Raw genomic sequence first — 72,089 nt, 5'->3', positions numbered from 1 at the left:
GCTGAGACACCTATTTTAGTATCATCTGCAAATTTGACAAGTTTGCTAACTATCCCAGAGTCCAGATCATTAATATAGATTAGAAAAAGGAAGGGCCCTAGTACTGATCCCTGTGGAACTCCACTAACAACCTCACTCCAGTTAGAAGCAACTCCTCTTATTGACACCCTCTGTTTCCTATACATCAACCAGTTCATAATTCATCTACTTACATTACCCTGAATGCCTACAACTTCCTATTTGATGATCAATCTTTGGTGTGGAACCTTATCAAAAGCTTTTTGAAAATCTAAGTATTTCATATCATATGCTTTAACGTGATCTACAGCTGTAGTTGCATGTTAATTTTTTTTTTCCTAATTTAGTAATACTGTTAACTGTCTCCAAGAATATTTTTTTATTAAGATGCTCCTCTATTTTCTGTCTAATATTTTTTTCCAACATTTTACAAGTAATGCAGGTGAGGCTGATTGGTCTGTAATTTCCTGGCTCAGTTTTGTCCCCTTTCTTGTGGATTGGTTTAGCATTTGAATATTTGAATATGGAATATTTGAGTTAGCGGCCTAAAAATAATTTCCCTAATTTCTTTAAGTACTGAAGGAACTATACCATCTGGCGCAGGTGATTTGTTTGTTTTTAATTCTGCTAGTCCCTTTAGTACCCCCTCCTCATTTATCCTGATCTCTTTTAGTGTTTGACTGGACTGATTGTTAACCTGTGGCATGTTATTTGTTTTATCTTTTGTAAAAACCTCTGTGAAATACTCGTTTAGAACATTTGCCATATCTTGTTAATTTTCCAAGATACTTCAATTTTTGCCCTTTAGCTGTTTCACTTCCTCCTTTATTGACCTCTTGCTGTTGTATTATTGAAAAAAGCTCTTTGCATTAGTTTTAGCTCCAAGAGCTATGTTTCTTTGTATTTCCCTCTTTGCTTTCCTGATCACTTTCTTAAGATCTCTTTGCAGTTCAACATATTCTTTGATTTTTGTTTAGTCTCTGTCACTTTTGTATGCGCTATTATTATTATTTTTTCAATTGTATTTCTTGGCAGATGCCCTTATACAGGGCGACTTACAAAATAAGCGCAAGAATACAGTTAAGTACAAGGCATCAAACATTACAAATTCAAATTTACATTATACAAATCATAATACATTTAATCACTTCCAGTTTACACAAGTAAATACAATAAGTGTAACATCCTGGAAAGTAAAAGCTAAGTGCTGTCAAGATGTTAGTTCACAGTCAAGGGCTACGGGAAAGGTAGCAAGGGGGAAAAATATATATAAGTATTAATAATAATAATAATAATAATAATAATAATAATAATAATAATAATAATAATATTATTATTTTTATTTCTTGGCAGACGCCCTTATCCAGGGCGACTTACAACATAAGTGCAAACAAAGTCCAAAAATACAGTTAAGTACAAGGCATCAGCATGGTAAAATGTTGTGAAGTGCTATCTTACAGGAGAGTAAAGGACTAATATTACAAGTACTGTCTGAAAAGATGTGTCTTGAGTATGCGCCGGAAGGAGGTCAAGGACTCTGCTGTTTTGACTTCGGTGGGAAGGTCGTTCCACCATTTAGGGCCCAGGGATGAGAAGGAGCGGCTCTGGAGGAAGGGGAGTGGAGAGGAAGCAGATTTAGTCTTCTGGCACTGGAAGATCGCACTAGTCTGGAGGGGATGTATGGAGAGACGAGGGACTGAAGGTAGCTTGGTGCAGTATGGTCAAGACAGCAGTAGGTGAGGGACAATGTCTTAAACTGAATGCGTGCCGGTATCGGGAGCCAGTGGAGGGAGCGGAGCAGTCGAGTAGCATGTGCTAATAGATCTATTAGGACATATGATGTGTTTAGTAGTAAATTACCAGCATTATTTCAGATTTTGAAGATAACTGGTCTAACAATACCACTCAATATCCCTTATTCTGCTCTGTCCTTGTTTTTAATGCTAAGCATGTGTGCTGCTGTCTTATCTACATAGGGCAGTAATATTATCCAGTCACAATCACATTCTTCTGGTGATTCATCAGACCAGGCCACCTTCTTCCATTGCTCCGTGGTACAGTTCTGATGCTCAAGTGCCCATTGTAGGCGCTTTCGGCAGTGGACAGGGGTCAACATGGGCGCCCTGACTGGTCTGCGGCTACGCAGCCCCATACGCAACAAACTGCGATGCACTGTGTGTTCTGACACCTTTCTATCAGAACCAGCATTAACTTTTTCAGCAATTTGAGCTACAGTAGCTTGTCTGTTGGATCGGACCACACGGGCCAGCCTTCGCTGCCCACGTGCATCAATGAGCCTTGGCCGCCTATGACCCTGTCGCCGGTTCAGCGCTTTTCCTTCCATGGACCACTTTTGATACGTACTGACCACTGCAGACTGGGAACACCCCACAAGAGCTGCAGTTTTGGAGATGCTCTGACCCAGTCGTCTAGCCATCACAATTTGGCCCTTGTCAAAGTCACTCAGATCCTTACTCTAGCCCATTTTTCCTGCTTCTAACACATCAACGTTGAGGACAAAACTGCCCAATATATCCCTTCCAGACAGGTGCCATGATAACGAGATTATCAGTGTTATTCACTTCACCTGTCAGTGGTCATAATGTTACGTCTCGGAATGGTGCCTCCACCTGCTTGTGGTACAACAATTGTGGAACCAGTTCGGCAGGGCGGACGTAGATCACTTGGCCTCGGTAGAGTCCACACACTGCCCACTATGGTTCTCCGTCCGAGACCGCTCAAGAACCCTAAGGATCGACGCGCTAGCCCACATGTGGCCGCGCTGTCTCCTTTAAGCGTTCCCACCGTTCCCCCTTCTCCCAGTGGTCCTGGAGAAGGTCAGGAGAGAACGAGCGACAGTTGGCCCACGGTGGCCTCGCAGATTCTCGTTCGCAGACCTGATCGCCCTCCTCCACGGAGAGCCTTGGCAGCTCCCAATGAGAGCGGACTTGTTGTCCCAGGTGCAGGGCACGCTTTGGCACCCCAATCCAGGCCTCCTCCAGCTCTGGGCCTGGCCCCTGAGCGGGAGCAGTAGATTGCCTGGGGTCAGCGAGAGCTCCCTCTACGAGGTCACAGTATTCCTACCGCTGGCAGACATTTAGCACCTGGTGCCAAGACGGCGGTCAAGACCCAATTAATTGCCCCATCGGGGTCATATTGCAATTTCTACAAGATCAAAGTGTATCTGGCAGCCATCTCTGCATGTCATGTCCGGATTGATGGCGAGCCTCCTGGGTCTCATTTTCTGGCTGTGCAGTTTCTAAAGGGAGCTCGACGGCTACGGCCTCCTCGAACCCTTTCACTGCCCGCATGGTGCCTTGATGTAGTGCTGGACGCATTTTCCCAAGCCCCATTTGAGCCACTGAACTCAGCTAAGCTGAAGTTGGTGTCACTTAAGACTGCGTTTTTCCTGTCCGTACACCTGTACATTGATTTGCATGTTAATGAGGGAAATAAGTATTTATTTGATCCCCTATCAATCAGCAAGATTTCTGGCTCCCAGGTGTCTTTTATACAGGTAACGAGCTGAGATTAGGAGCACTCCCTTTAAGACTTTTTTGAAATGAGTTTTTCTGGATTTTTTTGTTGTTATTTTTAGCAGGTCCGTGCTGCAGAGGGGCCTGGGCTTCGCCCCTTCTGACTTGAACTGCATGGTGAAACTGCCTGGACCTAGGGACGTGTTTGAGGTGAGTTTTAAGAACCCTCAAGTGCTGGAGAGCACTTTTTGGAACATATATAGGGAAAAGAAAGATTGCATGCCCCTGAGTGACTTTGTAGTCGACGCCCTGACTGATAGAGAGATAAAAATCATTACAATTCAATTCTATAATGAAGCAGTGGCAGAGTATGATGTAGAGGTATGGCTGAGGAGACACTGTGAGATCCTTTCCGAAAGTAAGAGGGTCAATGATGAGGATGGGGTTTGGACCAGTGCTCAACGGTGGCAGGTATGCCTGCAGGTGGAAGTGGCCGCCATCGGCGGAGTACGCCACCTGCCGAGCACCGTAGTTTTACGAGCAAACAAGGGGGCTAGTCTTCTACCATGGCATGCCCAAATTGTGTAGGAACTGCTGGGCCCTGGGTCATTTAGCCGCAGCCTGCACTGTTGTTAAGTGCAAGGTCTGCGGCGGAGAACATCTGACCAGGGCCTGCAAGCAGGAGAGGGCCTGCAACCTGTGCGGTGGGGGAGGGCACCTTTTTAGGAATTGTCCCTCCTCCTATGCAAATAGGGCGTGGGCCCTCGGGGGTAGTGGAGAGAGAGAAAATCAAGTGGAGGCTCCTCCAAAGGAGATACCCCAAGGGGTAGAGAGGAAACAGTCCTCAGGAGTCTCATAGGCTCCCTCTCCGACTCTGGGTCGGAAGTGGAGGCAGAGGGGGAGTGGACAGTTGTGGCGGGGAAGAGGCGAAGGACAGAGAAGAGGAGCATGGGTGGGGGGGTGCGAAGAGCAAGAGGATTAATTAATTCTGCTGGCTCTCCCCCCCCGCCGCAGAGACCTCTCCCTCTCAGTTTTATACGCCCCACTCTGAGCCTGGAGCGGAGAGTTGTGGGCCTTCTCCACTCCCCCCAGTGGGCAGCCTGGTGGAGGACAGGCCCCATAATAATAGTAACATCCCTCCTGCCCCACGCCCTAGATTCTCTCGGGGGAGGGGACAGGTATGCCCTCCCGGCAGTAGTGGGAGAGCTGCAGGTCCTCAGGAGAGGAGAGTTAGCGCAAGTGTCTTCTGCCAAGAAGACCTCAGGGCCGCAATGGCAGAGTCACTGGCGCTAGGAGAGGAGGCCTACAGCAGCCAGGAAGGGAGAGACCACCCCCTCCCCCAACATTAGTTAAAAAGACATCTAGCGGGGTCTACCAAGTCCTCTCCTCAGTTACACACAAGGCCTCTGCTCTGCCACTTGCTCGTCGGGCCTCGGCTGCAAGGGAACCAGGGAGAACCTCCAGCACCACGGGCCCTGAGCCCAATGGAGTTTCGCCAGCCTTACCGGGTGGCGGGAGCCGAGCCCCCCCCATAGTCTTCCTAGAGGATCAAGCGGTGAGGCAAATGGTTGAAATGATGGGTGCGAGCGCTAAGCTAGGTGAGGGAGAAGAGAGAAGTGGGGAAGAGGAGGGTTTCTTTACATGATTGTTACGGAGCGGGTAATTGCCCTCACTGCCATTATGGCTTTAGTTATTATATCTATAAATGTGAGGAGCATTGCTGAGGTGAAAAAGAGGGCCGATGTTTTAAACTCTCTGGCTGGTATGAAAGCAGACATTATCTGTTTTCAGGAGTGCGGCATCCCGTTCCAAAAAAATACAAAGATCTCTGGGACACTTGGACCCTAGGCGAATCTTTCTGGTCGGGGTCCAATGTGTCCCGAGCGGACGGGATTGCCGTACTCCTGATGAACCCATTTATATCTGTTAAAAAATGTAGGGTGATAGAGGCAGGCAGGTTGGCCAGCCTCTACTTTAAATACAAGGGGGCTGTATTGAGGCTGGTCAATGTCTATGCCCCCACCAGCCAGAGAGAGAGAGTCCTCTTTCTCCCTCAGCTACACCCGCTCCTGATCGGCACCTTACCAGTTATCATTTCAGGTAATTTCAACTGTGCTCTGAGGGATGTAGACCGGAGTAAGCCCCGCAACGATAGATCCAGCAGGGACCTCACTGTGTTCATGGAGGACTTTGAACTCTGCAACGCAGGTTGGGACCTGGTCCCCTTGTTCACCTGGGTGAGTTCTTCTGGCTCCTCCTTCTCCAGGATAGATCTCGTCCTCCTCAGTAAGCCACTGGAGTGGACCTCCATGTCTTCGGAGGCGGTCTTCTTTTCAGACCACAGGCTCCTGACGACAGAGGTGCTCATCCCGAGCACACGGGAGTCGGGGCCTGGGGTCTGGAAGCTCAACACCTCTCTGCTCGATGACCCTCGTGTTATTAAGACCTTTAGCAGACCCCTCGAGGAGTGGAGGACCCCGAGGGACCTTTTTGATTCTCCTATAGAGTGGTGGGAGATGGTGAAGAAAAGGACCAAGGGCTACTTCATTCAGCTGGGGAAACGTAAAGCTCGCGAAAGGCGGGCGAGATATTCCCATCTAAATGCCCGCCTCCAGCGCCTGAGTCTTTTACAGCTCAGAGGCTTCGACCTAGCTGAGGAGGTGGCCCGGGTCAAACTGAGTCTCGCTGCCCTCTATCGGGAGGAGCAAGAAAAAAATCAAGGTCCTTTCCAGGGTCCACATCATGGAGGACGATGAGAAGTGCAGCCGCTTCTCCTTCAAGAAAACGAAGGAGAGGCGGCCTGCAATGTCCTCCATGATCGTCTCCTCGGGGCAGGAGGTGGAGGGCAGAGAGGCTGTTGAGACAGTGGTGCGGGACTTCTACAGGGAGTTGTACGATCAGAAGGTGGTGAATCAAAATCTGATCCATCACTTTCTGTCCCTGTTGGAGTCCCGCAACGAGGGGGACGAGGAGGCGGAGGAGGATCCAGTGATCACCACCACTGAACTCTCCCAGGTGATAAAGAGTCTTAACTCTGGAAGGACACCGGTTCCCGATGGGATCCCTGCTGAATTCTATAAGATCTTTTGGGAGGTGCTTAAAGAAGATCTGGCTCAGGTCTTGGGGTCAATGTACAGAGAGAGTAGACTGGCCCCTTCTATGAAGAGGGGTATCCTCTCTCTTCTTCATAAGAAGGGAGACCCAAAGGATCTGAGGAACTGGCGGCCGGTCAGCTTCCTGTGCACTGACTACAAGATACTGGCCAAAGCACTGACGCTCCGGCTGTAGCGGCCACTCCCTCAAGTCATGGGTCCCGACCAGGTCTGCGGTGCCGGGGGGAGATCGGCGGCCGACAATGCCATGCTGCTCAGGGATGTCGTGGCCTACTCGAACGAGAGAGGGCTTCCCCTGGTCCTAATCAGTCTGGACCAGGAGAAAACCTTCGACAGAGTGGGCCACGAATACCTGCAGCTCGTCATGGAGAGGATGGGTCTCGCTCTTGGCCTGAGGAAGTGGGTGAAGATCATCTACAGCGGCCTAAGCAGCAGGGTCCTCGTGAACCGCCACCTGACCGAACCATTTCCGGTCAGGTCGGGGGTCCGACAGGGTTATCCCATCGGCCCTGCTTGTATGTCCTCTGTTTGGAGCCGTTCATGCAGGCGATCCGCCGGGACGTCCGGGTGACAGGTTTCCATCTCCTGGGTTCCGGCGGAGAGCAACTGAAAGCCCTGGCCTATATGGACGACGTGGCCGTGGTCTGCACGGATGCGCCGTCCGTGGCCAGGGTTGAGGAACTGCTGGACGGCTTCTGCAGGGCGACGGGGGCCGCTGCCAATAAGGCCAAGAGCGAGGTCTACCTTTCCAGGGCATGGCATGTTGGCCGGGGCCCACCAACCGTGTTCCCTGTGAAGCCGTCCATCAAGGTTCTGGGGATCGCGATCGACGGGACCAACACGGGCACCCGGAGCTGGGAGGAGGCCTTATCCAAGGTCCAAAGGAAGATCCACGGCTGGAGCACAAGGACCTTGACGATGGCGGATAAGGTGCTGGTCGTAAAGGCCATCCTCTTCCTGATACTTCTCTACGTAGGAATGATCTTCCCCCCAGACAAGGTCATCGCAAAACTAGTGACAAGAATTATATTTCGGTTTGTCTGGGGGAGCAAAATGGAGAGGCTGAAAAGAGTGCAGATGGTGAAGGGTACCCTGGATGGAGGCAGGGGGATCCCGGACGTTGTGCAGCTTATAAAGGCGCAGGTGCTGGCATATGTGGTCAAGAACATCCATTCGGCCTCTGCGCCATGGATAACACCAGGCCGCACTTGTGGGATCCCCCGCCGTTCTACAGGGTGCTCCGAGCCTTTGCGCTCAAAGTAGGCCTGCATAAAGTCGTTCTGGCCTCCTGGGATTATAAGACCATCTGTAGCCAGATGAGATCTACCCAGGAGACCAGCCGGATAGAAGATTTCCCTCCTGAAACCTGCCGGTTTATCTGGGCTAACGCTACGCAGGTTTGCCTCACAAACACGCAGAAAGATGTCTCCTGGATGGCTGTGAGTCGGTGTCTCCTCACCCGAGTGTTCATGCAGAAGGGGCCTAGCCCCTTATGACATCTGCCCCTACAAGGGTTGCCTGGGGAAGGAGACGGAGGTTCATATCTTTAGGGATTGCCCCTCCGCCTGTAGGGTCTGGCTCCTGTTTTCTCCGTTCCTCCACAGGTTTGCCGTTCCTGTGCGGGCGACCGCCCAGCAGATCCTCTATGGACCAGCCAGGGGAATTACACCGATAACCCTGAGGTGCTGGTGGCGTGTCATCTGCGCAGTGAAACAGGCCCTGTGGGAGGGACAGAACATATGTCTATTCAACAAGCTGGAGCTGGACCCAATCGTCATCGCGCGGAGGGGCATGGTACTAGTTAGGGATTATGTCAATCTGGAGGTCCACCAGAGGGGCAAGGATGAAGCCTTTAAGAACTGGCAAATACAAGATCTGGGGGAGCTCAGGATCCCGTGATGGGACCCACCTCCGGGGATGGCCATCTCCCCCTGCTGGAGCCCGAGTCCAAAATCTTTTAACCACTTTTAATGAATGATTGTTTTTAAAATATGATTTGAAAATGAATTTTAATTGTTTTTAATTGTTTTTAAAGAATTAGTTGATTTTAAATGCACTTGTTTTTTTTTGTTTGTTCTGTTCTGTTATTTTGTCAAATACATTGGCCGTTTGGTTTTTAATTTTAAATGCATCAGATTGTTTTGTTTTTTTTTATTTTGTGATTTATCGGATGCATTTTCAGTTACTTTCAATGTATTTGACCTTTTTTTGTTGGTTTGGCAGTTTGCCTTTTATCACAAGTTTATTCTTTTACTGATTTAAGCACATGTTTATTTGAGTTCATGTATTTGTTTAAGTTAATCACTATAAGATTTTAATTTTTTTTAGTGATTTTAGAAGATTGATTTTAACAAATTTTTAATCATGAGTATTAAAAAAATGTGAATGTTTTATTATTTTGAAATGTAAAATACTTAACCTAATAAAACAGTATTATCAGCTCACTGCCTCCTCCCTTGCGACAGTTTTGTTATACAGTAACCCCTCCCCCTTGGGCAGTGCTTCCGACTTGAAAGATAACGATAGGTTGCGTATGCAACCCCAGTTATCTGGAAAAGGAAGCAGTGCCCAAGGGTTGCAAGGTCACGCGGGAGTCCTGACTCCTGGCAAAAGAGGACGAACCTGCGCTGACGTCACGTTTTATAGGACAGGAAGTGGGAAGGGACCTGTTCTGAGTGACAAGCGCAGGGGCCAATGGCAGCTTTGATAGTGACGTTTCGATCGGGTTCCTATAGAAGTGCGCAGAAACCCCTCCCCCTTGGGTAGTGCTTCATTTTTCAGATAACCGGGGTTGCATACTCAACCTATCGTTACTTTGTATTGATACATAAACATAAGAAGTATAGTATAATATAAGTATAATAATAAGTAATCATTACTTATTTAAAAAAAAATCTGAAATAAGGAATGAGTATCCATTACTTATTTCTTGAAAAATTATAAGTATAAGATTAAGTAATCATTACTGAAAACATTACTTATTTTGCAAAAAAAACTGAAAACAGTAACAATAAATAAGTATCCATTATTAATTTATTGAGAAACAGGGAAAATGTTTTTAATATGTAATCATTACTTATTTTTAGAATAATGAGGAATAAGGACAAAGGAATTAACTTCACAGAGGTAATCTTTTGGGGTGTCCCAATACCTTAGGGAACTACAATAGAGCCTAATCAAGCCTTTATGCCCTTCACTGCTCCCTTCGACGGAGTGTACAAAACAGTAAACTTGTGCGGAAGTGTTTTAGTGCTGAAGTCTTTGAACTCTTTGCGTTAAAGGAGACAAGTAAATTGGGTGCTGTAGAACAGTCTCAGAAATAAGTGGAGAAGTCGCGGAGATAAAGCAAATAGAACTTTAATCAAGCCGGCTTGGAAGCCCCACGTCAGAAATAATTCCTTCAGTGAGACTTAATGTTTACAAACATGAGTACAACTTTATAGGAAAAATGACGTAACATCATATGGCCGTTCATCCAATCAGAAGATACAGGTCCGGGTCTGTTTACGATCTGTCCTCCCGTGAAGAGGTGATGGATACAAAAAACAGATGTCCGTCTTTGATGTGCACTAGGAAGATGCGATCCCACGGTGGTAATTTACCTAGTGTCAATCGCTCAGTAACAGAAACATTCCTGCCTATCTTGAGAAACGATTAAGTCATAAACAAATTCACAGCAGACATCTGTAGGCTATTTCAGCACTGTGTAATCTTTCATTACTGACAGGAGATTCTAACAAACCAACCTTGTTAATGCAATTATCTAACCAACCAATCACATGGCAGTTGCTTCAATGCATTTAGGGGAGTGGTCCTGGTCAAGACAATCTCCTGAACTCCAAACTGAATGTCTGAATGGGAAAGAAAGGTGATTTAAGCAATTTTGAGCGTGGCATGGTTGTTGGTGCCAGACGGGCCGGTCTGCGTATTTCACAATCTGCTCAGTTACTGGGATTTTCACGCACAACCATTTCTAGGGTTTACAAAGAATGGTGTGAAAAGGGAAAAACATCCAGTATGCGGCAGTCCTGTGGGCGAAAATGCCTTGTTGATGCTAGAGGTCAGAGGAGAATGGGCCGACTGATTCAAGCTGATAGAAGAGCAACTTTGACTAACCACTCGTTACAACCGAGGTATGCAGCAAAGCATTTGTGAAGCCACAACACGTACAACCTTGAGGCAGATGGGCTACAACAGCAGAAGACCCCACCGGGTACCACTCATCTCCACTACAAATAGGAAAAAGAGGCTACAATTTGCACAAGCTCACCAAAATTGGACAGTTGAAGACTGGAAAAATGTTGCCTGGTCTGATGAGTTTCGATTTCTGACATTCAGATGGTAGAGTCAGAATTTGGCGTAAACAGAATGAGAACATGGATCCATCATGCCTTGTTACCACTGTGCAGGCTGCTGGTGGTGGTGTAATGGTGTGGGGGATGTTTTCTTGGCACACTTTAGGCCCCTTAGTGCCAATTGGGCATCGTTTAAATGCCACGGCCTACCTGAGCATTGTTTCTGACCATGTCCATCCCTTTATGACCACCATGTACCCATCCTCTGATGGCTACTTCCAGCAGGATAATGCACCATGTCACAAAGGTCGAATCATTTCAAATTGGTTTCTTGAACATGACAATGAGTTCACTGTACTAAACTGGCCCCCACAGTCACCAGATCTCAACCCAATAGAGCATCTTTGGGATGTGGTGGAACGGGAGCTTCGTGCCCTGGATGTGCATCCCACAAATCTCCATCAACGGCAAGATGCTATCCTATCAATATGGGCCAACATTTCTAAAGAATGCTTTCAGCACCTTGTTGAATCAATGCCACGTAGAATTAAGGCAGTTCTGAAGGCGAAAGGGGGTCAAACACAGTATTAGTATGGTGTTTTTAATAATCCTTTAGGTGAGTGTATGTTGAATAGAGTCACATAGATAATATAAAAATAATCTATAATTATGTTTTAAATATATGATTAGAAATTACAGTGAAAAAACTTTTAGGCACCTATCAATTTATTAGTTATTGAAGTAGTATAAGGGAGATGATATAAGTGAACAATATATTTCCAAATTATTAATATTAAATCATATATTAAAAATATGATTAAAAAGTTATTTGTAAGATGAATAGTGCAAATGCTACAGCAGTCTCCATTCTTTCAAACTACAATCTGACAAGAAAATATTGTATAGTTGCTCTGAATGATGATGCTAAAGTGTGTCCCATTGAATGTTTTTAGGTCTGCCGTCCACCCTATGCCCTCACTCATAAGAACATAAGAAAGTTTACAAACGAGAGGAGGCCATTTGACCCATCGTGCTCGTTTGGTGTCCATTAATATGTAAGTCATCCAAGGATCCTATCCAGTCTATTTTTAAATGTTCCCAAACATTCAGCTTCTACCACATCGCTGGGGAGTTTGTTCCAGATTGTGACTAATCTCTGTGTGAAACTCACTCAAGTACATACTCTGAGAAGTGAGCACAACATCACACCAAGTGTACACTTGTTGAAGGGTGTACGAAGCAAGTGTGCGATTTTGGACACAGCCTAATATGAAGACATGGTCAAGTCAACATAAACATAAACTCCTACCGTTTATTTAAATTATAACATATCCATTCATGGGGGATTGTACTAGATATAGATATAGATAGGGACTAGTGCATAGTGGGAGTGGCCCCTCGGGTAGTATGCAGTTGCGCCTCCAAGGGGGGGCCAGGGGGGGGCAGTGCCCCCCCTAAAAAAAGCTGCTGCACTATTGATACTGATTGCATTCCTGTTCGAGTGTTCGTGTTCGTCAGAGGAGCAACAATTTAACAGAGACAAACTTCACAAAGTAAGTAAAATGTACTTCATTGTATGTTTTATTTACCTTGTATACATATGTCTCGTCCGCTGTTTTGTCATTAATCAGGTAATTCGCTACTGAATTTTGGCTAGTCACATTAAAGCAATATCTGCTTTAATTTAACGTTAGCTTAGCTCTTTTTGTAGTTCACGAGTTGATCGATCCATATTTGTTTGACTCATCAGTGTAATATGCAATATAACAATTATGAGATGTTCCTTTGATGTTAACTAAACTGCATCCATGAGTTCATGTATAGTATTCATTTTCTTTGGACGTTGCAAGACTTGCACCTGTTATTTTTCTTGAAAAATGTAAATGAGTTTACATATACTACATATAACAGTATAATGAGGTGCTTCTTTGATGTTAACTGTTAACTGAATTGTACATCCATGAGTTCATGTATAGTATTATTATTATTATTTTTTTTTAAGTTGCAAGACTTGCACCTGTTATTTTTCTTGAAAAAAATGTCAATTTGAGAAATTTAATGTGTATTTACACTCCAAATAAATTGTGGAGTCACTGTTTTTTCTATTTGGCTCTATACAGTGAATTTGTTTCTACTCTCTTAGCTCTATACAGTGAATTTGAGTATTGTTTTGAATCCTATAACTTTATATGCTCACAGTGTTAATGGCAATGCCAAAAAAATCACTGGCTGCCGTTTGATTCAGGCATGTATAGCTTTGTGGTGTGCCACCCCAAAATGTTTACTGCCCCCATTTGGCCACCCCATAAAAAAAATCCTGGAGGCGCCACTGGTAGTATGGTGCACTTCATGGACAATGTTAGTAGTTAAAGATGTAAATACATTGCATGTGGTTGCTGTCCTGTGAACCCTGTTCCCTCTGTGTTGACCTTTGGTTATCCGCCCGCTGTCAGGAAGTGTCTGTCACAGCTTCCTTTCCCCTCCTGTCAGCGTCTTGATGATCAGCGTTTTGCACTTGCATGGTCACTGAATAAAATTCAGAGTTGTTTTCCATTGCTTGAGACCCTTACAGTTTAAAACTGTTATAATATAAAATGTCAGTATTTTTCTTGATACCTAAACATACGCAGCATGTAACTTTTAATAGTTATTATTAAGCTGTGTGAAATATGTACTGCTGTGCTGTGTATTCAAATCTGAGCAGTGTTCTTATATTAAGTGACTCTGTTACCAAAGGTTTTTTCCCCTCGGTGAGGGCTAGTAAATCTGTGTTGCAGAGTTTTGGATGATATTTTGTTGTTGTTTTACCAAGAAACATTTGTCATGCTAAACAGTTTCTGAATAGTCTCAGAGCTAGTTGTAGTTTTATGCAGAAAAAGGTGATCTGCACTCAAGCTGAAAGGTTTATCACAATGAATAAGTATCTTTAGCATGTGCAGATCCATGCTGAATTGCACAGAAAGTGCATGCTAAGGAGACGTTTCTCTGAAACCAGGGGATATGTCACAGACGGTAAAATGGGTTTAGTTTATTGTTATTGGTTAATTGGTTTATTGGCTTAATTGCTTCTTGTGTTATGCACTAATTAATTTGCTTATTCTCCAAGCTGGAAAAGTTTAATGGGCAGGTGTTGGATATGATGGACCGGATTTATTTTAAATGATAAAGGGGGGATAAAAAGAGTGAGAAAAGGCCCAGCAACAGAGAGCACGGTCAGGGAGAGACTGCACAGAGCCAGAAGGAGCACACTACAGCCGCTGGGCAATGGCCTGATGTGGGGGATAGAGTGGCCAGTGAGCAGGGGAAGCAGTGATGGGACGGACGTCAGGTGAGGTGGAGCAAGAGGCTCAGCTCCACACCCGGGGCACGGTGGGTGAAAGATTGGGGCACAATGGGTATAGTGCCCCTGACCGCTTACCGGAAGCCCGGGAACAGGTGTGGTGGAGCCAAGCACCCCCGGAATCTGCCGAGTCCCGAGGCAGCGCTGCACTTGTGTTTTCCTCCCCTACAGCCCAGTGGCGGAGATCACGGATGTGAGCTGGAGCAAGGGCATTGCGAACTGTGGCTTTTTAATGGACTGAGGTCAGGATGAGCTCAGGATTGTCACTCCAGAGAAGGCAGTGGAGTTTCCCTTTCGGATGGATGCATTGTTGGATTGATGAGGAAATCTTAAGACTGTGATATCCGTGTTCTCTTTGGAAGAATGGACCCTTTCGTCCCCACCTTAGACTGTGGGGTTGTTGGATGATCGTGAGGGGTGGAAAGAGATGGGGAGATGCTGTGCCGGGCTGTGTTTTGTAATCTTTTATATGAATTGCCATTTTTATGTAGGGATTAATACATTGTGTTAATTTCAACCTGGTGTCTGTGATGGCTGTGCCGGGGTCCGAACCTGTTGTGGAAAGAGAAGTGAGTCCTGGAGGTTTTCCTTTCCCTCAGAAACCAATATGGATGGGCGGGGAGCCCTCCCGTCACAGATACCTTAAATCTTTTGAACATTTTAACTTGAGTCATTATAAGGCATTAAAAACTGAGCAACATGGACCTTGATAGTAATATAGCTTTGACCAAAGACAGCAGGTGCTATTTGTAGCAGACCTCAAAAATATATCCAGTAGCTTGGGCTTGTCCACCAATCATGACTGATGCAAAAAAAAAAAAAAAAATATATATATATATATATATATAGGCAAAATATTTTTAGTTGCACAATGCATAATTTTAGAATACCACTTTAAGTACATCAGTGTCACGGGCCGTAGGGCTTTGGAAGACATGGAAGTGGAGCACCCAAATGCGGAGCGTGGTAGAGGCGGTCAAAAACAGGTGGAGGTCAAGTATCGGCAAGACGGGGCAAACGATGGCAAGACAGAAGGTGTAGTCGAAGGCGACCTTGACTACACCTTCTGTGTTGAAGGGAAATCCAGAAGTCATGGTTAGAAGGAGATGTTAGAGGTCATGGAAACAATAGATCTAAACAAAGCAAACTGCTCAGATTTGTAGATATGAGGAAAATAAGGTCCTGCACTGAATGTGAGTCAGGGAGGGGTTTAAATAGGGAAGCAGATGACCAGATGATTGGAAGCAGGTGTGTGGTAAGTACTCTGGGTGATTGCTATGATAATTCAATTATTAAATGTGAGGAGCTGAGAGAGGAGACTGGTATGGAAGTGGCAATGGTGGGGAACTGAGGATTTGACAATCAGCAACATTAAGCACTGGAGTGATGCAAATTAAAAATAAGAAAATAAATAGGACATTGCTATAGGTGGTGCAATGCCAAATTATGTATCATTCTTTGAAAAGAAAGCTGATGTCTCAGTGAATCAGCAATATTAAAGGGTAAAATATTATGCTGTGGGTTGCTGTGAAACAGAAATTGACTAAAATAAATTGATTAAATACATAGAGCAGTTCAACAAATTTAAATCTTATGCAAGTTGTCATCAACTGAGCCAAAACTATTGTAACCCACCACTGCTTTAAGGCTGCAAGGTGAGGTACTCGTCTAGGTCTGGGTCCGAAGGAGACTGGTAGGCTCGATCAACAGAGATAAACTACATCCACCCCAAGGAAGACTAATACAATATATTTTTGCAGGTTTCTTTATGTAAAGAGATAATTTAATCAAATAAATACATTCTCATTTCATTAGATCAGTTCAACAAATACATAAATTCTACTTTCATTACTTCCTTTTCCTATTTCTAAAACTCACATTTCACAAAAGGTTCATCACATTTCATTGCAGCTTTTCTTTTGTTACACTATAAATATAACAGCTTTTCTTTTTCTTTTGTTACACTAAAAGTTACACTTTCTTTTGTTAACTACTTACACTAAATCTGTGTGTTATATATATACCACATTCAAATATCAGTATCCACCTTAATGAATTCATAACACCAAACTTATAACTTAATGCAAAGCGCTACATCGTCTTTTAGACAAGACGCCATTTTACTGTATATGCGGACTAGCTCCTTAGATCAGCTAGTAAAGCGACGTTTGTTTCTTACTTCACTCTCAATTCAATAAAAAAATAACACTACAACTCAAGTTTCATAAGGTATATAAAGACATGTCGACTGGTTTTAACATTAATTAACTCACAGTACCTCAAATAGTCTACATTGAACAATAACCAGATAATAGTGGAAAGCCAAACGTACCGAGATTCTTAATTCTTATTATTGGTAGAAAACAAAGGATAAAAATATATATTTCTAGCGAAAATAAAATACCACTTTTCCACAGATAATTATCTGTGTAAGCTTTCGTAGCTAGTTACAATAAATCTATTAATAATGATCATTTATTTTCAGTCAATCAGCGACAGTCATGTATTCACCACTCAAGTTAAGTAGAGAAAAAAACTAAACTGGCTGATCAAAAAATACCGATGCTGCGCGCTCAGGGGGTCACTAATAAATTCTAACTCCATCGAAAAGTGTTAAGGGATTCTGAATAAGGGACTATCTACAAAGTGTAAAAATAACCTGGGTAACACTATCATTATAGAAAGGCTGTTTTATTTCAAAAAGTGATTAACAAACAATTGAGATAACTACATAGCTGCCTGAGTTACTGATAAGTAAACAATTATTGGAGGGTAAGAGGAATGTGGGGTCAATCTCCCACAGCCAATTGGTTTTATGGTAGCAGTAGCTGTTTTTTTGCAGACAAAATGGGTAGATATGCTACTTCAGCCCTAACCTCGGGTCTCCATTAGATCAAAAGCAGCAGCAAAAAAAACTAATTATGTGATTGGGTACTTTATAATTATTATTAATGTATTATAATTAGACTCAAATTAGGGAGTCTCAGGCCAGCCTCTACATAATATTAGCAAGCTGGTAGAGTTTGAAGGATCAGGTCCTACACCTCAAAAGATTAATATTAAGTCATTTTCGTATGACACTGTTGAACCCATCTCAGAAATAACTGGAAAAGTTGTTGAGATAAAGCAAATAGAACTTTAATATCAAGCTAGTTTGGAAGCATCATGTCAGGGAATTCCTTTCCGTGAGAACTTAATGTTTACAAACATGAGTGCAGCTTTATAGGAAGATGTTGTGGCTATTCATCCAATCAAAAGCTTCAAAAGGTGCAAGCTCTGCAAAGTTTGTAGGACACTCTTCCGGGAGGGAGGGAATCATCATGGAAGCAGATGTCTTCCAGTTATGGCATACAAACTTCCCAATCTCACAGTTTCTCTTTAACAATGGACAATGAGGTAATCAATCACCATTATGTAACATCTTCAGCGTTAAGGGAAGAACAGGAAATCTACAATATCTACGGATACTAATCAAAATGGCAGAAATCTGTGGGCTATACATCCGTGGGGTGTTCTCTTATCATAGATAAACAGAAGTGGAAGCGGAGAGAATAATTACAAAAGGATGTATCTTTAACAACAACTTTGTTGGTTTCGCTAGCGAGATGATAAAGCTAATTTGCTCAGTCTGTATACAAGCCATTTCTAATGCTAACATTATTATAAAACATTATATAGTTAAATATAAAACACTTTCTTCAACATTCCAATACAGGGTCTTCAACACCAATCCTGTGAATATATAAAAGAATGTATTTCAAAAAATTAAATGTTAAATCCATCCTCGAAACTGAAATTATTGTCATAGTATAATGGAATACCCATATACATAATAGTGTCACAGATGGTGAAACTCAGCTTCATTACACTAATTATCCTTATAATTGTTTACATGTGTTTGGGCACTATATATTTATTTTATTTTTGTGTGATATTGAAGTTTAGTTTCACTTTCCTTCTTTCTTTATCTTGTGTGGTAGGTTTTTGCATTTGGATTGATTATCTAATTATTGTATTATTGTATTATTTTGATTTGTCCTGAGTTTCCCCAGCCTGAGACAGATCGCACCATGGATTGGTTGCCTCACAGCGCAGCTTAATTGCCTTCATCGGCTCCCATTTCTAAGGAGGTATTTAAACCAGGGGTTAGGAAGAGAGAGCGAACATCCCGACACAGGAGCTGATATAAGTCGATGGATAGATGGATGGATGGATTGATACATGGATGGATGGATACAGCATTTGAACAGCTTGGGGGAATAGGAAGACAGCAAGACACCAACGCAACCCATCCTTGGTGCAGCATGGAGCTGTTTGAGCCAAGCCTGCAATGAATAAGCCTAGCCACGGCTTTGGATTTGGAAGTGGCTGACACACACGAGGAAGTTTCTATGGTGGGGTCCCTGCTGAGACGTGTGGATAACTAAGATAAGTGCAGCAGCATTTATATTGATTGATAAAAAAGAGATGTAGGTTATTTAGGAGATAATCAAAACTTTGTGAAGACTTGTGGGAGCAGACTGGAATATATAGTGGCGTGAAGGGCAGGTTAATCTAGAAACAGGTGTGTGGGGCAATGAGATGATAGAGCTGATGAGGAGGAATAGTAAGTAGTGTGTGAATGGCGACCTCTGGTGGTGATGAGGGAAATCATGAGGGAATTGTGACAATACCCCCCCCCCCCTTAGAAAGCATCTCCAGACACCACAGTTTGTCTTCAAGGGTGACAAGCGCGGGGTCAAGGTGCAGGATCCCTCGGATGACAACTATGAAACTCCTGTAGCAGGGAGGGATCCAGGATGTCAGAAGCCGGGACCTAAGGCCTTCTAAGTATTCTAGGCATCCCCTTCTGCGAGGAAAGCGGAGCAGGGAGTGGACCAGATATGTAGGGCCATCTTCCAGGTCCAAAGGAGGAAGATGAGATGGTCCGTCATCGGGTTTCGGATGAGCGGGATCTGTTAGCACAGGCTTTAGTAGTGACACATGAAACGTAGGGGAAATCCTATACAGAAGCAGGTGGTAGGTGGTAGGTAGGTTTATACGGCGTAGTACCTTGAAGGAGACTAAATTTCTTCGAGGGAAGCCTCATTCGGATGTGCCGGATGGAAAGCCAGACATACTGGGTGGTATTGGGGTGCCAGGCGCCGACATCGATCTGCTATAGTTTTCTGATTGCGTATGGCTCGCTAAAGACAGGTATGTGCGGTTTGCCAAACCTGTCGGTAGTCTCTTTGGACCAGGGAAATAACAGCGGCTGGTATCCCAGGATACATTGAAATGGAGTCAGACCTGTGGAAGCACTGATTAATTAATTTTGTGCATATTCCGCCCACGAAAGATACTTACTCCAGTGCTGGTTATTGCTGCAGTAAGTTCGAAGGAACCTCCCCATTTCTTAATTGAGGTGCTCCATTTGCCATTTGGTTTGAGGATGGTAATTGGATGAAAGGCAGACGGAAATATTAAGGGCTTTAAAGAATTCTGTCCAAACTCTGGAGATAAACTGAGGTCCTCGATCTTTGATGATGTTTTCGGGTAAGCCGTATACTCTAAATACCTGCTGAAAGAGGGCTTCTACGGTTTCATGAGCTATGGGTGTACATTTCAGTGGAAATAATTTGCAGCCCTTGGAAAAGCGGTCCACGGCCACCAGGATGGTAGTATATCCATAGGAATCCGGAAGATCAGTGAGAAAATATATGGCTATGTGGGACCAAGCACAGTGAGAAATAGGAAGGGGGTCCAGGAGCCTGCTGGGAGTTGACAGGAGGATTTTGACTGTGTGCAAGATGCGCAAGCCTTGACGAATCGTGTGATGTCCGCCGTCATATTAGGCCACCAATAAGTTTTCCAGGTGAGGGACAAAGTGCAATATATGCCTGGATGCCCAGTAACTGGAGAGGAATTAATCCAGTGGAAAAGCGAATGGAAGCGGGAACATATGTGCGGTTATATCCCATCTAATGGGAGCCACGATGCAAGAGGGTGCCAATATGGGTTCTGTGGGTTTTGGGGAGGTGGAGGAGCTGAATTGATGAGAAAGGGCATCAGCTTTTGTGTTCTTAGATCCTGGTTGATACAACACTGTGAAAGCAAACCTGGTGAAAAATAAAGCCCAGCGGGCTTGACGGGTATTAAGTCTCTTTGCTGAGTGTATGTATTTCCAGGTTGCAGTGATCCGTTAGCACGAGAAAGGGGTGTTGGACTCCCTCTAACCAATGTCGCCATTTTTCTAATGCCAGTTTCATAGCGAGGAGTTAATGATTGCTGATGTCATAATTATGTTCTGCGGATGACAGGCGCATAGGTATAATTTTGCTGGTGTGCCGTGTCGTTGGGAGAGCACTGCCCCAACTCCAGATTCTGAGGCATCCACTTCCACTACAAATGGGAGAGAGGGATCTGGGTGCTTCAAGATGGGAGCGGTGGTGAATAATGTTTTTAGTCGAAGAAAGGCATGTGTAGCTGCATCAGACCAGGAAAGACTGCGGGAATTACCTTTGAGAAGGGACGTTAAAGGGGATGCTACAGAACTAAAGTTTAGAATAAAATGCTGATAAAAATTAACAAACCCTAGAAATCTTTGCAATTCTTTAACTGTGTGGGGCTGAGGCCAATCAGTAACAGCACACACCTTCTCCTGATCCATATGCACGCCTTGAGTATCGATCACATAGCCCAAAAACCTAATGCATTGGAGATGGAATTCACATTTCTCCCCTTTACAAAAAGACTGTTTTGGAGAAGACAGTGCAAGACTTGGGGCACATGAGCCACATGTTCAGAGAAGGTCAGAGAATATATCAAAATATAATCAATGCAGACAATGACACAGTGATTTAAAATCTCAATACCTCATTGATGAAAGCCTGGAATATAGAGAGGGCATTTACCAGACCAAAGGGCATCACCAAGTACTCATAATGCCCTCACGGATGCGTATCAGATTATAGGCACTTCTTAAATCGAGTTTGGAGAAAAAACAAGCCCTTTGGACCAGTTCAAGTGCTGCTGGCACAAGTGGTAGAGGATAGTGGATCTTGATGGTTATTTCATTAAGTCCCCAGTAATCAATGCAATGTCACAAACCACCATCTTTCTTAGCGATAAAGATTAAACTGGCCACAGCAGGTGAGGTCGAGGGGCGGATAATTACGAGTTCCAGGGCTTTTCTGATATAATCCTCCATGGCTTGGGATTCTGGGAGAGACAATGGGTAGACATGACCCCTGGGAGTAGAGGTACCGGGAAGCAGGTCGGTGGCACAATCCCACGGTCTGTGCGGAGGGAGACAGGAAGCCTGTTTTTTGTCAAAAATTACTGCCAAGTCCATATACTCAGAGGGTATTTTGAGTGGGGTGGACTGCAAAGGGCTCTCGATGTTTGTGTCTTGGCAAGGAAGAGAGAGACATCGCCATAAACACTGAGGACCCCAGGACAGAATTTCGCCCTCCTTCCATGAAATGGTGGGATTATGGTATACTAGCCAGGGAAGCCCCAAAACGATGTCAGCAGAAGGGGAATTTATGACAAACAGGGACAGTTCTTCTGTATGAAGGCAGCTGATCTGGAGACGAAGAGGGGTGGTCATCTGTGAGACAGGTACCGGTTCCTATGGGCTGGTTGTCAATGGCTTTGATTTGGAGCGAGGGAATGTAAAAGTTCCAAGTTTCTCTACCGTCACCCTGGCAGAGCCTGAATCCAATAATAAAGATACATTAGCCTTTTTAGCATTCCACGTTGAGCAGCGAGGAGACCCGGAGAATGAGACAATAGGGGGCATAAACCGTTACTCACAGTGGTGTCCTGTGCAGAGCCGGGACGAGTCAGGCAGGCATCATGGAAGTGTCCAGCTTGTCCACAGTACATCCAGAGGCGCTGCTGGAATCCTCCTGCAAGAGGATGCAAGCTGCATGGGCTCCAGTTCAGGTAGTGGCAGCTTGGCAGACTGGCGCAACAGGTCCACAACAGGACGTCATCTCCTGGTTATCCAATTGAACCGCAAGCTGGATTAATTTTTCCCATCCTAAATCTTCATCCCTGCATGCAAGCTCTGACTTGAGTTCAAGTCGGAAACTGGTAATTAGTGCTTTCTCATCCCACCCGCTACTAGCCGCCATTTCAGGGAGTAATCAGCAGCCGATGTATTGCCCTGTCGGAGAACCAAAAGCTGTTCTCCCACATCTCTTCTTTCTGCTGGGTGGTTAAACACTTCCTTGAAGTTGGCTAGGAAGGTTGGCAAAGAGCAAGTGACTTCCCCTTGCTGCACCCAGATGGCACATGCCCATTGCAGAGCTTTTCCTGTGAGCAATGTAATGAAGAAAGCTATTTTGGCCTCACTGGTTGGAAAAGCAGTGGAATGATGTGCAAAGTATAAAGAGCACTGTAGCAAAAAACCCTTGCAGCGATCCGGAGATCCATCATATTTGTCAGACGTAGTGAGTTGAATCCTTGCAGCCCCAGGAGCTGGAACCTCGAGGTCGGGAGCTGAACTGGCTGCAGCAGCTGTGGGGGATGGGTGATTGACGGGGAGACAGGTGGCGTCCTCTTGAGGAGCTGGTCTAAGGTGTACTCTATCTGTCGGAGCATCTTCTTGTGTGATCTGAGTAGTGCACCTTGGGCTTCCAGAGCGGCTTTAATATTAGGGAGCTCTGCTGGGTCCATATTAAAGGCAAAGTTTTCTGTAACCTCAGGCTTCGGACAGGATACAGGACCCAGGTGCGGAGAAAAGGCAGCATTGTGCAAACAAAAGGTCTAGGGCTGGCAACAAGAACAAAGAAGGTCTGGCAAGAGGCGTGGTCAGTAGGCAGGCAGGAGTCAGGTGATCAAGTGAACACACTATACTGGGAAATCCAAAAGACAGGGTCATAGAAACAAACAAAGGTCAGTAAACAGAAATCGGTCTAGATTGCTCAGGATTGCTACAAGGGCATAAACAAAACTTCGTGAAGACTTGTGGGAGCAGACTGGAATATATAGTGGCATGAAGGGCAGGTGAAACTAGAAACAGGTGTGTGAGGCAATGAGATGATAAAGCTGATGAGGAGGAATAGTAAGTAGTGTGTGAATGGCGACCTCTTGTGGTGACAAGAGGGAAATCATGGGGGAATTGTGACACCTGTCCTGTTCTTCTCCCAGGATTATCGTGTTTGTTGAACAGTTACTTTCCTGGTTTTGTTCACTTTTTCTGCTTGGTGGCGAATCCCTGGAAATTATATGATTAGTGCATTATCAGAAGAATTATATGCATTATTACAATATTGAAATACGAACATCTCATTTTACTTACCTGTGGTTGTTTATTTTAGGAGAGCCAGCTGGATCCTACAGTGAAGATCTGCACAGATCTTGTGTGTGTTTTTACATTAATTTTGCCAGTTTTTATTACAGGCATTTTAGCTTAGGTTTTATTCACTCTTTTTAGTCTGATTGGAAATCCTTATCCTTTTTATTATTATTTTGTATGTATTCTTCCAGGCAGCTATAGACTTCATGCCCTGTGTTTGCCAGTCTTACTGTATATTACTGTGGATGGTGTACAATTGTAATACAACCATTTGTAAACTTACCTGTGGTCCGATTGCTGTGCTCAGATCTGAAGGTCCTGTGCTGGGAGGTTGAGGGTAGTTCCTCGACTCAGTAAATTGAGGTGGCCATAGTCCTTTTGGTTGGTGTCCTGAACTATACACACTTAATATGGTGGGACAATTGCAAATGAGTTCTACATGCAATATAAAGGGTTTCAGTAACCTCTGTAAGGCATTTAAATATGTAGGAAAAGCAACATTAACTATTTTATGGATCCCACATTTTGTTCCTTAAATGTACCCTTGAAAGGTCTAATGAAATTGTTGAGATAATTCTATTCACAAGGTCATTCCTTTGGAGGTTTACAATCAGCTGCAGTTAATTGCAAATAATAAATCTTACTTGTCCGGGTAGCAGAGATCCCTTGCTAACTAAAATGTTAAATGTAAATTTTTTCTCTCAAATTCTCTGGTCTGTAGCCACACATTTTACTCACTCAGCGCTTTAATGGAATCACAGTGTGGTGAAAATACACTCACATAAATTATTTGTTTTAAAATACAATAATTTTGGAGCGTAAAGCAATTAAAGGCCTGACTGCTGACAGTTATTTCTAAAACACAAATCTACTTTGTCAAACTTCACCTCTTTACACAGCTACAATATATTGAGCTGTATTTCATATATATTGTAAGTAACATTAGCTGTCCTATAGGTCATATAGAAATATTAAAGGATGGGCTTGCATAGTCAAATGGTCTGTGTTTCAATGGAAAACAAATAAAGGAAAAATAAATAAATAACCTTGTGCCACAGTACAATTGTGTGATGTTCCCATTCCCTGGAATCTAATTTACCTTTGCTCTCTGAAACCAGGCATTGCCCTTTTTGACAGTTCCCAGTCTCTCACCATAATCTTTAAACTACACAATTGCTGTTTTGCTTCTGTTAATGTGGTATCTTTCTCGTTTGTCACTCATATCTATGCAATGTGCTACAATGTCAGCAACATACAGAGCAAAGCAGCAACTATTTTTTCTGACAGCAGGACAAGATTAAATTAAACAATTATAGGATTTTTTTCCCCCCAAATCCTCAATCCTTTCATCATTTTTCTTGCTTCAAAAATCCTATCTGTTATCTAGTGTTGGTGGGGGGAGGATTGAGAAAATAATAATAATACAGAAAAAGGCAATTATGGAATGTTTGCAATTCTAAATTGGAATAGGGCTTTTTGAAAGTTACTAGACTCACAATAGCAGACCCCCTTGGAGAAGCAGTGTTAGTCAATCATGACTGTGACCATGTTAAGCAGAAAAGCCCTGTGGTGACAACATCACAAGAACACAAGCTTAAAGGGATGTCCCTCCATTGTTCTCTGGTTAATGATATAAGATTAGTTAGTGGGTGTAAATGGGAAGGATTTCTACACAAAACTGTCAAAGACCTTCAAAAGACTTTAATTAGGCTGCCTGTATTAAAAAGTAATTCTACTGAAATGAGACAGCTGATGAATCAATTAAAGAAAGCATGAAAAACATATACATGTCGCCTCAAGCATTTGCTCATTTAACAGGCAGTTAAAAATGTAGCATTCCTAATACCCTCATAAACATTACATGGTATTGTATGACTACCGGCAGATTTTACAGACACTGATTAGTATTACATTGTAATAGTATTAATCTTTGAATACCTAGTATGGCACATGGCAGAGTATTCCAAGACTTCATACTCCAAAACCTGGATTATAAAAGTTTGTAATGCAAGTAAAATTAAAATCAACACATTATGATTCATCTGCTGGGTTGTCTTTCTGTTTATTATTAAAACAATGCTAATATTTACAGCTAAATAATTAAACAATAGGTTTACCCAATTTGCAAAAGACTTTAGAAACACTCTTTAGTTTAAAATAATCAGAATATTGATGATATAAACACATCTAAGAGACAGGTTGAACATTACTAATGTGTGGATATTAGTCAGGTAATACATTAAATTTCTTCACTAATATTCTGAGACAAACAACACAAAAAATAAGCTTGTTCACTGTAAAAATTGTGTAGTGCATTTGCAGTGTTTTCATTTTTTGAATTTTATACAGTGGATTGCACAAGTATCCATCCCCCAAGGACTTTTGTATATTATGTAGTTACAATCTGGAACTAAAATAGATGTAATTTGGATTTTCTGTCACTGATCTACACGAAGTATTACTTAATGTCACACCTGCACATCGGGCATGTTCCTGCTTTCATCCAACATCTTAATTATACATACCTGTTCCCTTCCTTTTGAGAGCAGCTTTGAGCTGTATAACACAGAGGACCTAAAGTGCAAAATGCAATAAGTACTAAAGCCTGCACTCTCCTTTTAGAAACTACGATACAGGAAATGGGACCCAGGTGGCCCGCCATCAAACCAGACGTGATACGTGGAGATGACCACCAGGTACACCTTGAGCATGGACAGGGACTTTCCCTTGTCCAACAGCTCCTGTAGGAACTGCAAAATGACCCCAATGGGGCAGGTGATTGGATCCTGGCCCATGTCCTGGCACCAAGATTGAAAAGTAGGAGTATTGTGACCTTGTGGAGGTAGCTCTCTCCGACTGAATAGTGGCTTCTATCGTGTTAGACATACGGGTGACTGGAGACCCCCTTGCCTGTTGATAAAGGTGACCACTGCTGTGGTGTCTGTCCTTATCAGCACGTGCCTGTCCCGAAGGACTGTCAAGAAGTGTCCGTAGTTTCAGCACATTAATGTGGAGAGCTCCAAAGGGCCTGTTGAATTACAATAAGTAGACTGATAAACACAAACTCTTTTCTTTAGGCATGTGAGTTTGTATTGTTTTATGGGATTTATAATAATAACTTTAAGGGTTTTACTTAGATTCTATTTTGCTTTTGCTGTATTTCTTTGTACTTAGGTTAGGGTCTAGAATAATAAAGGCATTTTAACAGTAGATGTTATGTTAATTTCCCCTCTAATCTGTATCATTGATACAGTATCAGACTTTGTGCAATAAGCTCTTACTGTTTATGTATTGGTCAGGAAATAAGGTCCTGCAGGATACCTGCTGAACCTGCACTTAGCATCAGTGGTCGTGAGGTCCCCCGCCCCCATTAAATAAAAATAATTTTCATAGCTTATGACATATCAAATGTTAATGAACACAAAGGCTTTGCTTCAAATACCTACAGTTTAATAAAAGAGCTCTTTAAAGGGCAACACATTCCAGATATGTCTTAACAGAGAGCAACATTGGCCAAGCAAACTTTTTTTAAGTATTACTGACATCCTGGTATTGACAGCTAAATACAAACATGATGCAGACTCAGCAGTGAAGTGAAAGATAAAACTGATACTCAGATTGATTGAAAGCACCATATAAATGGAAAGTAAAATATTTACAACACCATCCAGGACTTGGCACAGTGCAGTTAAAACAATGTTTTCACCACAATAACCTTGCAAGTATAAATACATATAATTCCCATTAGTGTCCTGAAACAGATGGCAGATCCATATCTGTATTTTAGTTAAACAATATTTTTCTTATTTGGTTTATTACTATATTTTATATTATAACAATTAGATTGTGTGAAAACGCTGTAACCAGTATGGTTTTTTAAGGCATCAAATGTATCTTGGAATTGTCTCAAAGTCAGGGCATGCTAAAGTTGGATACAGTTCTTTAAAAACAGTTACTTGCAGATGTACATGTTTTGACTATAAGAACATAAGAAAGTTTCCAAACGAGAGGAGGTCATTCGACCCATCGTGCTCGTTTGGTGTCCATTAATAACTGAGTGATCCAAGGATCCTATCTAGTCTATTTTTAAATGTTCCCAAATTTCCAGCTTCAACCACATCGCTGGGGAGTTTGTTCGAGATTGTCACAACTCTCTGTGTAAAGAAGTGTCTCCTGTTTTCCGTCTTGAATGTCTTGAAGCTCAATTTCCATTTGTGTCCCCGGGTGCGTGTTGCTGCTGATCTGGAAAAACTCCTCTGGTTTGATGTAGTCGATGCCTTTTGTGATTTTGAAGACTTGAATCAAGTCCCCACGTAGTCTCCTCTGTTCCAGGGTGAAAAGGTTCAGTTCCCTCAGTCTCTCCGAGTAGGACTTTCACTTCAGACCTGGAATGAGTCTGGTTGCTCTCCTCTGAACTGCCTCTAGAACTGTACACAGTATTCCAGATGAGGTCTAACTAGTCCATTTTACAGTCTTAATATTACTGCCCTTGTTCTAAATTCTACACTTTTCACAATATACCCTAACATTCTGTTTGCCTTTTTTATTGCTTCCCCACATTGTTTGGCTGGAGAAAGTAAGGAGTCCACATATATTCCTAGATCTTTCTCATGTATTACTTCATGTAGTTCTATTCCTCCCATAGTGTAATTATAGTTGACATTTTTGTTACCTGCATGTAATACCTTGCACTTTTCCACACTGAAATTCATCTGCCAGGTGTTGGCCCTGGATAACTGAATATTATCTAAGTCCCTTTGAATAGCCTGTGCTGCCAAGATTGTATCTGCTGAGCCACCTATTTTAGTATCATCTACAAATTTGACAAATTTGCTAACTATCCCAGAATTCTTCATGTACTTCCACTGAGTTCCACTGTTGATCACAAATATAAGCCCTATCCCTAACACTGACCCTAACCTTGTCATTTGAAAAATAGTAGAGGTCAGATGAAGTGCATAAGGTATTCACATGTTCTTCCTGTGGTATCCATAAATCAATTAATTAAGAATTGGTGCCCATTATTTGAAAGTATTCCACAGTAAAAAAAAAATGCAGGGTGACCATATGACTCAACTAAAATAAATTAACATGTAAAATTATTCAGTACACTTTTGCTCAGATCAATATTGGTGTACTAAATTACCGTGTGGAGTATACAGCTTACACTGATCAGTTGTGCACTATTCCTCTCCTGAGTCAAAAGTTGATCGACGTTACTGGTTTCATTGTGAATGAATTTGCACACAGTATAGGATATACATTGAACAATAAAGAAGTAATCAGTTCATTCTCCATCAATAGAAGTGAAACACTGCAGAGTATTGGGGATATTTGTTTTTAAAAAGATTTTTAACCTACATCTACCAAATAAAAAACACTACCCATTTAATTGTCAAATGAAGTAGCCTGTATTCCCCTGCAATATTCCATAGATATTAAACCAGTTTCACAATCCAAAGATGTTGTCTTCTACAGTGATTATCTGTATATCTGTGTTAGTTTTTTACTAGTTTATTCACTAGTTCATACTTTGGATGGAGCCTAGTGGTGCACTGAAGCTGGACTGTGCGCCGTATGTTGTGCACTCCTTGATTAAGGTGTCATTAATAAATTATTGGCATATAGTTTATAAAACGGTTAGGAACCATTAATAATTCCATTCATAAACTATCAATAAAACTTTATAAGATATGATTAATCATTTATAATAAAGATTTGAAACAAAATAGTGTTTTGGCAGTTCAGTTTTTTGTTTTTTAATTGTATTAATGACTCTTTAATCTAAAATGTTACTCTGTAACATTCACTGGGTTCTCCAAAGAATAAGACCAACTCATTGTGGAAGGTAGAATTGAACAGATTCCCCTTAATTAACTCTGTGCTAATCCATCTTTGATGTGGTGGCACGCTATAATATGAATTTGAAAGTATAAATGAGTATACTTAATCACATTAATCATAATGAGCGAACGAAACAAAAATAAATGTGTGGATCAATGTAAAAATAGAGACAAAAACATAATGGCCTCGATAGATTTACGCACCTCCCAGAGTGGTATGCACGTTGTAAATGACGCATAAAAGCACATTATTTGCCATAATTGTAACCTAATTTTGCGTGGCACAATCCATTCTTCGTAGCATAGCTACACATATTGTGGCACAATATGTGTGATCCTGCAAAATTCTAAAAATGCAAAAAAAATTGTTTGGGGTGTGCAGAATAAGGCTAAATGAATAGCGTTAACTCTGTGCACAGCACCATTCCAGCACACCTGGAACTGTATCTGTTTTTATATATGGTTGTATGTGTGCTGCACCAGAACAAATTCCTAACAGTTTTTTTTTTATTAATGGCAATAAATATATAATTAAATAAAAATGGAAAACATTTGGACAGTGATGCTGCACTTACACCCGGCAACAGCAACCCCGACACTGAAAGCGTCCAATAACTGCCAAAAAAATGCACAGCCGGTTTTGCGAGGCACAAGCAAAAGTTATATATTCCAATGTTGCTCAAATACTTTGCACCATGTTTGAATATCTCTCTTTCTGTGCCAAATCACATTTTTTGCATGAAGCATACATTTTGCAAGGCAATTGCGTGGTGTTTGAATATCGGAGATAATGTGTATAACTTAAAATTAATCAAAATGTTGAAAATTTACTACAATCTAAGTATATATATATATATATATATACACCAATCAGCCATAACATTATGACCATCTGCCTAATATTGTGTACGTCCCCCTTTTGCCGCCAAAACAGCCCATCGAGGCATGGACTCCACTAGACCTCTGAAGGTGTGCTGTGGTATCTGGCACCAAGACGTTAGCAGCAGATCCTTTAAGTCCTGTAAGTTGCGAGGTGAGGCCTCCATGGATCGGACTTGTTTGTCCAGCACATCCCACAGATCCTCGATTGGATTGAGATCTGGGGAATTTGGAGGCCAAGTCAACACCTTGAACTGATGATTCATCAGACCAGGCCACCTTCTTCCATTGCTCCGTGGTCCAGTTCTGATGCTCACGTGCCATTGTAGGTGCTTTCGGCAGTGGACAGGGCTCAGCATGGGCACCCTGACTGGTCTGCGGCTACGCAGCCCCATACGCAACAAACTGTGGTGCATTGTGTATTGTGACACCTTTCTATCAGAACCAGCATTAACTTTTTCACCAATTTGAGTTACAGTAGCTCGTCTGTTAGATGGCACGGGCCATCATTCGCTCCCCATGTGCATCAGTGAGCCTTGGCCGCCCATGACCCTGTCACCAGTTCACCACTTTTCCTTCCATGGACCACTTTTGATAGGTACTGACCACTGTAGACTGGGAACACCCCACAAGAGCTACAGTTTTGGAGATGCTCTGACCCAGTCGTCTAGCCGTCACAATCTGGCCCTTGTCAAAGTCGCTCATATCCTTACGCTTGCCCATTTTTCCTGCTTCTAACACATCAACTTTAAGGACAAAATGTTCACTTGCTGCCTAATATATCCCCACACATAATAACGAGATTATCAGTGTTATTCACTTCACCTGTCAGTAGTCATAATGTTATGGCTGATCGGTGTATATCAGCCTACAGGAAAATGTTTAATACATACATCAAACAATAATAACAAATTAGAGGGATGCACATGCCCAAGTGCCCCCCACATGCAGGTGTTACTGCTACAGTAGGACTTCTTGGGAAATTGTATTATATGTTATTTTTATTGCTGTATAACTAGTGAATGCAATTTTTATATAAATTTGAGGATTTATAGGTTATAATGCAGTGATATGTCACCAATTTGTGGTGCCCCTAAATGATTGCACACTTGGTGACCGCCTAAGGTTACCTAGTGGCAGTGCTGAACCTGTATTAGTCATCTCAGTAGGCAAACAATTCTAAACATAAGCAGTTCAAAATGTAACTGAGAAGCCATATAATAGCTGTAGACAAAAGCCTATAGAAGTACTATAAGTACTATTGAAGTACTAGGATATGCCTATACAGATATGAAAAACAAAATAACATTTTTTTTGTGTTCTGTACTAGAAAGGTTTCATACATCTATATACACAGAGCAAGTTCTCATAGTTCTCACTATATATCGGATATCTGTTATCAATGTATGCACATTTTATGGTTCTTTGTTTATTTGTTGGTTGAGAAGTTTTTCTTTGACCAACCACGACCAACTTGCAAGTCTGCAAGTATTTTGCAGGTACTCTGCTGAACAAACTCCACCTGTGTTGACCTCTAATTACCACTATTTAAACATATACAATAATTTTATAATATCTTCTAGAATGTAAAAGGAGATGTGTATAGACATGAGATTAAAATCAACAAACAAACACCAAAAAACATAATCAGACAGACAGCAAAGGGTGAGGCCGGAGAATGTAGACACCACAGGGAAAGTTCAGTCTGCCTTCTTCCTATCCATTCTCTATCTAACTCTCTAGTAATTCAGCAATCAGAATGTATTGGTGGGAGAATGGAAAAGCACCGGCTTGTTCATACTACACTTAAAACACTCAGTGATAAAAAGTAACATCAGATAGCAACAAGAATTCAGCACCTTTGCTCATCACTGTCAGTCTCACATGGCAATCCCAAAGGTGGCTTAACCTGAAAGCTGGTATTCTCTGTCAAACAGTCCTTTTGTTGAGGAGAACCATTATTATTATTAGTAGTAGATGTAGTACTTATTTATTGACATTGTTGATGAATGTCCATGTTTTTATCATTTGGAATGTAGTAATACCAAATTCATATTCAATATACCCTCTCTTAATAGACTGGTGTCTGCTGTTTCCTGAGGACACAAAAGCAGTGCAGTGTAACAGTGTGTGCATATGTGTAAACTGATTGCACAGAGCTGAAACCTGTCTTCAATTGAATTACAAGTATCAAATCAGTGAGCCACAGATTACCTGTATATGCATAGTCTTAATATTTAAATCCTTTCTATTTCCATCATATTTATATTTATCTTGTAATGTGATGGTGTTCTCCATGTATTTATGAAGGTCATTGGAACCAAAAAAAAAGGAAAAGCATTAAGAAAAAATGAGTTGAGGGGTTGCAGCTATAGCTGTGAGCTAGTATATTCCTGGCTTCAAACCATCATTCCTCCTGTCAATGTGCTGTTACAGTTCTGAAGTGGGCCCTAAAAGATTGTAATTAACAGCTCTTGCCATGTTACACCACACTTTATTAATTTCACTTTATCATGGCATTAAGTGATGGCAGACATCCCTTGTGATTTGGCACCACTTGGTATTACCTTCATAATCAGACATATGTCACACAAACAAGAACTTCAAATGTTTGTTTTTTTCTTTTCATTGTGCTTGAATTAGGGAACTTGCTGATCTTCACTCCAAAAACAAATCTGAATGAAAAAGTACTATATACTGAGTATAGTAGATACTGAGTATCATGTTCTGATTATCTCACTTCTTGAGAGTAGGAGGAATAAAAAAAACAAAGATGAAGATGGAAGGATGGATGCTGGAAGGATATTACCCCCCTCCCCCCTCTTTCTGAGCTGAGAAAATACATATCAAAGTCATGTAAAAAGAAGAGTCATGTATGAGGTCCTCATCCCCCTTCCTCTAAGGGAGCAGAGGAATAGAAAATAAGAGAGTCATCCACAGGGGAGGATTAAATGAACAGACACAATGCAGCCCTGACCAGACATGAAAGCTCCACATTGCCTTGGGGTGAAGTCATTTCATTCCCATTCCAAAGAGCAGCTAAGCAGCGCACCACTCTGTAGCTCACTTTAAGCTGTATGTCAGCTGGGCCTCTGGAGTAGACGCATAGTAGTATCTAGTTTTATACTGAACAAAAATATAAACACAACATGCAAAGTGTTGGTCCCATGTTTCATGAGCTGAAATGAAAAATCCAATACATTTTCTATATGCACATCTCCTTTGCCTAGATAATCCATCCACCTGACAGGTGTGGTATATTAAGAAGCTGATTAAACAACATGATCATTACACAGGTGCACCTTTGGCTGGGGACAATAGAAGGTCTCTAAAATGTTTTATCACACAACACAATGCCACAGATGTCTCAAAGTTTTGAGGGAGCATGTGTAGTGAGGGCTACTGGGTGTACAATTGTGTAATCAGCTGCACCACTGAAGGCACCACCTTCAGTTTAGGTTAATTCAGTTATTTTTATCTGGCACTGGAGTTATGGTAAAACAATGGAAGTTATTTTTTTAACAATACAAGTTTATTAAAACACCAGGGAATAAAAGGACAAGGGATTGAAAGTTAAAAATAAAATTCAAATATTAAAATTATTAAAATAAATTAAGTCAAATATAGGGGATACACATTTAGGCTCTGAAGCACTCTATCAATCAAGCTAGTCACTGAGCCACCGCCCAAACCCACTTACTCTTTTCTAGATGCCTTTAATACTCTACGCTTTTAGCCTATTTTCAGATCCCATTCTATAGCCAATACTGCCTACAGATTTTGGCTGCAGTACCACGACTACACGCTACAGGCAGGGGTGCTAATGAGCACTTGAATTGGCTTTAATAATTGTGGATAGTGATTTCCACTAATACGAACCACAAAATACAATCTCAAATACACACCATAAAATGATAAACAAATATACAATAAAAGCGGCTAAAACCCCCACAAATGCCACCCACTTCACGATCGCTAATGAACACAATAACAATACTTTTCTCTTTGCGCTTATAGTTTTCCCTCAGTCAGTCTCTCTTGAACGTGTGGTTAGACGTGATGCAACAGGCTCGGATCAGGTGAAGTACAACGGGTTCCGGCAATCACACAGCTGTACAGACACGAAGACGGGGGCGATCGCAAACACCGGACAGAACAGACCAGGGACAGGACCTTCATAAAAGCTGGGAGACCGTTTCAGCAGCAGCTGCTGGTATACAATTAAGTTCCTTTTAAAAAGGTACCACACCTGGAGTCTCTCAATCAATCAGAGTCCAAGCCAATCAATCTAGTAATTAGCACACACACTAAATTAAACTACACGCGAATATGTAAAAGAAAAGTGCGCTGAAAGTAAAGAAATAACGTGATTAATTAGATCAATAATTAAGGTAAAAGAATATCAAAACGTGCACAAAAACAAGTGTTACACATGCATGTGGCTTGTTGACGTGCAGGAATGTCCACCAGAGATGTTGCCAAAAAAAAAACATTTCTCCAACATCGTTTTAGAGAATTTGGCAGTATGTACACCCAACCTCACAACCGCAGACTACGGTGGCCCTGAAGTGCAACTGCTGAAAAAATAAAGCAGTGGCTGCGAGATTTGAAGTACTGAAAAAATAAAGCAGTGGCTGCAACATTTGCAGTGGCTGTGAGATTTGGAAGTGCTGAAAAAATAAAGCATTTTCAGAAGCGATTACGGAAAGGGAGGGTACATTGTAAAATATATTTGACTGATGCCATTGGACAGCAAGCAAGTCACGTCGGCCGAGCCTGCTTCTCCGGAAGAGTCAACAGAATCTGAGAAACGGGCGCCAATTGCACAGTGCATTTATTTATTTAGTGCGCAGTATTCATATTAATATTGTTGTGATCTTCTGTTCTCTATCCACTTTGTGGTCACATATTAAGAGTTAGAGCGCTGTCCTAAAATGTATTAGAAATTAATGAAAGCTTAGGTGTGAGACAGAATGGTGTTTAAAGTAGCTAGATTTAATAAATTAACAACTATACTTAATTATTACAAGGCAGTGTGACTGCATTATTTTTAATATTATTCTTTAGCACTAACAGAAAACATCCATTATCTTTCAAGTCGTAAGCACTACCCAAGGGGGAGGGGTTTCTGCGCACTTCCGCGGGAACCCGATCGAAATGTCATTCTATCAAAGCTGCCATTGGCCCCTGCGCTCGATTCCGTTGCCATGCTCACCACGCTGGCGCCAGAGAGAGTTGCCTCAATACACACGTGTCTCTCCCTCTTCCGACTGAGAGCTCGTGTCAGGGTGTCCCTTTGCCAGAGGCTGCTGGGCCTCCTAGCGGCTGCATCACAGACCCTCCCCCTCGGCCTCCTCCAGTTGAGGCCGTTGCAGTGGTGGTTCAGGTCTCTCAGGATGCACCCTCGCCGCGATTGAGCACGCCGAGTCACAGTCACTCCGGCGTGCTGGAAGGCGCTCTGTTGGTGGCGGAGCCCTCACAATTTGACCCTCGGTGTGCCCCTGGGCCCAGTTTACCACCGAGCAGTCATGCCGACAGACGCCTCCAAGCAGGGTTGGGGAGCAGTCTGCGACAGACGTGGAGTCCGAGGCAGGTGGACGGAGCCAGCACGGGCCCTCCATATCAACATCCTGGAGTTACAAGCAGTACTCCTTGGACTGTCTCATTTCCTGCCAGTCCTGCGGGACAGACACGTGCTGGTCCGGACAGACAACACAGCGGTGGTTGCCTATATCAACAGGCAAGGAGATCTCCGGTCGCACAGACTGTACTGTCTAGCACGCCGTCTGCTTCTGTGGGCGGTGTATTCCACGGTTCCGCTCCATCAGAGCAGTTCACCTCCCAGGCCTGTCCAACACGGCGGTGGACCTCCTCTCTCAGGGAGGCCCCCCGGTCTCAGAATGGCGCCTCCACCCGCTTGTTGTACAACAACTGTGGAGCCGGTTCGGCAGGGCGGACGTGGATCTCTTTGCCTCGGCAGAGTCCACACACTGCCCACTATGGTTCTCCGTCCAAGACTGCTCAGGAACCCTAGGGATCGACGCGCTAGCTCACAAGTGGCCGCGCTGTCTCCTTTACGCGTTCCCACCGTTCCCCCTTCTCCCGGTGGTCCTGGAGAAGGTCAGGAGAGAACGAGCAACAGTTCTGCTGATAGGCTCGCGGTGGCCTCGCAGATTCTGGTTTGCGGACCTGATCACCCTCCTCCACGGAGAGCCTTGGCAGCTCCCAGTGAGAGCAGACTTATTGTCCCAGGTGCAGGGCACGCTTTGGCACCCCAATCCGGGCCTCCTCCAGCTCTGGGCCTGGCCCCTGAGCAGGAGCGATTGATTGCCTGGGGTCTGTCGGACGCGGTAGTTGCCACTATTCAGTCGGCGAGAGCTCCCTCTATGAGGTCGCAGTATTCCTACCGCTGGCGGAAGTTTAGCACCTGGTGCCAAGACGGCGGTCAAGACCCAATTAATTGCCCCATCGAGGTCATATTGCAATTTCTACAAGAGCTGTTGGACCAGGGCAAGTCCCCGTCCACGCTCAAAGTGTATCTGGCGGCCATCTCGACATGTCATGTTCGGATTGATGGTGAAACTCCTGGGTCTCATTTTCTGGCTGTGCAGTTTCTGAAGGGAGCTTGACGGTTACGGCCTCCTCGGCGCCTTGATGTAGTGCTGGACGCACTTTCCCAAGCCCCATTTGAGCCACTGAACTCAGCTGAGCTGAAGTTGGTGTCATTTAAGACTGCGTTTTTGCTGGCAATCACCTCTGCAAAGCGCGGGAGCGAGTTACACGCCCTGTCCGTACACCCATCGTGTGTCCGTTTTGCGGGAGATGGCTCCAGGGTCACGCTACAGCCTAACCCTGCGTTCCTGCCGAAAGTGCTGTCTCCATTTCATGTCCACAGGCCTATTGAGTTCATGGCTTTTCATCCTCCTCCCTTCGCTTCAGAGCAAGAGAGTCGGCTTCACCTGCTCTGCCCTGTGCGGGTCCTCAGGTGCTATTTGGAACGCACTAAGGATAATTGGCGCTCAGACCAACTGTTTGTGTCTTATGGAGCGCGGACACAGGGCCAGGCGCTTTCAAAGCAGCGCCTCTCGCATTGGATTGTGGACACCATTACCATGGCCTATGAGTCTACCGGGACCCCGGTGCCTGATCACCTGGTGGCCCACCACCTGGTGGTTTTGGCTGTAGTCGAGCCCCAGTAGCCTGCAGGCTCTGGTTCCTGCCTTCTCCCAGTCTGCCCCTGTAAGTGCATCCTGAGGGAGCTAGTGAACCATGGCTTTCCCTTCCACTGGACTATGCCTTCCAGTCGAGCACCCACGCGAGCTGCTCCTGGATGTACAGACAGCCCTGTTGATGTGTCCCGGGGCTTGTCGTGCGGCCTACAGGCATGTTGCCTTAAGAGGCCGCCCTGTATATAGTTCATTCATTGTAATTGTATTGCGGTGGTGCATGCGTTTGGCCTGTACCCCGCTCTGTGTATTGGTCAGCAGGTGTGTGGCCCGCTCTAGCTGTATTATGCCATAGAGCAGGGGACCGCTGCTGTTGTCCTCCAGTGGAGGGCACTTGAGTTCTCCAGTGCTCCCGCTGTGTACATAGTTCATTATTCGCACGGTAGAGCTGTAGTTGTCCTGCGTTAGCTGCGCTATTCGACAGGTGTCAACTGCTCCTGTGTTCCACGTGTGGCGCATGAGCCAGCTCCTGCACCCCGTGATGTATATATGTGTATATATGTATTATGTGTTAAACAGCAGGACTGTGGCTCCATTCTAAAATTGTAGAATGGAGTTTACTGCCGCTGTTCCCAGCTGTTGGCACTTGAGTTCACTGCCTCGCTGTGTATATAGTTCCTTTGTTAACACTGTAGAGCTAATGTTGCCTTGCATTAGCCGGTCTAACCAGCAGGCATCAACTGCTCCTGTGTTCCATGGGCGGCGTATGACTTCGTTCCTGCGCCCCGTGGTGTATATAGTTCATTGTACGAAATCTAAATTGTCAGCACAATGGAGCTCTTCCACTCTGTACTGTTTAGTTGAGTTGGATACTCTTGTGCTGTGCGCTGACAGCATGAAGGTCTTGCTGTCACGCGATATATATGTATTGTGTATTGCGGAGGACGCAAAAGTGCTTGATTGCCCGCGCCAGACAATGTGCAAGTAGATTATGGCCTCGCTCCTAGCTGCACTAGTAGAGCAGCCGGCCTTGCTCTTGTAAGCTGAGGGCGTAAGAGTTAACCTCTGTAGCCCCGCTTTGTATATGCTGATTGCAGACAGTTTCTGGTAGAGTGTGACTACTGTCCTCGCTCCTGGGCGGCTCAGGTGCGGCCCTTTGGGGCCCCTGAGGTTACTGTCTGGAGTTGTGTTGCCGAGATCCCCTAGTGGTGCACCTCGGGGCAGGCTCCCTTATCAGCTCGCTGCCTCCTCCCTTGCGACGGTTTTGTTATACAGTAACCCCTCCCCCTTGGGCAGTGCTTCTGACTTGAAAGATAACGATAGGTTGCGTATGCAACCCTGGTTATCTGAAAAAGGAAGCACTGCCCAAGGGTTGCAAGGTCGCGCGGGAGTCCAAGCTCACGGCAAAAGAGGACGAACCTGCGCTGACGTCACGTTTTATAGAACAGGAAGTGGGAAGGGACCTGTTCTGAGTGACGAGCGCAGGGGCCAATGGCAGCTTTGATAGAGTGACATTTCGATCGGGTTCCCGCGGAAGTGTGCAGAAACCCCTCCCCCTTGGGCAGTGCTTCCTTTTTCAGATAACCGGGGTTGCATACGCAACCTATCGTTAACAATTCCATCAGAAGGAGCCGTTTACTGATTTAATAGACAAGAGCATGAGCTAATTTGGGAAATGCAAAATTACAGAGACGGCTTTAACAAATATGCTTAACTCCAAAAAATCTAAGAAACAATAATAAATAACACATTAGTATAGTATTTTTATTTTGGGGGCGGCACGGTGGTGCGGCAGCTCCGGGGGCGCTTGGTTCGGGTCTCGGCTTGGGTGCCTGTCTGCGCGGTTTCCCCGGGTCTCCCGCTTCTTCAAACCGTCCGCCAGGTAGATCAGCAAACCTAAATTGCCCAGCAATGGGCTGCGTCCCATCCTGGGTGTATTCCTGCCGATCCCCCATGCCCGCCGGGATCGGCTCAGGCTTCCCCGCGACCCTGACCAGGATAAGCCGCTTCGAAAATGGATGGATTTTTATTTTATTAAGGACTTTTGCATTGTCTCTAACTTATCTTAATTCTACATGCGTTTCATACTGAATGTACGTTTCTGCTTTAAAACCATGTCTGTAGTGTTCTGTACAAAACCTGTTGGGAACTTTAACCTTTGTTGTATTGTATACTTCAAATAAACCATTTACAAATGTGCCTGCACTATATATATATATATATATATATATATAAATTAACCCATTTACACAATAAAATGGTAAGAAACGTATATTTAATTTATATAAACAGCAGCATCTTTTATTATTATTATTATTATTATTATTATTATTATTATTATTATTATTATTATTATTAATGAGTGTTATTCTATCTTTTGGAATTGCTCTCAAATTAGCTTATGCGTGACCAGACATTGTAATTTACATTGGATCAGGACTACTTTACTTTTTAAACGTAAAATCTTTCAAATACAGTTAACAGAAAATAAAGCTTCTATAGTAAATGAATAACTGTAACAGAAAAAACACCAACCGAGTATATACTACAGTCTAAAAATTGAAGATTCTTAAGCGGTTCTATTTAGAACCTTTGGGTTCTTCGTGAGTTAAAGGGTTCGTTTAAGAACCGTGAGGTCCGTGGTAAACACAAGGGAGCATTTAAGAACCCTTTTTCATCATGATCGCGATTGATTTAACATACATTCAAGGTTCTGTAGGATCCTTGTTTGCAGGGAACCTTGGTAAAAGGTTCTAATAAGAACCTTAAGGGTTCCTCCACAGTATCAACCCTGGGAATCCAAAAAGGTTCTTATTAGAGTTTACAGTACTGTAATTGTATATGAAAATGGAAATGTTTAGTTAAATTAGTATCATATCATAAGCTTTAATTAATTTCTAATACAAGCAGGCTGTCATGGTTTTAAGCTATCACCCTCTCTCTCCACTGTCTCCCTGTCTTTCCTTTCCCTTCATTGTTCTTTTCTGGCTTATCAATCACCTTATTAACATTCCGGTCTCCCTTGTGCACTTCTTCACTCTTCCTCTGTTTCCATTGGCTCTGCGCCTTTCTTCCTAGTTCCTGCTCCCTGTCTTAAACCCCTCACTGCCCTCACTCGGGGTGAAGTCTCGTCAAGCGCTGCTTACGACTCCGAGCCCTGTTTCCTCTCCTCCGAGCATCACCCGGGACCTCAACCACGTCTTCGCCCAGCTCTTGTTTGCTCTGTTTGCCTGATCCCACGACCCTCGCCTGTGACCTTGACCATGACTCTGCCTTGCCTTTCTTGCCCTGATCTGCCAGCACCCGACCCACGCCTTTCCGATGATCCCGTGATCCAGCACTGCACCTGGGTCCCCTGTTCCCGAGCCCCCGAGGCATACAGGCTCGGCCGACATGACTTGTTTGCTGTCCAATGGCATCAGTCAAATATATTTTACAATGTACCCTCCCTTTCTGTAATTGTTTCTGAAAATGCTGCAGCAGCTGCTTTATTTTTTCAGCACTTCCAAATCTCACAGCCGCTGCTTTATTTTTTTCAGCAGTTGCAAATCGGGGCCACCGTAGCAGACCACATGTAACCACGCCAACCCAAAACCTCAACATCAGGCTTCACATGCAGGATTGTCAGTGAAACTGTGGGTTTGCACAACTGAAGAATATCTGAACAAACAGTCAGAAACAGTCTTAGGGAAGCTCATCTGCAGATCGTTGTTCTCACCAGGATCTTGACCTGACATTCCTGCAGTCAGCATGCCAATCACATGCTACCTCAAAACCTGAGACTTGAAATCCATAGACTAGGGCCTAATGAATGTATTTCAGTTGACTGATTTCCTTATATGAACTGTTACTCGGCAAAATATTTGAAATGATTGCATGTTGCATTTATATTTTTGTTCTGTGTATGTTCGGAGAAAAAGCATTACATCCATTTCGCAAAACGCAATGGCTCATACAAGTCATCAGAGAGGGAGGGGAATTAAGGTGCAGCTGGAAAAGTTGTAACTATACTATATGGTGTTGGCAGCATTTTTCAAAAGCTACCTGTCAGTTTCTCTGGTGGAGCACAGTGTGTAATACATAGTTTTTGCAAGTAGGATTAATTATTTAGGCAGAGTGGGGACAAAGCTCTCTGTGAAGATAATTAGACAGAGCCTCCTTCTGCTCTAATGAACTTCAGACTCTGTAATTACATTCAGTAGAAATACAAGTCTGCCTTTATATGTATTTAAATCCACAACAACAAAAACTTGAATATAACTCACAAGTGAGGAGGGGACAAAATTGTTTAACCTGGAAATGAGCTGTAGTGGCAGTCCAAAGGTTGCAACCCAATTTTAAAAATGTTAAGTTTGTCAAAATAGGTCATTGTTAAACAGGTAGAGTTGAATTAATATTTATCAAACCTAATGAGTCGCTGAAAAACATTGTTACAAATGAAGTTGGGAATACTTTCAACTGCAACTGTATAGAAGTACATACATACATTAGAGTTCAACATATCTGCTTTAACATAGGTGCAACAGGCTATGAACTTTATCAAACATGAGGATTGTTTATCTTGTTTGTTTTTTGATTTGGAGTACTGGTACTTGTTGTAATACAAAATGTCAAGGAATTAATGTAAAAACTGTAAATAATATAGATATTACTGTTTGTGTTAAATATATACATATCTATGTATTTGTTGTGACCCCCATCTCGCACTGCTGATGATTTCGCCTCCTTCTTCTCCTCCAAGATTGCAGCCATCCGCAGGCTCTTCAATACTCCACCCTCATCTCCCATCCACCTTCAAACCTCCCACCGATCAAGCTTCCTTTTCTTCATTCTCGCCTCTCTCAGATGCTGAAGTTTCTGCTCTCCTCCTACCTAACAAACCTACAACATGTGCCCTGGACCCTCTCCCTTCTCGCCTCTTCCAAGCGACCACTCCTGATCTTCTCCCCTTCATCTCCTCCCTCCTCAACTCCTCACTCCTCTCTGGCTGTTTCCCCTCTGCATTTAAACAAGCTGCTGTCATCCCACTGCTCAAGAAACCAACCTTTGACGCCACCTCTCCTCAGAACTACCACCCTGTCTCCCTGCTCCCCTTCCTCTCAAAGACTCTCGAGCGGGTAGTCCACCGTCAGCTCTCTGACTTTCTGTCCCAACACTCACTCCTTGATCCTCTGCAATCCGGCTTCCGCACAGCTTACTCCACTGAGACGGCTCTCCTGGCTGTCACTGACTCCCTCAGCTGTGCTCAGGCGGCCTCCCTCTCCTCAGTCCTCATCCTTCTTGACCTCTCTGCAGCATTTGACACCGTTGATCACTCCATCCACCTCTCCTGCCTCGCTGACCTTGGAATCTCTGGGACTGCTCTCACCTGGTTCTCCTCCTACCTCAGCGACCGGTCCTACCAAGTGACATGGCGAGGCTCCTCATCCACCCCCCAACCTCTCCTCACAGGCGTTCCCCAAGGCTCCATCCTGGGCCCGCTCCTGTTCTCTCTCTACACTCGCTCCCTGGGCCCCCTCATCGCTTCCCATGGTTTCTCCTACCACTTCTATGCTGATGATGCCCAGATCTTCCTGTCTTTTCCGTCTTCTGACCCTCTCATCCCCTCTCGCATCTCTTCCTGCTTGTCTGCTATTTCCACCTGGATGCACTCACACCACCTCAAGCTCAACCTCTCCAAATCGGATCTCCTGTTTTTCCCCCACTCTTCCTACTCTTCTCGGTCCCCTTGGAATCCACCACACTCTCTCCCTCTTCTTCTGCTAAAAATCTAGGAGTGACCCTCGATCCTGTGCTCTCCTACACCCAGCACATCACCACGCTGACACGCACCTGTAGATTCTTCCTGAGCAACATAGGCTGGATCCGTCCCTTCCTCACCGACTACTCGACTCAGCTGCTCGTCCAGTCACTGGTCCTCTCCCGCCTGGACTACTGCAACTCCCTCCTGGCCGGCCTGCCTGCAGCTACTACCCGCCCGCTCCAGCTCATCCAGAACTCTGCAGCTCGCCTGGTATTCTCTCTGCCACGGTTCGCACACGCTACTCCAATGGTTCCCGATACCGGCACGCATTCAGTTCAAGACACTGACCCTCACCTAGTTTTCAGAGAAAAACTGAATACCTCGCATAAACAAATTAATTTAATTTTCACTGAGTAATAAAAGCATAGGTGGGTTTTTGTAGGAGATAATCACATGACAATTGTGTGGTGTAGATATGTGCTGGTGTTTCTTCACAGCAGAATCACTGCACTGTTCCTCCGGAGATGGACAGGGAACAACTAATTAAAATAAATCTCAATCTCATAAAAGACTGAAAGCAGAGACTTGTATAAGTGTAAGTTTCAGGTTATATTGTTGTAGTAGAAATTTCATGAAATTATCAATAATATATAGGTTGTGCTGATGGTTTCTTTTAAATAAATTCTATATTAGGCTATAAATTGAAAACTAACAAGTCTGGTTTGATAGTAAACAACTGACAATTTTATTGTAAAACATCTATTAACAAGACTTTGGTGGTATCAATTTCCTTTGTCTTCATTATTTTTTTAAATATTAACAATACATCATGGGATCTATAGGGATCTCACAATAATGCTTCATTCCTCCTGAAAAGTGATGAAATTGAAAGCTATTGCATCATGTATACTTGCATGCCTTTGGTATGTCATAAAATAAAGCAAAGAAGCTGTGAAAAGAGATTAATTATTGCTCATTCTAAAAAGATATTCTAAAATGGCCTGGACACATTTGTTGGTACCCCTTAGAAATATAAATATTTGGATTATAGTGATATTCCAAACTAATTAGTTTCTTTAATTAGTATCACACATGTCTCCAATTTTGTAATCAGTCATTCAGCCTATTTAAATGGAGGAAAGTAGTCACTGTGCTGTTTGGTATCATTGTGTGCACCACACTGAACATGGACCAGAAAGAAAATAATAAATAAGCATGGTAAAGGTAAAGGCTACAAGATCATCTCCAAGCAGCTTGATGTTCCTGTGACAACAGGTACACATATTATTAAGAAGTTAAAGGTCCATGGAACTGTAGCCAACCTTCCTGGGTGTGGCAACAAGAGGAAAATTGACCCCAGATTGAACAGAAGGATAGTGCGAATGGCAGAAAAAGAATCAAGGATAACTGCCGAAGATATACAAGCTGAACTCCAAGGTGAAGGTACGTCAGTTTCTAATCTCACTACCCGTTGCATTTTGAGCAAAAGTGGCCTCCATGGAAGAAGACCCAGGAGGACTCCACTTTTGAAAGAAAAACATAAAAAAGCCAGACTGGAATTTGCTAAAATGTATATTGACAACCTACAATCCTTCTGGGAGAATGTCCTTTGGATAGATGAGTTAAAACTGTAGCTTTTTGGAAAGTCACATCAGCTCTATGTTTGCAGATGAAAAAATGAAGCTTTTAAAGAAAAGAACACCATACCTACAGTGAAACATGGAGGAGGCTCAGTTATGTTTTGGGGCTGCTTTGCTGCACCTGGCACAGGGTGCCTTGAATCTGTGCAGGGCACAATGAAATATCAAGACTATCAAGGCATGGAGCGAAACGTACTGCCCAGTGTCAGAAAGCTCTGTCTCAGTTGCAGGTCATGGGTCCTCCAACAGGATAATGACCCAAAACACAATTAAAGCACCCAAGAATGGATAAGAACAAAACATTGGACTGTTCTGAAGTGACCTTCTATGAGTCCTGATCTGAATCCTATCAAACATCTATGGAAAAAGCTGAAACTTGCAGTCTGGATAAGGCACCCATCAAACCTGAGACAGCTGGAGCAGTTTGCTCAGGAAGAGTGTGCCAAACTACCTGTTAAAAAACATTTGATACGCAGCAAAATATTAGGTTGAGGGTTGCATCATTTTTGCCCATGCCATTTTCATTTGTTTTATTATTTACAATATCATGTTGAAAAACAAAATCAAAAGCAAAGTCTGATTTCTATTAAATATGGCATAAAGTCAGTTTCAAGTTATTTCAGAGGAAATTATACATTCTTCATTTTTTGTGGAGGGGTACCAACAAATTTGAGCACGTCTGTGTATATATATATATATATATATATATATACACACTGCTAAAAAAAAAAGGAACACTTAAATCACACATCAGATCTCATGAACGAAATATATTAAAGATCAAAATTACTGTACATTGTGTAATTAGTTGAGAACAAAATGACGTAACATAAGTCAATGGAAACCAAAATCACAAACCGATTGAGGGCTGGATTCAAACTCAAACCAAAAATCAAAGTAAACAATTGAAAGCACAGGCAACTTGTGTGAATTTCATCACAGCAACTCATAATGTGACTCAGTAGTGTGTAAGGCCCACACGTGCCTGTATGCACTCCCGACAACGTCTGGGCTTGCTCCTGATGAGACGGCGGATGGTGTCCTGGGGGATCTCCTCTGAGACCTGCATGAGGGCATCAGTGAGCTCCTGGACAGTCTGTGGTGCTACTTGGCTGCATCAGATGCACTGATACATAACGTCCCAAAGCTTCTCAATTGGATTCAGGTCTGGGGTAAGTGAGGGCCAGTCAATGGCATCAATGCCTTCGTCATCCAGGAACTGCCTACACACACTGGCCACATGAGGCCGGGCATTTTCCTGCACCAGGAGGAACCCAGGGCCAACTGCACCAGCATAAGGTCTGGAAATAAGAAAAAAAATATGTATTGTCATTAGTCCACCTGAAAGTATACTCCTCATTTTAACCTATATGTAGTTTTTTCAGGAAAAAACATTTATCGATAGATGGAGATGTTTTTGCCCATATGGAATACTCACATATTTATAATATACAGTATGTTTATATATTTATATTGTATTCTAAATATATTACAAATAAATTAAAACAAAGTATATATACAGCTCTGCAAAAACCAGACCACTCCAAGTTCAGAAATCAATGTTAAGTGGTCTCTTAATTTTTTCCAGAGCTGTATATATGGGATTTATATATGGTACAATTCTTCTGGTAATAAATAGACTTAATATCAGCAATTTATTATTATTATTATTTATTTATTAGCAGGCGACTTACAAAATATAAGCACAATACAAAGTGCAAAAATACAGTGCAGTTCAAGGCATACAGTGAGGGAAAAAAGTGTTTGATCCCCTGCTGATTTTGTACTTTTGCCCACTGACAAAGAAATGATCAGTCTATAATTTTAATGGTAGGTGTAGTTTAACAGTGAGAGACAGAATAACAACAAAAAAATCTAGAAAAACGCATTTCAAAAAAGTTATAAATTGATGTGCATGTTAATGAGGGAAATAAGTATTTGACCCCTTCGACTTAGTACTTGGTGGCAAAACCCTTGTTGGTAATCACAGAGGTCAGACATTTCTTGTAGTTGGCCACCAGGTTTGCACACATCTCAGGAGGGATTTTGTCCCACTCCTCTTTGCAGATCCTCTCCAAGTCATTAAGGTTTCGAGGCTGACGTTTGGCAACTCGAACCTTCAGCTCCCTCCACAGATTTTCTATGGGATTAAGGTCTGGAGACTGGCTAGGCCACTCCAGGACCTTAATGTGCTTCTTCTTGAGCCACTCCTTTGTTGCCTTGGCTGTGTGTTTTGGGTCATTGTCATGCTGGAGTACCCATCCACGACCCATTTTCAATGCCCTGGCTGAGGGAAGGAGGTTCTCACCCAAGATTTGACGGTACATGGCCCCGTCCATCGTCCCTTTGATGTGGTGCAGTTGTCCTGTCCCCTTAGCAGAAAAACACCCCAAAAGCATAATGTTTCCACCTCCATGTTTGACGGTGGGGATGGTATTCTTGGGGTCATAGGCAGAATTCCTCCTCCTCCAAACACGGCGAGTTGAGTTGATGCCAAAGAGCTTGATTTTGGTCTCATCTGACCACAACACTTTCACCCAGTTCTCCCTTGAATCATTCAGATGTTCATTGGCAAACTTCAGACAGGCCTGTACATGTGCTTTCTTGAGCAGGGGGACCTTGCGGGTGCTGCAGGATTTCAGTCCTTCATGGCTTCAATTGTTTTCTTGGTGACTATGGTCCCAGCTGCCTTGAGATCATTAACAAGATCCTCCCGTGTAGTTCTGGGCTGATTCCTCACCGTTCTCATGATCATTGAAACTCCACGAGGTGAGATCTTGCATGGAGCCCCAGACTGAGGGAGACTGACAGTTATTTTGTGTTTCTTCCATTTGCGAATAATCGCACTAACTGTTGTCACCTTCTCACCAAGCTGCTTGGCGATGGTCTTGTAGCCCATTCCAGCCATGTGTAGGTCTACAATCTTGTCCCTGACATCCTTGGACAGCTCTTTGGTCTTGGCCATGGTGGAGAGTTTGGAATCTGATTGATTGATTGCTTCTGTGGACAGGTGTCTTTTATACAGGTAATGAGCTGAGATTAGGAGCACTCCCTTTAAGAGAGTGCTCCTAATCGCAGCTCGTTACCTGTATAAAAGACACCTGGGAGCCAGAAATCTTGCTGATTGATAGGTGATCAAATACTTATTTCCCTCATTAACATGCAAATCAATTTATAACTTTTTTGAAATGCGTTTTTCTGGATTTTTTTGTTGTTATTCTGTCTCTCACTGTTAAAATACACCAACCATTAAAATTATAGACTGATCATTTCTTTGTCAGTGGGCAAATGTACAAAATCAGCAGGGGATCAAATACTTTTTTCCCTCACTGTAAAACATATTACAAATTACAAATTTACATAATACAGTGCAATTCTAAACATAATACATTTTACAAATACAAATTTACACAAATCTATACAATATTTGGAGTTTTACATCCTGGATTGTAAAAGCTGATGAGTGCAAGACAAGATTTAGGTCACAGTCAAGGGTCAAGGGAAAGGGAGCATAGGGGAAATCAAAATAAACAATATGAGTACTAATAATGCTATCTTACAGGAGAGTAAATTACTAAATTACAAGTACTGTCTGAAAATATGTGTTTTGAGTAAGTGCCGTAAGGATGTCAAGGACTCTGCTGTTTCGACTTCAGTGGGAAGGTCATTCCACCACTTAGGGACCAGGGATGAGAAGGAGCGGGCTCTGGAGGAAGGAGACTGGAGAGGAGGCAGAGTTAGTCTTTTGGCACCGGAAGACTGCAATGGTCTGGAAGGGATATATGTGGCGACGAAGGTCTGAAGGTAGCTTGGTGCAGTGTGGTCGAGACAGCGGTAGGTGAGGGTCACTGACTTGAACTGAATGCGTGCCAGTATCGGGAGCCAGTGGAGGGAGCAGAGCAGTGAAGTAGCGTGTGCGAATCGGTGCAGATATAATACCAGACGAGCCGCCGAGTTCTGGGTGAGCTGGAGTGGGCGCGTAGTAGCTGCAGGCAGGCCGGCCAGGAGGGAGTTGCAGTAGTCCAGGCGGGAGAGGACCATGGACTGGACGAGCAGCTGAGTCGAGTAGTTGGTGAGGAAGAGTCAGATTTGGCATATGTTGCTCAGATAGAATCTGCAGGTGCGTGTCAGCGTGGTGATGTCCTGAGTGTAGGAGAGCACAGGATCGAGGGGTGACTCCTAGGATCTTAGCGGAAGAAGAAGGAGAAAGTGTTGTAGATTTCAAAGGGATTGAGATGGAGAGATCAGCAGAAGGTGAGGAAGAGGGGGTAAAGAAGAGGAGATCTGATTTGGAGAGGTTGAACTTGAGGTGGTGCGAGTGCATCCAGACGGAGATAGCAGACAAACAGGAAGAGATGTGAGAGGGTCAGAAGAGGGAAAAGACAGGTAGATCTGGGCATCATCTGTTTAGAAATGGTAGGAGAAACCATGGGATGTGATGAGGGGGCCCAGGGAGCAAGTGTAGAGAAAGAACAGGAGGGTGTCCAGGATGGAGCCTTGGGGTACGCTGACCTTGGAGTGGAGATTACGGCAGAAGGTGACAGAGGGAGTGGGTGGGGTGGGGAGGGAGGGAGGGAGGGGAGAGAAAGGGAAAAGGAGATGAAGTGGTGGTCTGAGATGTCCACGGGTGTGACAGAGAGCATCGAAGCGGAGCAGCCTCTATAGAAGATGAGGTCTAGCTGGCGGCCTGCCCTATGAGTGGGGGGGAGACGGGGAGAGAGAGAAGTTAAAGGAGTGAAGGAGAGGAAGAAATCCGGCATAGAAGAAGGGATTGGAGAGGTGGATGTTGAAGTCTCCCAGGAGGATGGTAGGTTAGGAAAGTGAGGGGAGGGAGGAGAGAAGAAAGTTGAGTTCATCCAGGAATGTGGCGAATGGACCGGGAAAAGAGAACTAGAAGGAAGAGGTGAGAGGGAGAGGTGAGTTCCATTGCATGGAATTCATAGCTGTTAGTGGTGATAGAGGAGAGAAAGGGGGGACAGAGAAGAAGAGAGAAGGGGAGAGCAGGAGCCCTGTTCCTCCTCCCTGCCCGGTAAGATGAGGGGAGTGGGACAGGACAAACAGAGAGGATAGGGCAGCAGGGGTGATTGCGTTCTCAGGAGTGATCCATGTCTCAGTGAGAGCGAGGAAATTCAGAGAGTGGTGGGAGGCGAAGGCGAAGATGAAGTCAGTCTTGTTGGAAGCTGAGTGGCAGTTCCACAGACCTCCAGAGAGTGGAGTAGAGTGGAGGGAGGAGGAGGGGAGAGGCAGGGAGATGAGACTAGATGGATTAGGGAGGCAATGGCGTGCAAGTGCACGCCGAGTGGAAGGACAGAGCCGGACTGGAATCGGAGAGATCGTCATGGCTGCCTGCTGTTGCTGTGCGAAATCTCCTCGCAGTCTTCTCGCTGGAGTCCCACAGCTAGAGTCCCTGCCCTTGGAATTGTGGCCCTTCAGAAGGGGGGTACTGAGGCTACTGGCGCTGACTGCTAGCGCAGAGGTCCAGGGGGATGTTAAATACTCCACCTGTAGCTAATTAGGACAGTACAATCCCTCCCAGGCAGGACTGCTAATAGTATAATTAATGGGTGCTTTAAGTCTGAATACAGTCAAAGACTGTGCCAGACACATGCAGTTACACTGATCAATAGCTTGTAACAATGCAAAATAATAACAGCCTACAATGTAACCGCTTCTGATTTACAGAAACTGTGTGTCAACCTATGGACAAAGTGCGTTAAGTCAGTTGCTAATTAACTAACAGTCACTGCCGTTACTACAATACAGGTGCAAAATATATCTAACTCTTAGCTAAACAAGTAACCCTGTAAACAATCGATGTATCTCTTAAATAAACTAGAAAACACATGGAAAAAACGATACTTAACTGGGGTGAGCTAGGCGACTCCTCTGCTGGCTTGCCTGACTGTCCTGTGGATTTATATTACATAGCAGCAAACTTCATTTTTTTAAAGCAAAGTTCATATACTTTTCTGTTTAAATCAAGATGTTTTACTGAATAGCACTTTTTGTATTTGCTCAGTTTCTTGAAGCTGTTTGTACTGTTCAAAAAAATGCATTCCCATTTTAAATCTTTATTAAACTTAATAAAGATTTTCAATATACCAGTATCAATTCAATCACCCAGCTCACCCATGACCCATCAATATATTTATTGTATTGGTTGAAATTATATGGTGAGGTTAATTTCTACAATGTATTTTCAACCTATAAAATAAATATATGGATTACAGTCTAAAATATATTATTTAATACATCACATATATTTTACATTTTTCAAAGAGTTTCACAATTGGATTGTCTGCTTTGTCTGGGAGTTCCCAGAGGGTTGTGCACAACTGTCTGTGCTGCTTATAGGGAGTGTGAAAGCTGGTTATGATCCCTATATTTATTGCCTCATTTCCACTGCCAAAGCATCCGAGACCAGCCTCAGACGCGTTTATGTTTTGCATACTTCTATTAAACCATTTTGGCCAATGTTTTTTGGTCCTTAATTTGCTATGTTTTGGTACAAATTTCTCCTTAGTCTCAAGTAGTATATTAAAATATAACCATCCATTTCCATGCCATTGGTTCTCTAACTAGTGTCCCTCTGACTCTATCTTGGTCATTTGAAAATATCAAATCAATGCGTACTCTCTCTCTGGTTGGTTCCCTGACAAATTGAGTTAGAAAGCAATCATTTACCGTCTCAACCATTTTTGGTTTGCTTTTGTAGTCCTAACTGGGCTTTCCCAGTCTGTTTGGGAAATTGAAATCCCCCATTATAACAGCCACATCCTTGCTACATTCAGTCCTTATTACATTGTACAATGCAACATCTTTCTGAATATCTGAATTGGGTGGTCTGTAACACACTCCACTCCACTCCACTTTGCACAGATTTGTACTAGATTGCAACATTTACGTACAGAGCTAAAAAATGATAAGTCAGGCTAAATGGTCTAAACTTTAGAAAATCCTGAATATGCACAAAAGTAAAAGAAATGTAGTACAGAAAATGTAATTGGAACTTTCAGTAATCAACATAATATCAGTAAATACCACTCCTACCCAAGACCTATATTTTCCTGTATTGTAGAATATATCAAATGTGTTATATAAAGAAAAGGTAAATGTAAAGCTTGAATAAATACAAATATAATGTTTTAAATGTTTGTGTGTGTGTGTGTGTGTGTGTGTGTGTGTGTGTGTGTGTGTGTGTGTATTCACAACACCCGGTGATGTAAATGAAATGTAACGTTACTAAGTTAACTTAAGAAATCCTTAGAAGAACCATAGAATATATATGTAGAAACTGTGAAATTTCAATTAAACTCAATAAAAGCAGCATTTGAAATAATATTAGTAACAGAAAATAAAATTATTTTAAATACATATCTAATGTAATCCATTCATGCAATAAGATTAAGTAAATACACAATATGATTTAAGCAAAAATCTATGTGTGTATGTATATTTATATAATTTACACATTACAATAGCTTGGGGGTGCAGTCTGAAGACCTTAATGGTCTTGGTTGTATTGACAGTAAGACATTTGAACAGACTTCAGTACAACTAACTAGTAACTTATGTACAGACATAAAAAACGAAAACACAATTTAATAACGATAGTAAGTAAATGAAACTAAACCACACTTATTTATCTTAAGAAATACAGTATATAACCGACATTTAACTGAGCACAGCTCTCTTTGCTAGTTAGATAACTCTCCACGGTCAAACAGAAGCCTTATAGTAGTAACTTTCTTACAGAAATAAAGAATGCACCCCATGATGTTAAGAATTTTTTTTATTAAAAAATACTAAAGTAACTTTAGACATATTAAATATGTATCATTCATTAAGTATGTGTCTATTAAAACAGTAGATTTATACTTTTTCTAGAAAAATAATCTCCAGTCTCAGCATCTCAGGGAGACTCGGTGAGACCGACCTAGCAGCACATAAACAGAATACAGACAGAGGCCAGAGGGAGCAGCAACCTTAGAGACCACAGCGAAAGACAAGCGCAGGGAGACACAGTCACACTAGAGTCACACCGGATCATACGTGAATCCAGCAGGTCTGTAGTGAGATAGGGTTAACATAAAACAATCAGGCACAGAAAAAGAGAGATTGGCTAGAAATAGAGAAAACCGATAAAAAATAAATAGAAAATACATACATAAATAAATAAATAACCATAATAAAAGGGTGAGTTATAAAGACCAAACTTACACACTCGAATATTTGAAAGTTTTATTAAGAATTTGCTTCACCAAAACAGTTTACACAGTCATTCCACTGATGCCCTGACAGGATCACACTGCAGTGGAGGGGCTTCACAAGCAGCACGTCCTGCTCTCAGCACCGCGGTGGGGGTTTGCAGGAGCGGGACGATTCTATCAACAACACAAAACTAGCCCCCCTAATGACTGAGAATTTATCACCAGAAAACCTGTACAAATCCAGCGGTCAGGCACTTCTATCCTCATTGTCTGTATCTAAGTAATGTACAATTGTGTTGAAACATGCACAGTGTACTGAAATACATGACATACTGATGTGATAGAGTATTTCGCTACAAACGTTGAAATTTGTGAAATGCTTTATTATTATTATTATTATTATTATTATTATTATTATTATTATTATTATTTTTATTTTATTTTTTTATTTTTTGGCAGACGCCCTTATCCAGGGCAACTTACAACATCAGTGCAATATAAAATGTATTTTCTATATCAAAGTCAATTCCGGTTGTAACAAAGCACACATAGCAAACAGAAATAGTCTATACGTTATATTCAAAATACTTTGTGGGCTTATTGCATATATCGATTTTATTATTTTTATTACACATAGGGCTCCTCAAGAGGAGTTTAAGCGGCTCTGTATGGGTTGGGGTTGGGGTGGGGGGGTCTGAGCTCACGCATATCCAGAAGCCTTAATGTCCTGCTCTGTTTCAACAGCCAAGTTTAGCCATTCCTTTTAAGTGTATTTAGTCTGGTGATAACATAAAGCTGTTTTTTTATGTTTACACATGGTGACAGACTGACAGACAGACACAGCATCACCCTGAAGAGATCTGTCAAATCAACAGCTAGGACCTAACAGCATATAGCTTAAGCATCTAGGGTTTAAAACGGCATCGCAGAGTCTCATTCACCTGGCCAATAGTTCACTGATTATCTTTGAAACGTGAGCAGAAACAGCACCAGCGCAATTGAGATTAATATTCTATACATTGAGCTGATGTAGCATCATTTCCTTCCTTCCTTCCCACCTTGTGTATGTTATTATCAATAAAGAAGCATTTCATAAAATAGATACCTCTCTGATTCTTATTTTGTACAAAAACATGTTCTTACCGGCTTGTGTCTCTCTCTGCTAAATCTGATTTCGCTTTACTGTACAACTCGAACCCCAAATAACGTTCAAAATAAGTAAAGTAGTTAAAAAGACAAAAGTTATGCACATCAACCCATTCGATGTGACCCTGTATAAAAAATAAAACTGGTATTGTTTTAATGACCTCCTTGACTCCTGTACACTCTGAGTCATCCATCGTTTTGCTAAAGAGGTCTGATCTGACCGCGCTGGGGAGAAATCGTTGGGGGAGGAGAGTCCAGCTAAGAAAATAAGAAAAAGCTCCGGCCTCTGTGGGGGAGCCGCCTGAAAAGCTGCCCCTCTCTGATCTGAACGCCCTGACACAGATCCTCCACAGCCGACCGGACAGCACAATGTCACATTACAGCGGTGCCAATGCAGGGTGTCTGTCTAGTTAGTTAGATAGTTGTATGAATTCTCAGCATTGACACTGTTAAGGCTGTACAGAAACGCATGAGAACTGCAAGGTCTTGATGTTTTTATGTTTCCTTACTAAGGTATTATCATTTCCAGACAGGATCAGTAAACTAAAGTAAAATAAAATGAAATGTTTGTGCTTTAAAAGATTAATTTCACTTTACATTTGTATTGATTTGTATTACAAATAACTTCAATAATAACTAAACTGACCACCCACAACCGCCTGTCTGTGAGCGCACTAAAGACAAATTCAACTTTCCAAATAGTGACATTAAAAATACACTAACTTGAAAGTGTAAAGATTGCATCTAAGAGGGGGTTTAAAATTAAATGATTGAGATTTAACAGATTAGTAATTGTAAAAATAAGTAGCATCTTAATGGTTACCTTGAATTCAGGGCAACACAGTTAATGAACGGGCAGGGCTATCAAGCCTGGTTGAACATTATTCAAAATACAACACTAGTGATCGTCTGGAGCGTTACACAAATTGGGGGACAGGATTTCTCAGGCTTTAAGGGGGTTGAACCACCGTCACATGTTCCACAGCATAGGACACTGACTTTCATACCCCGTCATCTGTCTGCATTACCCCTGAAATGAAAAGTACAGCCTGAACCACATCAGTTTTTCTGGTCTGTCAAGAAGTATGGTGCCATGTGTATCGCCTTCTAACAGCATGTTTAATAAAATCTTATTGATTTGTTGTTTTATTCAGCACATGTATTTTAAATCATATGAACACAGTTTTTATAGTGGTGGACATATTTGGCTTTTGGGTCCGATGTAAAAGCTATTTTTAAGCGGGATTTGACTTATCAGTAAAATACAGGCTAAAGACAAAGGTTCATTTTAACAAAGATCAAGATTGTATTTTATTTTATTGTTTTGGATTTATTCAACCTTAATCAAATGTATTATTATAAATCACAATGCTGAATACAAACAAACAAACAGCCTATAACAAATACTCAGGGGGAATCTGCTTTAGATTAGTATGTAATTTCAAATAACTAGACCAAATACCTCACACACATCAGAAATAACTGTTTACAAAGACTTTCCGTCTTTATGACATTAGTCGGCTGAAAAAGGTTTTCAAAGTAAGATAAAATAAACAAATGTGTAACTTTGAATAAAAAAACAACAACATTTTACTCATTTGTGACAATAAAGAAAACTAAGTTGAGGCCCTAAAACAGAGACCTAATAAATGCTTAGAAACAACAACACATTTGTGTCGTTCAAATAAGAAAACTGAATAGTGGGTGACCACAGCCCGGGAGGAAGGGATCTAACTGTGTCTGTGTGTTAAAAAGTCACGAAACATGATTGTGAAAACTCTGACTCATTACATAAGTTTGAATTACTATTTATTTATGTGTTTTCTTTACAGTTTTCTTTCTGGTTGAGCATCCTGAAAAGAACTGCACATTCATATCAGATCAGGGGTTTGATATGAGAGAGCTCTGAACACAGCGATCGGTAATAAGCATCAGTCACAGGCAAGGGGCCCCAGCCCAGGGTGGAGCCGCTTATCAAAACCCCTGCAGGGGCAGAGCAGGCGCCTCTAAGAGCTCCTCTGGTTGGTAGCACAGACCGAGGACCTAGGTAGTAGCGGTGCTTTTTTGTTTAGTTGTATCATTGACTATATACCTAATTTTCTTTTACGGATATTGAGTGTCAAGATTTTATAAAAGACAAATATTCAAATAATAGAGGATTTATATGTTTATATTCCCATGTATTCTATATGTAAAAATGTCCCATTCTTAAACTTGACCATTTTATCACCATATTTTGGAGCGTCTGTAAACATTTGGCACATCTTACCGGCTTTGTTTTTAAATGGAGTTAGTATTGTGTACTTGATTATAGCAAAGGGATCTGGTGTAATGTGAGTCTACAAGGTTGTTTGTGTTGTCTTTCCACCTCTATACAAACAAAACATGTATTTAGTTATTTCACCTACAGGTGGCCCATTTATAGCATCAAACACCTTAAACATGATTACATATTTCAACGACCGTGTTTATATTGAGGTATTCACAGAGGGATCTAGCTTAGGCACTTTTATACCTTTGAACCTATAAACAGGTTCTGAAAACGAATAACCCCGTACAATGTATTCCGATGCTTTCTGGATTTTAACCCAGCGCACCGTCCACGCAAAAACATTGTAGTTCTTTAACATTAATAAATAAACCCTATTTCACAGGATAAGACCATGAACATGTTTATTAACCAAAAAAAAACGTTGAACATGGTGAACAATCAGGATGGTTTGACTCGTTGAGAGAAAAAGCTGTGATACCTAACAAAGACCAAGGAGGCCGCCAGGCCCCGTGAACCTCTTAGAAGAGGGCGTGCCCATACACGTCCACACGCCGCCAATGGCAGGAGCCTCCTTGGTCTTTGGAGAAGACATTTTCTATTTAAGGGCTCCGATCTTTGTTAGGTATCACAGCTTTTTCTCTCAACGAGTCAAACCATCCTGATTGTTCACCATGTTCAACGGTATCTACGAGAGAAACTTTGGGAAGAAAACCCGGGCTAGGGGTCCTTCGCTCTGTGATTTGAAGCTCGAACGGATCTGGGAGTTGACTGGTGGTGCAAGACGGGGTTATCGCTTTAAAAGGGACAAGGGATATATCGGTGTGGAACTTTATGGACTAGGAGATGATGATGATATGTCTACACCTTTTTTACCCAGAATTGAATACCCTTACGAGGATTGGCGGCATGTGGTTGAGTGGAGAGACAGCAGCTATATGGATAAGACTCTAGAAGCGCTGAAATACAGGAAAAGAGACCCTGATATACCGCCTAAGGCTATGAAATTTGAAAGTCATGACTGGGACAGTGCGCTACTCCAGAGGTTTGGAAGAGCTGTGATGAGTCTATGTCCAATGACAACATAATTGTGTTCAAGAGGGCCCGGATTACACAACCTATCGCCCGTTATAGAGGAGAGGAGCCTGTGTTCAAGAGATGGAGGAGGAAGTAACACAGGTTACCATCATTGATTTTGATGGAACAGATTGGCTGGTGTTGAAAGAGATCATAAGCGAAATTAAAGAGGGTTTTGAGACCTTGAAGAAATGCGTGGAGCTGGAATCTGTTAAAAAGAGACTGTCCTTCCGCTGTCAAGGGCGGCGGAGATGTGAAGGCGGTTGGCGGTGTGTGGACGTGTACGGACATGCCCTCTTCTAAGAGCGCCGCGGGGCGGGACTCGGGTCAGAAGACAAAGAAAATGTCTTCTCCAAAAACCGAGGAGGCCGCCAGGATCCCGCAAACCTCTTCCCTCCCCGGCTCGCCCCCGGGCCTACGCTCCGGGTTTTAATACACCTGCGGACCCCCGAACCCTCATCTCCCGATATAAAATACAAATTACACATTTTGTTTGGTTAATAAACATGTTCATGGTCTTATCCTGTGAAATAGGGTTTATTTATTAATGTTAAAGAACTACAATGTTTTTGCGTGGACGGTGCGCTGGGTTAAAATCCAGAAAGCATCGGAATACATTGTACGGGGTTATTCGTTTTCAGAACCTGTTTATAGGTTCAAAGGTATAAAAGTGCCTAAGCTAGATCCCTCTGTGAATACCTCAATATAAACACGGTCGTTGAAATATGTAATCATGTTTAAGGTGTTTGATGCTATAAATGGGCCACCTGTAGGTGAAATAACTAAATACATGTTTTGTTTGTATAGAGGTGGAAAGACAACACAAACAACCTTGTAGACTCACATTACACCAGATCCCTTTGCTATAATCAAGTACACAATACTAACTCCATTTAAAAACAAAGCCGGTAAGATGTGCCAAATGTTTACAGACGCTCCAAAATATGGTGATAAAATGGTCAAGTTTAAGAATGGGACATTTTTACATATAGAATACATGGGAATATAAACATATAAATCCTCTATTATTTGAATATTTGTCTTTTATAAAATCTTGACACTCAATATCCGTAAAAGAAAATTAGGTATATAGTCAATGATACAACTAAACAAAAAAGCACCGCTACTACCTAGGTCCTCGGTCTGTGCTACCAACCAGAGGAGCTCTTAGAGGCGCCTGCTCTGCCCCTGCAGGGGTTTTGATAAGCGGCTCCACCCTGGGCTGGGGCCCCTTGCCTGTGACTGATGCTTATTACCGATCGCTGTGTTCAGAGCTCTCTCATATCAAACCCCTGATCTGATATGAATGTGCAGTTCTTTTCAGGATGCTCAACCAGAAAGAAAACTGTAAAGAAAACACATAAATAAATAGTAATTCAAACTTATGTAATGAGTCAGAGTTTTCACAATCATGTTTCGTGACTTTTTAACACACAGACACAGTTAGATCCCTTCCTCCCGGGCTGTGGTCACCCACTATTCAGTTTTCTTATTTGAACGACACAAATGTGTTGTTGTTTCTAAGCATTTATTAGGTCTCTGTTTTAGGGCCTCAACTTAGTTTTCTTTATTGTCACAAATGAGTAAAATGTTGTTGTTTTTTTATTCAAAGTTACACATTTGTTTATTTTATCTTACTTTGAAAACCTTTTTCAGCCGACTAATGTCATAAAGACGGAAAGTCTTTGTAAACAGTTATTTCTGATGTGTGTGAGGTATTTGGTCTAGTTATTTGAAATTACATACTAATCTAAAGCAGATTCCCCCTGAGTATTTGTTATAGGCTGTTTGTTTGTTTGTATTCAGCATTGTGATTTATAATAATACATTTGATTAAGGTTGAATAAATCCAAAACAATAAAATAAAATACAATCTTGATCTTTGTTAAAATGAACCTTTGTCTTTAGCCTGTATTTTACTGATAAGTCAAATCCCGCTTAAAAATAGCTTTTACATCGGACCCAAAAGCCAAATATGTCCACCACTATAAAAACTGTGTTCATATGATTTAAAATACATGTGCTGAATAAAACAACAAATCAATAAGATTTTATTAAACATGCTGTTAGAAGGCGATACACATGGCACCATACTTCTTGACAGACCAGAAAAACTGATGTGGTTCAGGCTGTACTTTTCATTTCAGGGGTAATGCAGACAGATGACGGGGTATGAAAGTCAGTGTCCTATGCTGTGGAACATGTGACGGTGGTTCAACCCCCTTAAAGCCTGAGAAATCCTGTCCCCCAATTTGTGTAACGCTCCAGACGATCACTAGTGTTGTATTTTGAATAATGTTCAACCAGGCTTGATAGCCCTGCCCGTTCATTAACTGTGTTGCCCTGAATTCAAGGTAACCATTAAGATGCTACTTATTTTTACAATTACTAATCTGTTAAATCTCAATCATTTAATTTTAAACCCCCTCTTAGATGCAATCTTTACACTTTCAAGTTAGTGTATTTTTAATGTCACTATTTGGAAAGTTGAATTTGTCTTTAGTGCGCTCACAGACAGGCGGTTGTGGGTGGTCAGTTTAGTTATTATTGAAGTTATTTGTAATACAAATCAATACAAATGTAAAGTGAAATTAATCTTTTAAAGCACAAACATTTCATTTTATTTTACTTTAGTTTACTGATCCTGTCTGGAAATGATAATACCTTAGTAAGGAAACATAAAAACATCAAGACCTTGCAGTTCTCATGCGTTTCTGTACAGCCTTAACAGTGTCAATGCTGAGAATTCATACAACTATCTAACTAACTAGACAGACACCCTGCATTGGCACCGCTGTAATGTGACATTGTGCTGTCCGGTCGGCTGTGGAGGATCTGTGTCAGGGCGTTCAGATCAGAGAGGGGCAGCTTTTCAGGCGGCTCCCCCACAGAGGCCGGAGCTTTTTCTTATTTTCTTAGCTGGACTCTCCTCCCCCAACGATTTCTCCCCAGCGCGGTCAGATCAGACCTCTTTAGCAAAACGATGGATGACTCAGAGTGTACAGGAGTCAAGGAGGTCATTAAAACAATACCAGTTTTATTTTTTATACAGGGTCACATCGAATGGGTTGATGTGCATAACTTTTGTCTTTTTAACTACTTTACTTATTTTGAACGTTATTTGGGGTTCGAGTTGTACAGTAAAGCGAAATCAGATTTAGCAGAGAGAGACACAAGCCGGTAAGAACATGTTTTTGTACAAAATAAGAATCAGAGAGGTATCTATTTTATGAAATGCTTCTTTATTGATAATAACATACACAAGGTGGGAAGGAAGGAAGGAAATGATGCTACATCAGCTCAATGTATAGAATATTAATCTCAATTGCGCTGGTGCTGTTTCTGCTCACGTTTCAAAGATAATCAGTGAACTATTGGCCAGGTGAATGAGACTCTGCGATGCCGTTTTAAACCCTAGATGCTTAAGCTATATGCTGTTAGGTCCTAGCTGTTGATTTGACAGATCTCTTCAGGGTGATGCTGTGTCTGTCTGTCAGTCTGTCACCATGTGTAAACATAAAAAAACAGCTTTATGTTATCACCAGACTAAATACACTTAAAAGGAATGGCTAAACTTGGCTGTTGAAACAGAGCAGGACATTAAGGCTTCTGGATATGCGTGAGCTCAGACCCCCCCACCCCAACCCCAACCCATACAGAGCCGCTTAAACTCCTCTTGAGGAGCCCTATGTGTAATAAAAATAATAAAATCGATATATGCAATAAGCCCACAAAGTATTTTGAATATAACGTATAGACTATTTCTGTTTGCTATGTGTGCTTTGTTACAACCGGAATTGACTTTGATATAGAAAATACATTTTATATTGCACTGATGTTGTAAGTTGCCCTGGATAAGGGCGTCTGCCAAAAAATAAAAAAATAAAATAAAAATAATAATAATAATAATAATAATAATAATAATAATAATAATAATAAAGCATTTCACAAATTTCAACGTTTGTAGCGAAATACTCTATCACATCAGTATGTCATGTATTTCAGTACACTGTGCATGTTTCAACACAATTGTACATTACTTAGATACAGACAATGAGGATAGAAGTGCCTGACCGCTGGATTTGTACAGGTTTTCTGGTGATAAATTCTCAGTCATTAGGGGGGCTAGTTTTGTGTTGTTGATAGAATCGTGCCGCTCCTGCAAACCCCCACCGCGGTGCTGAGAGCAGGACGTGCTGCTTGTGAAGCCCCTCCACTGCAGTGTGATCCTGTCAGGGCATCAGTGGAATGACTGTGTAAGTCGTTTTGGTGAAGCAAATTCTTAATAAAACTTTCAAATATTCGAGTGTGTAAGTTTGGTCTTTATAACTCACCCTTTTATTATGGTTATTTATTTATTTATGTATGTATTTTCTATTTATTTTTTATCGGTTTTCTCTATTTCTAGCCAATCTCTCTTTTTCTGTGCCTGATTGTTTTATGTTAACCCTATCTCACTACAGACCTGCTGGATTCACGTATGATCCGGTGTGACTCTAGTGTGACTGTGTCTCCCTGCGCTTGTCTTTCGCTGTGGTCTCTAAGGTTGCTGCTCCCTCTGGCCTCTGTCTGTATTCTGTTTATGTGCTGCTAGGTCGGTCTCACCGAGTCTCCCTGAGATGCTGAGACTGGAGATTATTTTTCTAGAAAAAGTATAAATCTACTGTTTTAATAGACACATACTTAATGAATGATACATATTTAATATGTCTAAAGTTACTTTAGTATTTTTTAATAAAAAAAATTCTTAACATCATGGGGTGCATTCTTTATTTCTGTAAGAAAGTTACTACTATAAGGCTTCTGTTTGACCGTGGAGAGTTATCTAACTAGCAAAGAGAGCTGTGCTCAGTTAAATGTCGGTTATATACTGTATTTCTTAAGATAAATAAGTGTGGTTTAGTTTCATTTACTTACTATCGTTATTAAATTGTGTTTTCGTTTTTTATGTCTGTACATAAGTTACTAGTTAGTTGTACTGAAGTCTGTTCAAATGTCTTACTGTCAATACAACCAAGACCATTAAGGTCTTCAGACTGCACCCCCAAGCTATTGTAATGTGTAAATTATACAAATATACATACACACATAGATTTTTGCTTAAATCATATTGTGTATTTACTTAATCTTATTGCATGAATGGATTACATTAGATTTTTATTTAAAATAATTTGATGTTTTGTTACTAATATAAATATTAAGGTCAAACCCCCCTTAACCCCCCTAGGAAGGGCCCCCCCCCAACCCCTAGGAAGGGCCCCCCCGAGTTCAACTCAAGTTCAGGTCAAAGGTCAAATCCCCCGCAGCCCCCCTTCCGAAAAAATGCCCTATATTACTACTCCAGACGAATTACTATTAAAAGAGGGATATTTTCACCACCTCCCCAACATTACACTGGTAGCAGCGTTGTGGCTCTTTTTGGTGGTGAACGGCAAAAAATGTGACTTATTTCTGCACATACTAAGTGAAAGGCGAGCACGTAGCTGTGAGAATCCTGGACTCTTTTAAGTGTCTGGTAAGGTAAGGCTCATGTCTTCCTTATTTGCAGACAAACGATTATTACGGTTTTTGCAAATTTCAGATTTGAAAGCTGCAGTACTGATTTATTTATTTTTGTTCTTCAATCATAACGTCTCTAGATAGAGAAATTCCAAAGCAAATTCCTCACAACAGTTTTCTAACAGGACATTACAAATTTACCTTCCTCCAGCTTTTAAGGGGGATGGCACTGAATCTTTTTCTAATTGGGCCAGACATTTTGAGGTTGCAGTGGAAGCCATATCTAGTCAGTCTAGTGAAGAGTTGCATTTAACCTTAGCTTCCGTTCTGCCCACACGTTTGGCTGATGCTGCTTTCTTGTACTGGGACAGTCTTCATGAAGCCTTAATTTGAATGTAGTTTGCAACCCCACTCACACTAGCACCGCACAATGCATCACTGAAACTCAAATCTCTATGGTGCGTACCAGTAAGGACACCGAACACCAAATACTGCATGCAACTGAGACACTGACACTTAAAGTAGACAGTCTTCAAAGTAACATGCGCCACCTAAAGAATAAAAATCATTACCTCACTAAACGACTGGACTCCTGAACTGCAGGGCACTCCACTCCTGTCTGGGAAGCCAGCTACAGTTAGCGTGGCATTTCTTAGTCAGTGCGGGAGTGGTGGTCCCAACATCATCAACCCATCAACTGCTCACCTGAGAGATACCACAATCATGGGCATGATCGTCCCAGCACCATCATCCACCATCTCCAGAGCACTACCGTGGACATCGGGACTGAACTCCAACGACAGGGGATGTCCACGTCACAGGTCTCCAGAGTCTGCACCACGACCGCGTGAGTAGATAGTAGGGTTTTTTGGGCGCGGCCTATTTTGTTATGACGTATGCCCTAAGCTTATTAATATTCCTACGTCATAATTGGGGGGCGTGATTTTAGGTAGAGTTATTTCCTTAATTATTCCTACGTCATATCCGTCAGAAAGTGTACACCCATAAAACCCTGAACAACAAGGCCACCCATAATTACCCCCACCTCTCTGAAGGCAACGCCCCGAAACTCTCCTCTCTATTTAAGAACCCGCGCTGCTTTTAGGCAATACCTCTTTAATTCTCAGCATCTGAAACATCCCGCTTCTTCAACATGTCCAGCGACATCAACATGAAACCCCGCAAGAAACAATCCCGGGCAAGGGTTCCTGTACTCACCAATTTGAAGATTGAACGCTCCTGGGTGTTGTTCTGGGGGGCTTGACGGGGTTACCGTTTTAAAAGGGACCCCAGCCATGTTGGAGTGGAGCTTTTTGCTTTGGGAGAGAAGGAGGGTACGTTGGAACCTTTTGAGATGGTAATTGAATACTCTTATGAGGACTGGTTGAAGGTGATGGCCTGGAGAGATCTGGGTCTTGTGGATAAGACTCTAGAAGGCTTGCAAGAGGGTCCAAGAGAATGCGAAACGGAGTCTCCGACTCAGGGTTTTGAAAGGTGTGAATGGGAAAGCTTGCAGAACTATGGTAGAGTGGTGAAGAGTCTATCTCTAACTACAGATCGTAAGGTTTTGTTTAGCAGTACCCTGATTACAAACCCTATTGAAGGGGGTGTGGAGGATCCAGAAAAACAGGTTACTGAAATTATGTTTGACGCCGTGGACTGGCCGTTCTTGAAAGAGGTCATAACCTGTATAAATGACGGTTTTGACATCTTGACCAAATGTTCGCAACTGGATTCGGTTAGAAGGAGAATATGCTGGATTATGGATTATATATCCACCTTGAAGGACGACGACGATGATAAAACAGACGACGTGTGGGGTTTTGGAGGGGGGTCTGACGGCTCAGGGGCTACTCTCTTCTAAGAGGGCGGTGTGTCGTGACGTAGTGAAGAGATAGGATAAAAGGCGCAACAATTCATTCATGGTTTAAAATTAAAGAGAATGTCTTACCCGAAAGCTGCGGACGTCGACAGGCTCTACAGGCCTCTTCAAACCCGGGATCTCCCCTGGTTCTATTCCCCAGATTTTGTATACGCTCTGGAACCCTCTGACTGCGGTTACCCTCCAAGACCTCAGACCCCGGTCCCTCAGGACGAAACAGCATGCAGTGCGATGGATGTCCAAATGAGTCTCGGTGATCCCCAGCCTCTGGAGCTCATGGAGGGCCTCGAACTGTCTACCGTCTGTGCGTCTCAGGAGGGGGTCAGTCCAATGGATGTAGAAACACCCCACAAACCACCAGGTGACCCAATGAGCATCGGACTGTCCCAGGGGCGTGATGAAGATGCAGGATTTATGCCCGGGGTATGTGACCAAGTAAGCAGAGTGGTTAAAAGCACCCTGGTGTATATTGTGAGTGCTCTCATCGACCGAGCTCTGAAAGAAGTCTGTCGGGGGTGTGAAGTGAATCACCCCAGTCAGTTGAGACACAGTTGTTTGTTTGAACCAGACCGTTACTATTTCCTGTTCTATTTCAACGTGTTTTACAGAAGACTGAACAAACCGTGGCTGAAACCGTCACTAATCAAGGCGCTGTCTTACTCCCACATACATGTCACTGCGGGACAAGTCCAGAAAATCATAGATGAGATTTTGCTGGAGCTGAAAAAGGAGCCGTTTATAATAGAGAAACTTGGTCAGCTGCTCAATGACCTGGATGAGCCGAGTAGAAAAACCGCTGGCAAGCTAAAAGCTTATTTCTTCCGTAAAGAAGTTAAAGCTGGGGGCAGCGACGAAGAATTCGACATCTACGCCACTGATTCAGACTCTGACCTGAACTAAGGGACTTTGAACATGGGGAATGTTCTGGACTGCTTCTGCAACTGGTTCTGTCATCAACACTCTGCAGCTAACCTGAGAGCGCTATTACACCATGTGCTTGACAGAAAAGTAGCCAACGCGAGCCTTTTCTCTACAGATTTAACCATCGATGAGGATCAACTTTCAAACCTGGAAAAGTTAATGGCTGCTGTAACAAAGACCGGGGGGTACGAACACTGGGATGAAGTGCTCAAGGGGGCCAAGAATGATATTAGGCCATTTCATCAACATCTGTATGACCTTTTACTGAGCATGTTTAATACACCTCTGTTTACTTTTAAAATAGGCCATATTGTTGTTTTATTTACATATGTAACTGAGGTGTGTGCCTACAAGATAAAGAAACAGGTATTTGTTGATATAGATCAAGTAACCAATCATCTGATTTCTTTTTGTCTGGACCGTAGAAAAAATTGTTGTGTATGTTATACTTTTCTCAAATGTCTAAAAAGGGGCATCTGCTCTCCTGAAGTTGAATAAAAAACCTTGTATAAAAACTTTGCGCATAGTGTGGGTCTGTGTTGTTATTTGACAGAATGACTCGGCAAGCTCCCCAAATGCAGGAACTATACTACAACCCAGCCAAGATTGGGGGTTTGGCGGGTAAGAAGGGTTTTCAAAGAGGACTCGCTGAGGCCGGAGTGAAGGTTAATGATGTGGTTGTTTCAGAATGGTTATGGGAACAAGACGCCTATACCTTACATAAACCTCTCAGGATTAACTTTAAAAGAAACCGCGTATATGCAACTGACATAGACTCACAATGGCAAATGGATCTAGTCGATATGTCAAATTTATCAAAACATAACAATGGTCACAAATTTATGTTGATGTGTATCGATGTGTTATCAAAATATGCCTGAGCTCGCATTCTACATAATAAAACAGGTCGGGCGGTGACAAGGGCCTTTGAGGATATATTGTCCCAGGGTCGATGTCCTAAAAAACTGCAGACTGATAAAGGAAAAGAGTTTCTCAACAGAGAATTTCAGAATCTACTGAAGAGACACAAAATACATCATTTCACCACCGGTAATGAGCTTAAGGCATCGGTAGTGGAGAGGTTTAACCGCACCATAAAGACCAAAATGTGGAGATATTTTACAGCGGTCAACACGTTCAAGTATTTTGATAAAGTTCAGGATTTTATCGATGCTTACAACCAAGGGTTTCACACCAGTATTAAAATGAAGCCTATAGATGTTGATCAAAGTAATTCTTTTAAGGTCTATACAAATTTATACGGACCATTTATTAAGAAGGGAGAAACTACTTATAAGTTCAACATCGGTGATGTGGTTCGCATTTCAAAGTTAAGGAGTACTTTTGCCAAAGGTTATGAACAAACATTTTCTGACGAATATTTTACAGTTACCGAACAGTTGGCTAGAGACCCCCCCGTGTACCGGTTAAAAGACTATGACGGGGAGGATATAGAAGGAACGTTTTACGAAGCCGAGTTACAAAAAATTATTGTGGGTAAAGACAGTGTATACAGAGTTGAAAAGATATTAGCTGAAAAAACCCAGAACCGGAAAAAATATGTGTTGGTGAAATGGCTTGGATGGCCTGAAAAGTTCAATAGTTGGGTCCCGGAACAACAGGTTTGCGATATTCAATCCTTATAACAACATGCCCGCAGGTGTGTTGGGGGCATTACTTTCGATACTCAAGATGGAATCAGGAGGCTTCTACGTGACTCTACCCAGTAACACCTCTCTCGATATATATCCTAAAAATGAAATATCCAGTTACACGGTACAATTTGGAAAATCTATAGATCTAAGGGGGTCGTGGGAAGTGGGGTTGGCGGAAATACAGTATCCTTACACTTGGGCTGTTTAACAAGATAAGGACGCCACCTTCGCCATTTTTGATGATGTTAAAAAGAGTCAATGGACATTCACGATACAAGGAGGTTATTATGACAATGTGGATAAAATATTAGATGAGATGCATAAACAGTTCTCAGAAGGCATCCCCAACATCAAGCTATATTAGAACCCTATTAAAAACAGAGTGTACAAGGTGTCAAAACCAGGTATTAGCATTCAAACCAGCGGCCAACTGGGGCGTATATTAGGGTTCTATTCTGACACAGAGAGCAGGTTCTCAGAAGTGGTGGCCCCCTTCCCGGCTGACATCAGGGGCGGCTTTTACACTCTTTATGTGTATACGGATATCATAACCCACCAGAGGGTCGGGGATAGTTATGTCCCCCTTTTGAGAAATGTACTTATTAAAGGTAAAAGCAATGACATGGTCACAATTACTTATGACAAGCCACACTACGTACCAGTCTCAAAGACCCACTTTGACAACATCATGATCGAAGTAAAATCGGATCAGAATATCAACGTACCCTTCCGCTTCGGTAAAGTTATTGTCAAACTACATTTTCGACCCCTGAAACAGTGTGTACATTATTAAAATGGCTACCTCGAGGGGTTATGTAGATCCTAGCGCCTATGTGGATTATTACAAGACGCAAGCTGGGAACGGCTTGCCCGGTTTTGTAGGAGCCCCCACAATGTATGGTGCCAGTTTAGGAGGGCTCTTTCGTGGTCTCTTTAGAATGGCCATACCCCTGCTTAAGAGAGGCTTTGCTATAGCCAGACCCCACTTGAAATCAGCGGCTAAAAACATTGTTAGTGACATGTTCACCAATGTTATGAACCGGGCAGCTAGCCATGAGCATCAGGAGGGTTCGGGTCTCATGGTAATGGCGAGGAGGGGGGGTAAAAGAAGAAACAGCATGTGTCCACCAGGGCGACGAAGATCCGTGGCTAACAAAAAACGAAGAATTGCTCATTCTCCAACATATCGTGGAAACACTCGGAGAAGGAAGCAGCACAAGAAAAAACCTGCAAAAAGAAAGTCTCAAAGAAAGACAAATAGAGCCTCAGGATACATCTTTTAAACATGTATTTTGTCCACAGTCTATCGGAAGAATGTGTCAAATCAGAACTGGATCTGTTTACAGTTCCATACACTCAAACGAGTATAGATAAGAGCATATATGTAGAGATTCCCCCTCTTTCCGCAATTTCAGACACGGCCCCTCTGGAGTTTTTTATAGCCGGCAATGGCGAGGATTATATTGATTTGAATAACACATTTATTTTAATGAACTGTAAAGTGGCTGATGAGGATGGCGATGCAATCGAGAAGACAGCTAACGCTGGGGTCATCAATTACCCGGTGGCCACCATGTTTTCACAGGTGGATGTGACCCTGGGAGATCGGCTCATTAGTCAAAGCAGCAATACTTACCCCTATAGAGCCATGATGGAGTGTATCCTTAATTATAGTGAGGAGACCCTAAGCAAACAGTTCAGCCCCGGCCTTTTCTTCAAAGACACCCCGGAAGCTATGGACGACAAGGATCCAGAGGGACTCAATAAGGGTTTGCAAAAAAGAACGGCCTTTTCAACAGAAGGGCGGACCTTTGAGCTAATGGGGCATATTCATGCAGACATATTTTTCCAAGAAAAACTCATGCTCAACGGGGTAGACATTAAAATTAAAATGATCCGTAGTAAAAGTGCTTTTTGTCTGATGACCCCTGATACTGAAAAATATAAACTGACCATATTATCGGCCTCGCTGTTTGTGAAAAAAGTGTCCGTCTCCCCGGCGGTTAAACTAGGACATGCGCAGGCGTTAATGACGGCAAACGCCAAGTACCCGATCGAAAGAGTCTATATGAAAGTCCACAGTATCCCCGCAGGGACACGGGTGATGAACCAGGAAAATATGTTTCTAGACAGCTCCCAAAACAGGTTATTATAGGTCTCGTGGATAATGATGCATTTACCGGGGTTTACAACAAGAACCCCTTTAACTTTAAACATTATAACGCGGAATTTATAGCGTTGTACGTCGATGGTGTGCAGGTTCCATCCAGACCTTTTCAACCTGACTTTGAAAACGGCAATGCGGTTCATGAATATTACAGTCTAGTACTGGCTACGGATCGCCATCTCAAGGATCAACCTCTGCTGATCGATTGCCGGGAATACTGCAGCGGTTACACCCTGTACGGTTTCAACCTGACCCCTGACGAAGAGTGTGGACAACATTTTTCACTGATGAAGACGGGCAATATGCGTTTGGAGATGCGTTTCAAGCAGCCTCTACCACGCACTGTAAATATGGTCGTGTACGCTGTGTTTGACAACATTATTGAGGTGAATCAGAGGAGAAACGTTCTGTATGATTATTATTAAAATGAACACCAGAGAGCTCAACCACATCATGAATGCCCTGGCCGGCTCACGGAAACTGTTTCAAGGAGTCTACGCCTGCGACCAGCTGCCTAAATTTAAGATCAAGAATTTACCTGAAATGTACATAATCAACACACACCCTAAAAATATGCCCGGAGAACACTGGCTAGCTATTTATCTATCTAAGGGAGGACCACCGTGGTGAATTTTTTGATTCCTATGGAAACCCCCCGGATTTCAGACCTATCCCTCGGAAGATCAATAACTTTCTGTTCAACAATTGTCAAGAAACCATTTACAGCGGTCGTCAAGTACAAAGTCTTCAGACCTTCACTTGTGGTCAACACTGTGTGTTTTTCTTATATCATAGATCTAAAGGAAGGTCATACCCCGATATTATGGCCTTGTACAGTGAGGATTTAGGCCAAAATGATAAAAAAGTGGCAGAGTTTGTCAGGACACTGTGGACCCCCCCTTATAACACAATGACTTACGACCCTAGCCAATCATGTATACAGATGGGGTGTTCTTGTGAGGATTTTAAAAGATGTCATGCGTGTTAAGGTGAAAAAATAATGAAAACAGCCTTTGAATCATTAGTTTTGTTTTTATTCAACACAATTCTTATACAAAGCAGGGGTTATGTTATAAATAAATGTACAACATTTGAAAATAAAAAAAATTAATTAAAAAAATTGTTTGTCGGGTCATTATTTACAGGGGGGACAAATAAAAACATGAGATTAATAAGCTTCCCAACGATGGATAGATCCTGAGGATGGTTGCTCAGCACGGTCAGAGTAATGAGATATCGGAGTCAGATCAGTCTCCACCTCTTTACACAGACAGATTTTTTGTCGCGTTTCCTGGTTAGGAACTGTTGATTGGGGCATGTTCAGACAGGCCATCGCCTGTAGGAAAGCATTCCAGCCTACAGGTCGGCGACTATCGGGTACCTTATTAGTGCTAGTGACACTCTTCAACAAATCAAACATGTGTGAACCTTTGATCAGTTGTCCTTTAAAAACAAATTCACCCTGTTCATTCCAAGCCGTTACCCGTGGTTTCTGAACCATTTTGTGCAGGATATATTCTGCATGTCTTTTGCTTCTGGCCGGCATGTTTCTCAAAACATCAGTTACAACATCTCCCTCTGAACTCTCAACAGGTTCGGTCACTGCAACATCTTTATCAACCGTACCCCCCGCATCAGCCCCAGAACCATTTTCTTGAGAGGCCATGGTTAAAGTTAAAGTGTTTTGATCTTTTTCACCCTGTCTAACCAGACGAAGGTAGCGTTGTAACGTGTTGCTATACAACTGGGCTTTGGAATACTTATTTAAATCGGCCCTGGCTAGTATAGCTTTCATTTCAGAGTCCAGGTTGTTTTCGGCTGTTTGTCTAATGGGCTCTGGCCCGACAACATTTTTTCTCAGTTTCTCAAGCTGCTCCTGAGGGATCAAAAACATTTTCTGAGCATATTCCATTATTAACCCACTCTGGAAGCTAGAAGACTGGTTAGGAAAGGCACGTCTATGCTCAACAGCGGGCCAATAAAACCCCCAGTTTGATTAATTTTCTTTATTTTTCTTTTAATAGAATACTTCTTATTAGCGATGATCTTGATAACCGCTTTTAGTTTTTTGAGTTTAGAATGTTGAGAAGGGGTTAGGGGTATATTACCGCGTAAGATGTTAAAAGCTATTTCACACAGGGTCTCGATCAAATCCGAGGGGGCCCCTGCCAGCACAGCTTTCCTATGGCGCGGGCTCCCCTCAAATAACATTTGCAAAAGCGGCAGATTTCTTTTAATCCGAACAGACATTCTTATTTATTTCCTTTTCTTTAGCACATACACTTCCGGCCAATCGGGCGGGCACAAGCCTGTTCTGAGGCGAAAGTCTTCTGGGGTTTGCGCTTTTAAGTCCGCAATCAAGTACCCGTTGGGTTTTTTGGTGGCATCCTCAAATGCCTCCAAAAAGAACTTGGTCTGGTTAGGGTACATTTGACGAGCCAAGACGGTGACCTGTAGTTTATCT

The sequence above is a fragment of the Amia ocellicauda genome, chromosome 3 (genome assembly GCF_036373705.1).
Source record: "Amia ocellicauda isolate fAmiCal2 chromosome 3, fAmiCal2.hap1, whole genome shotgun sequence".
In the NCBI taxonomy this organism is placed as follows: domain Eukaryota; kingdom Metazoa; phylum Chordata; class Actinopteri; order Amiiformes; family Amiidae; genus Amia; species Amia ocellicauda.
This window is presented reverse-complemented; position numbering follows the sequence as displayed.